Source organism: Megalops cyprinoides, chromosome 18 (genome assembly GCF_013368585.1).
Source record: "Megalops cyprinoides isolate fMegCyp1 chromosome 18, fMegCyp1.pri, whole genome shotgun sequence".
NCBI lineage: Eukaryota > Metazoa > Chordata > Actinopteri > Elopiformes > Megalopidae > Megalops > Megalops cyprinoides.
Window position 1 is genome coordinate 20,100,314 of NC_050600.1, and position 72,089 is coordinate 20,172,402.

General features: G+C 41.6%; 2 protein-coding genes across 2 annotated transcripts; both read right to left on the reverse strand.

Annotated features, from left to right (window-relative positions):
• Positions 1 to 25,853: 25,853 nt before the first annotated feature.
• On the reverse strand, positions 25,854 to 31,157 carry tdo2a (tryptophan 2,3-dioxygenase a). Its single transcript, XM_036550708.1, has 12 exons — positions 31,055 to 31,157; positions 30,632 to 30,734; positions 30,170 to 30,260; positions 29,848 to 29,918; positions 29,536 to 29,663; positions 29,198 to 29,384; positions 28,216 to 28,323; positions 28,003 to 28,114; positions 27,554 to 27,611; positions 27,383 to 27,462; positions 27,008 to 27,098; positions 25,854 to 26,540 (listed from the first exon to the last, which is right to left on the reverse strand). Exons 1-12 carry the CDS (start codon positions 31,087 to 31,089, stop codon positions 26,387 to 26,389), a joined length of 1,218 nt encoding a protein of 405 aa, XP_036406601.1. The 5' UTR covers positions 31,090 to 31,157; the 3' UTR covers positions 25,854 to 26,386.
• Positions 31,158 to 46,802: 15,645 nt separating this feature from the next.
• On the reverse strand, positions 46,803 to 52,381 carry LOC118793290 (guanylate cyclase soluble subunit alpha-1-like). Its single transcript, XM_036551402.1, has 6 exons — positions 52,312 to 52,381; positions 51,421 to 52,133; positions 50,265 to 50,750; positions 49,005 to 49,148; positions 47,439 to 47,593; positions 46,803 to 47,068 (listed from the first exon to the last, which is right to left on the reverse strand). Exons 1-6 carry the CDS (start codon positions 52,334 to 52,336, stop codon positions 46,909 to 46,911), a joined length of 1,683 nt encoding a protein of 560 aa, XP_036407295.1. The 5' UTR covers positions 52,337 to 52,381; the 3' UTR covers positions 46,803 to 46,908.
• Positions 52,382 to 72,089: the final 19,708 nt, after the last annotated feature.

A 72,089-nucleotide genomic window follows, 5' to 3' on the forward strand; every position in this document is an offset into this window, starting at 1 on the left:
TAATATATGAATCAATGACTGCATGTAGTGAAGTGATTTGCAATGGTCTAACAGGTATATCCAACATATGTGGCAAAAAAATGTTCTATTTGCTTATGTTGGCATGAGAATGTACCAGTTCCTGGAAATCTGTATTGTCTTTGCACCACAGTAGCGGGCGCAAGGTAATGAACTCCTATTCAGTGAATTTGTAACAGTACAGAATTGGGTTTGCCTCACAGAGAAGCTTAATTAGTTTTAAAGGTTGTTACCGTAGAAACAAGGTCAGTCTTGATAGCAGCCTTTCTGAAGACTTCCTGTGACTTTATTTTTATCAGGGAATGAGACTGGCAGTTTCACCACCAGAAATGAGTACCGAATAAGACTGAAATGTTTTTTCACTGTGAGGTTGTTTACACATTGCAAGTGATCATATTCATACAGTATACCATCTTCTCATCCATCTGCAGTACCTAAAGTGTCCTATAGAGGGCAGTGAGCTGAACCTCCCAGGCTCAGAACACCAGAAGGAATCTACACACTGGAAAGGAGCCAGGCCTCTACAGGGCACACACAGTCACACGTAGGTGATAATTTGGAGATGGCAATTAACCTAGGCAGCCTGTCTTTGGGCTGAGGGAGGAAACAGGAGCACCCAGAGGAAATGCGTACAGACAGGGGAAGAACACGCACAGATGGGTCATATTTCATCACATGCTTAATTTAAAGAGGCACGGCATAACGCTGCGGCAGCAATCTCATTTTGATCTGCAGCCCGAATTATTTATTTTCAAAGCTGACACAGTTGAGAGGGTAGTGACTGAGAGGACTCCCCGTTTGAATATTTGGATGTTTCTAGCGTCTCCCAGCCATGTGAGAAGTAGAAATGGCCATTTAAGGCATTACACTCAAAGGATCAAATTACCACGCTCACCATAATTAAAGGATTCTGACAGTGCTAATCTGTGTGAACCTGGTGAACTGAAGTTGCTCCTTAGTGAATGTCAGTCAAAGACAAGAAAAATGTAACACGGGTACAGTTTTAAAACATGCAGCTAGTTTCTGATTGCATGCCATTTAGGCTCTGAACCTGAATAAATACACTTTATTCTGCACTTACCATTGTCACAAAAATTAAAGAAACAAACTGACAATGTTATGCCATGTCTTGCACAGGATTCAGTATGAAAAACAGGATGTTATCTGAGCTCACTGTACTTGAAATTGCAGGCCTCTTCAGTTTGGATCACTTTAAAGCAATACTTCTGATTAGAAACCAAGTTTGAAAATAATGGAAATAACCAGGTCACCTCATTAAAAACTGGGGGTCAATTCACCAAAGTATGAAGAGGTTTTGCCTATACACCCAAAAACAAAAGTAATTAAAATAAATAAATGAAGAGAAAAACACTTAAGTACAGAAGTGGTTGATTCAATTGACTGCCAAAGTAGTTACTGCAGTATTTATTTGTTTCAGCTGATGCATTGTAAAGATAACAAAGTAGTCCCATATATTTAATGGTTTGGACAATCATTTCAGCACATCTTTGACAAGCACTGTGAGCAGTTCAACATGCCACAGTTCAGTTAATAGAGTCCACTGAAAGTTTATTTCAGTTTCCTTGCCAGGAGTATTCCTGACGTCCTGCCAGGCAAGGTAATTTTTTTTTACAGCCAGCAGCTATTTTAAGTCATAAACATACGAAACTGCTTTCAAGATTTGATATGATAAGCTGTATGAATATAGCACCGCTCATGAATAAGGAGTGTGTCAGAGCAGCGTCAATCACTCTCATGACCACGTCAGAGTTGTCACTAATGGTCGGATTACGATTTTATACCGTCCACAGCACTGGTTTACATTTTGTCCTAAGGAACAGAACAAATATATCTCAGTGCTTTCATAAATGTTCCTTTTTGTAATAACTGTCTGATGAAATACATCAATTTGGCCCTGAGTGGAGGAGATATTGCTTGTCGCCGAGCCCGTGTTCCAAGCGTTGCATTTCAATGTTTCAGATTTATGACTTCAGTGAACGCACCACTGAATTTGCACATGAACACAGTGTACCATGTGCAAAAACGTGACCTAACTGGGTATGAATGGCTGGAGTGTATATCATGTCTCCTCTTATTGAGGAGATTTGTGATTCACCTGCGATGTTCATATCATGCCTATTATCCGTGATGTGGCCTGTGCACTATATTTGCTGAAAAGTATGCTTCCTTTAGCTGCTTGACACCATCTGACAGATGGGAAAAATGACTTTCTTTTAAAAAAATTTGTTCAAAGCAAAAACTTTAAACTGGGATTTCAGATTGAGCATGGGCATTTGCTGTGGTGTCGTGATTCAATCGACAGACTCAGACTTCCTTGTACCAAAATCGCACTTCAGAATTTGAGATGGATATGAGGGGTCATATTCATATTGGCACAGCGCGGATGAAATCTGCCTCAAAGTGATAATTGCCTTGTGGCGAACTTAAAACTTTGCAGTTTGACCCTCGCTCACACAGAAAAATGTGCTAAATGTTCAGTGCACCAGAACCAGTATCTCAGGTTCTCTAATGAACTCACTGATATTTGGCTTTTGGTCTGCTTTCATGTATTGAATAAAGTGGATGAGTGCAGGAGAAACCACAATCCATTCATGTCAAAACGAGGGAAAAACAAATAAATAAATATGTATATACACTATATGGACAAAAGTATTCGGACGCCTGACCATTACATTGTAATGACATTGTATTCAAATACATATACTTTAATATGGAGTTGGTCCCCCTTTTGCAGCTATAACAGCTTCCACTCTTCTTGGAAGGATTTCCACAAGATTTTGGAGTGTTTCTCTGGGGATTTGTGCCCATTCATTCTGTAGAGCATTTATGAGGTCAGGCACTGATGTTGGACGAGAAGGCCTGGCTCACAATCTCCATTCCAGTTCATCCCAAAGGTGCTCGATGGGGTTGAGGTCAGGGCTCTGTGCGGGCCAGTCAAGTTCTTCCACACCGAACTCATCAAACCATGTCTTTATAGTACTTGTTAGTGGGAAGCATAGCATTGTCCAAAATGTCTTGGTATGCCGAAGCATTAAGATTGCCCTTGACTGGAGATAAGGGGCCTAGCCCAAACCCTGAAAAACAGGTGTGACCAAATACTTTTGTCCATATAGTGTATTTGTATAGGATCAAGTCATTATAAAATGTCGGCTGTGAGTCTGCATTCATTCCAGGTGCAGTTTACATTCAATATATATGTATATATCCATAGTAAACGCAAATTATTACTTGTACTATGGATATACATATATCCATAGTACAAAATCATTATTATTTGTAATAATTTGGAAGGAAGGAGGAAGAAGATACTTTTCAGAGATGAGGTTTTTCAATCTTTGCATTTGTAAAGCAAGCACTTCCTTTTTCTGTATATTTTTGAATATGATGGTTGAGAGAAACAAAGCAATCCAGCATTTTTTCAATGGATATCCTCATAATTATTACTTTTTTTTTAACTGTAATGTCAGTGTAAGAGCCATGGAAACTGCACTAACGTAGCCTCATTGCTTAGCAACAGCTTATCTCTTGAAGTCACCAATTCCAGCTGCAACGCTAGTTTTACCTGGCAACCTAATAGCATCCTATTGATTTGAAAAAAGGTCCTCATGAAATGCTCCCTAAATACAGAGTGCAGCATCTCAATCAGCGAAATGACTGTGCAGATTGGCTTTGATTGCGTTGCTGTGTTTTTGGGATTGAGTGTTTCATTTACCCCATGCATAATGAAGCTTCATAAAAACATGGTTATGGGTGAAGTTAAAAACAGTAATATTCAATGTAAACTGCACCTGGAATGAATGCAGACTCATAGGCGACATTTTGTAATGACTTGATCCTTTGATGCTTTATCACAGCATTATTCCAAATGTATTAATTAACCTTAATAAATCATTATTAATAGTTATAATAATAATTAGTAATAACCATGGACTGTAAGGGTAAGATGAAAAATATTTATACAGTATATTTGAAATGTTTGAATATGAGAAACAGGGGGGGAAAGGCCCCATACTAGCTTCTGCTTTGTTACTCAGAGTGCATTATGGGTGGATAAGAGGATTGAGTAAAGACTGCAGTCTTTCAAAATGTTTGTCCTTCATCTTTCTTTCAAAACAAATTATATAACTGGTTAACATGGCTGAGAAGATCCAGCTCTCTTTAACACTTTTCAGTCTCACCTTGAATGACTATCGCTTCTTCTGGGATTTCAACACCTCTCCTAATTCCTTTTTGCAAGAAGAGCTTCCATGAGCAACATTATTTTTATTGACAAGCACCAGGCGCATATAGGTTATGCAATGTTATTAATTCAGTGAGAATTAGTCATTGATTAATATTCTTGACATTTGAATCATGGTGGGCCGGCATTAATTCACTGGATGTTGTTGCTCACTCGAAAGGAAAAAAAAAAAAAAATGAAGTAATCGTTCATGTTTGTTTGGGTGTAAACTGAAGTCCGTGTCCAATGATGAAGAATACTTCTGTCTTCTGTGATGAAAGAAACACTCTATTCAAACATAGTACGACACTATTACCGTATGTCCTATTGCATTTATAATTCACCCGATCACCATCATCTTGATCAAGTTGTTTAGATCACAATAGAAAGCTGAGACATTTTGTATAGCAACATTCTATTCCAGATAGGTATGTATTAGCTGACATCCTTACTGCACACTGTTGTATGGTCCATTTTTTGACAAGTGTATAGCTTCAACTGTCCTCAGACAACCTATCTCTGAAGCAGCAATTGAAAAGAAGCTAAACAAGCCTTGAAATGAGTAACAAACCTGTACAGTGTAATAGGTTAACAGTTTGTATATTGATTTACCCTGATTCCTTCTTGCCTTTGCTCATATGGAGTTTAAGTGGTTTTTCAGTGTATTTTAAACCAGCATTTCCACATGGAAATTATCCATATGTGGTTATGGTAGGAACTTTTAAGTGTAGTTATTGAACAGGTGAATGACTACTAAATGACAGTTCAGAGTGAAGCACAGTTTATGGGTACTTGGGTCCCCTAGAATTTCAATGCTTTTAATGCTTTAAACTTGCATTACAATGGAGCACAAGAGCCACTTGAAAGGGGAAATATCCTATAACTGCTTGTCATCTATGTAACCTGTGACCCTCATTGAATGGCACGTGACATGCTCAAGTGTAAACTGAGAGCAATATAAAACTTTATACCTATTAAAATGTATTACATTTGAATATGATCAGAAATATCTGAAAACAAAATGTAGTTGTATTTTACATCAAGGGATACAGTTCTATCTTCATATAAGAGCAGAGATGATGACAACCTTCCTGAACCTAGTTACAATGGGAAAAGCTTTTAAATTTCCTGGCAACACTAAAGCTGTCTTTCCTTGCCTTGGGGACAGGGAGAGGGAACTCAGTGTTGGAGTGTTAAGATCAGACAGACTTCAAAGCTTCAGCATAATTTGAGAGTCCGGTGAAATACTAACTGTTGCCATTGCTATTTTTTTGAGTATTATACCATTGAGTGTGCAATGGCTCTTGCAGAAAAGTCCTTCTGTAAGTTCAGCGTTATCCCATATAAATTAAATGAAAGTGCTTTTTTTAGACTATCATATTAAAATATGATACTGCCTTTCAGATATGACTTTTTAATTTCCTGAATGAATCAAAATAACCTTGTCTGGTGATCTTTAACTTTATTTGATTTGACCTCCTACAGGTTCCTCAAACTTAGTTATTTTAGGAACCTGGTAAACTGGATAGATTTGGGATGAATTTGACTACTATTAATTTTGTCAACATTATAAAAGCAATTGGCAGACTCAAACCCCTGCGGAAGCTCAGTCTTTGCACATAACTTTTGGAATAGCTCAATACGTTTACTGTCATATTTGCAAAATCAGCTTAGAGGGCCATGAAGGATGGGATTTGAAGAAAGTGGTAATTCATTTTCTATAATCGGAAGATGTGACGATAAAATGATATGATCGTAGAAATTAGATCATTTCTTCTGTGACTTCTCTGAGTAAGCCATCACAGCAAATAAGGCGCCCGAAAATGATTTCCTCTTACGGGACGTGCCACAAAACCGAGAATACATCGCCTGCGAAAAACAAACGTATGTGAAGATCTTTCTTTTTTTTTTTCCTTCTGTGTCCATTTGTTTATGCTGGTTCAGCCATGGGAGAACACCTGCATGGTAGCCAGGGCAAAGGGATTTTCAGCTGAGTGGTTTCCATGGCAAGAAGCAGAAGGGGCCAATTATCTAATTATAGTGCCGGCTCTTCTTTCTGTCTCACAAAGGAGTGTCTGAGGGCACGTTCCGTAACGCTCCTCATTGTGGGAAACAAGGGATGTGCGGACGGGAAGTGTGCGCAAGGTCAACGGAATGCAAAGGAGATCCATACAATACAGGGGTTTTTGTGCATCAAGCCAATGCATTTCATCCTGAGGCGTATGATGCATTGTTACTGAAAAGTCAAAGAAAGACTGAGAAAAACGCAATTATGTGAGACGTCTGCATGCATGGTCCAAGTTTATTTGGGAGTCAGTCTGGTCCCTGACATGTTTTCCAGATCGAGTTGCGTTCTCAGAAACACTGGCTAGCAGATAGATTTATTAGCTTTTGAATTACGGTCCAGAATGCATGTAATTAAGATTGGAGTGCAGTATGTGATAAAACACTTATAAGGTGAGGTTGAAATCTCATCAATTAAATGGCTTCTGGCTGTTTGTTATTTCGTGTTTAGTTTTTAATTTAAAGGTTGCTTCTAGGTTCTGGCATTGACCAGCCAGTAAATTTGAAGTTGGTTGTAAAACCGTGTCTGGAAGTCAATATATTGGCTATATACATGTTTTAATCAGTCAAGAGGCTTAAGAAATTAACATAACAGTACAATCACATCCTTGTATCCTTGTATCAGATCTTATGTAAACACCATTTTTACATGAACAGAAATTTGTCTGCTGTACATATGTGTTCATTGCAGGCAGTATTCAGCTGATTACAGGCTGAGTCTACAGCCTTTTCAGTATTACCCATTTATTACACATTTTCTTTGGAAAGAAACATTGTGAACCAAAATTAATAAGAGCAGAAAGCTGAGTGATGATATAGCACTGAAGAAGAGGTCATTCAAAATTTTCTTTACAAATGAATTCTCATTATGCGCTTTAGAAATCTGTAATTTAATCCCATTTATATAAAATATAATATTCACATTTGGCTATCTTATTCCTCCAGAAAGGTCTGTTGACTTCTGTTGAACCCTCCAAAGTCCAGGAGTATTTCTATCTGTGTTCATAAAGATACAATGATCCACAGGTGTCCCTAGATAATTATGACCCCTGAAATAAACTGCCTAAACTTATAGTTCTAAAGCTGCCACAAATTAACAGAAGAATGACAATAGCAATAAAAAACACTGCAGTGCTGTACAACCATGATGCAGAAATAGAGGAGTAATGTATTAGTGTGTGAGTGCATTAATACACTATAGTGCATTAATGCATTAGTGGGAAACAGATACGGACTTGCATTACCATGCACATCTCCTGGCTTTCACTCTGTGGAGGTAGATTACAGCCCTCTTCCATAACCAACTGTGATGAAAACTTTTTCTTTTCTTTCTCTCTCTCTCTCTCTCTCTCACTCCCTCTCTTTCTCTATGGCTGAGCCTCGTGATACAGAGTGATAAATAATAGAGCTCTTATGTAGCTCCAGGCGTTTTCTGAGCACAGCATCGCTGAGAAATCAAGACTTTGAGATCAAAGGATTAAAATGTATAAATCTATTCCAGCCAGATTTGAAAACTAATGAGACAGAGTCTGGGTGCATGGATGCGCGTGCGTGCATGTATGCTTCCGTGTATGCGTGCTCACTGTGAAGTAACCGTGTTCTTATCATGAGCTGTGTCTTACCTGCTTTTTAACTGTCACAGGATTCAGACTCAAGTGCCATACAGAAGTCCTCCATATTATGTGTACATGATAATGTGTGTGCTCTGGATCCTTCGAATAAAAGCCTTTTTGACACTTAGTGTGACACCCCTCCCCCAGCCTGTGTCGCTGTCAAAGCTTTCACCGTCATTACAAAATGAGACTGGCTTTTAAGAATTCTGTTGCATAACTAATAAGTTATTGTGGATTCCATCACTGCTCCATAGCCCCACAGAATGGGACAAAAAACATTTGCTGACTGAAGAAAAAAATCTGTTCCTTATAGATTTGTCCTCAAGGCTTTGATTTTAGCTCGCTTATTCACAAGTCATATACAGCACTAAAGTTGTCCACAAGTTCAAGATGTTATAGCTCACTTTGAAATTCATAGTTCAATATGATGCTTGACTGTTCAGATTTTTGATGTCAAGCCCAAACCTGGGGTTCTGTCATGGAGGAGACTCAGAATTCCAGCTGTCTCCTTTGTTACAGGAGAGGGTCCGCCCTCCCCCTGCGGTCATTTGTGACAGGTTCGTCACAGTAATCTCCAGCCTTCTCTTACAGGTCAACACAGGGCATGTGGATTCACGCCTTGCTTGGAACACCCTCCGTGAGAGCAAAGGGGGGGCTGACTGACCTTGACCCAGAGACTCAGGCTGAAATCCTGTGTGGCATTGCTGCCGAAAACATCACCGCACCTTCCACAAAGAGCCAGCCTGCTTTTGCTCTGACTACATCCCCTCCACACAGAGACCTAAAAGCGCAGGCATAACCCACTGAGTGGAAAGGCATTCATGCACATTATCTTACATTGCTTAGCAGATGCTCTTATCCTGAATGACTTACATAGGTTACAGTTCTTTACAATGTTAACCATTTATACAGCTGGATAATTACAAGGCAATTGTGGGTTAAGTACCTTGCCCAAGGGTACAGCAGCAGTGCCCTAGTGGGGAATTGAACCGGCAACCTTTCGGTTACAAGTCCTGCTCCTTACCCACTATGCAACGCTACCTACTGTGGCTTTATCCTGCAAAGGGTTAATGTGTGGAGGGAATAAATTACACATGGCGTTGGGTTAGATCTACTGTAGCTGCTAATGATGTCAGGTGCTAATATAATCACCAGGGCCCAGGCTGTGTCCTGCTGGTTGTTAAAACATCAGCAGTTTGCCATGTGAGGATATCTGTTTTGCTCTCAGCACAGCCATCACTGCGTGTACTAATTTGCTTACTGAAAGAGTTCAAGTAGTTATTGCTTAACATGGCATATTGGACAGAATTAGGATTTACGGTACCATATTTTATTGTAAACCCCATAGTAGCAGTGTCCTGGAAGCGTTTTGTGGTGTGTCATAGTCTGTGGACATACTGTCTTCTCTCTCAAGAAATGTTGATGTGAAAATGTTCCTGGACCCATAATAAGTTCAGCTGGGCTCCACTTTGGCTTGACGTCTCTGAGTAACACTCTGGGTGTGAGTTCCATTCTTGGCTTTTCACACTGATATCAACACATGCAAATCTCAAACGTCAGAGCACTGGCTCTCCTCCCACCGTGGCTTTGGCGTCGACTCTAGGGTCCTGGAGAAGACAAAAAAGAGATGCAGTTATTTTGCCATTGACTCACAGAGACCTAGTGATGGTGGCAGTTCCAAAGAGATACACAGCAGCTTTATCGCAGTTTCTGTGTTAGCATGCCTGCAATATCTGTATGGAGTGCACTGCAGCTGGGAGAGGGCAAGAAGGTGGGGGGGTGGCTGTTAAATTTAAAGAATAAGCCCTGACTAAAGTCCGCCCAAAGCCATTATCGCTGCGTTGTAAGTGTCCGCGGCTCAGAGAGCATTGATCATTTGGCGCCCCTCCGCCCCCAGTAAGTGCAGAAGGCTAGCTTGCTTCCTCACACTAGCAACACCATCCATTCCGATGGCTAGGAGGTACGTTTTAAACAATGTTTTCCATTGACCCCAAGGGACGACAGGATCACCAGGAAGAGGCAGGAGCGGATCCGGAGGCGGCAGGGACAAGCTAGGTACAGAATCAGCCATCTTCATCGCCAATTGTTATATTTAAAGAACGAGGAAACCGATGTTAGGTTTAGGCGAGTGCTGCGTTTACTTTTCGTTTTTCATTCTCCTTCCTTCCGCCTCGGACACCCCTACGGTGGCCCTCTAGCTCAGAAAACGCAACATAAAAACAGTGGCATATAAGGCACAAACAACTGAGTACTGAATGATAATTAACTGAGAAGGGGTCTCAGTGAACACAACAGTGGCGTCTGTGAGGACTGGGGGTGGGGGTGGGGCAGTGACTCTTACAGTGCAGGAACATCTTGCTCCCATAGTATTCAGTCACTAAATCTGCATCAAGTTTACTGAACCTCTAGCGGTCTTCCCAAAAGGCCCAGCAGTTCAGGTGTCCCTTGCGGGTCCATCCTTCTGGATGGTATGCCTCTCCATCATCGTGTTTGCGGCCTGCGAACAGCCTGCCAGCAGCCGCACGGACCACCACTCCACCAAGGGCGAACAGCTCTTTGAAGGCCCCGCAAGTGTTCTGTAACGGATGGATTTTTCTCAGAAGTCCTGGTATTTCAAAGAACTTTAGAAAAAAAAAATCCCTTCCCAATATCAGCATCAAAACACCCTTACATAACTCTTAGCAGACAGTTCAATTTCAGTGAATAATGTGCAAAGGCATGGTGACGCTAAGCTAAGGAGAATATTCACACCTGATCTAAAGCCGCAAAATGTATCTGAATACAGGGGACCTCTCTCCTCTCATGAATTGATGAGTAAGTCAAGCGCAGGTTCGGCCCTATATGTCATTCCAGTGAGAGTGATCAGTGAATCATCAGTAAGGCTTTATGGCTGTAGTTTCTCTTCGGGACTCTGACGAATATATGGCTTCATTTCTCCCCTGTGTACCTGCAGCTCTGTTTTTTCACCTGTCACAGATGGAGAACTGTATTAATCCCACTCAATTTTCGAGAAAGCCTCCGAGTACAAAATGTACGCCAGTATCAAAGCGGGTGCAGGCGCGCACACACTCACACACACACACACACACACACACACCTCAGTAAGCGCAGCACCTTGACTGCATTCTTACACTGTCTAGACATGAACCTGGGGAGGTTTCACATACACTGTATACATGAGGAGTTCAGCCCTTCTGCTATCTCCCCAACTTCCTACTGCGGTTCATCAGTGTCAATCTCCCACTGGCTGCGGCTCTGGTGAGGTGCAGCTTTGATGTGCTCCAATGTTAAAGTGTCACGTCGTTGCAAACGCTTTGCGCCTTTTATAATCTTCCATTATCAAACGGCGGAGCAGGGGGAGACCAGATGTCGACAGCACGCGAGATCGATCCCTGAACCTGTCAAACCGAAGAGATTAGCCGTGTTCACACTGCGTCGCGCTTCCGCGGGTGAGGCGAACGCCGGGGGGGGAAGGGAGCAGACACCCTGAAGATCATCCCGTTCAAGCGAAAAGGCTGTCCGTGCAGTAGGCAATGCTGCCACCCAGAGGACGCAGGGAGGAACAGCCGCTTTTAGGTACTGATCTGCAGCCATTTTGTGCTGCTTGACCCGGCCTCTCAACACACTGAAATCATCTTTGCTTTCAGATGCAACAGGGGGACTAATTCCACATGGTAATCATTAACTGCTGAAATGAAAATAAGTGAGAATTGTGTTTGAAATGATACAAGGGAATTAAAGTTCATAACTGTTTTTACTGTTTTTATTTTTTCATTATTAAATAATTTTCAAAATCTTCTGCTAGCAAACCAATTTGCTGCTGTGGTCACTGTTCCATACAGGTCATTACAGTTATCAACACTGAATGACTTGACATGACCCCCCCCCAGCCCAACTCCCCTGTGAACACCGCCACTCCTCCCCAAATTGGCCCTTTCCATTCAAGTCCATTGCTGAATGGTGCAGTGTGCCGGGTGAAAGCCTTTTGATGTAATAAATTAGGCTGGGGGGGTAGTTGCGTGACCTCTGCTACTTTCACAGATGAAGCGCACCTCTCCAGGATGTCTCCAGCAGCGAGAGAACAAGCGAGACATTCTTACAGGAGCAGCGGGAAGCGAGTCGGGGGGGTTCCAGGGGGGGCTCCTGTTTCCCTTGGCCATATAAGCGCATATTCATCCTCGGCTGTGCTGAAATTTACCAAAGAACAATATTAGCACCTCTTCCCCCACTGCGCACCGAGTCAGAGGCTTTATGAGAGAACATAAAGTTAGCAGACAATATACTGCAGAAGAGACGGCTGACGCCCTGGGTGCTCTGCATGGATTATGAAGGGAGGGGAGACCTTGGCCTTCCACTCAAAAATCAATACATATCAATTTGTAAAAGGAAGTGTGTCTGCCCGCATTTCATGTAGTAAGGCTGCAGGAAATAATGAGGGATAAGGTCATTTTTGAGAACAGCCGGAATGGGCGTCACGGCAGTGGGGAGGTGGGGAGTCGGCACACTGAGTCATATGAGACAGGACCGAGACCCAAATGAGTTGGGTTTAAAAATGTAAAACACTCCTTTTTGACAAAGCGTTCTCCAATGATGCAAAGGTTGATGAAAGGTTGTTGAAAAAAAAAAGCCAGCCGCTTTGCAGCATCTCTGAGGGGAAGAATATGGGTTCTTGGAGAGAAAACACTCATTAAGAAATAAAGTATGAAGTAATATCTGTGGCTGTTGGTAATTGAGGTTCGGCTGCATATTCTAACGGTGGATATCTGAATGCCCCTCCCGGACCGTGGAGTGCTGATTCACAGAATCTCTCGGCTCAGAGTTGCATAGCAACCCATCTCTCTCAAATTCCAGCCCAACGCCATGACAACAGCAATCAGAATCTTATGTAAATGCGGGCAGTGCCTCCACCCTGCTGCGCCATTAATGGTACCTTCTTGAGTTTTGGTGAGTTGCAACTAATTAGAGATCAGATACTCAGGAGCCCTTGTGTAATATTGGATATTGTTTTGAGTGGGTAGGCAGAATGTGTTGTTGCTTCTTCCATATGTTCAGGCGTGGTGTTTCATCAGTCTATAGGGCCTACATCAGCGGTAATCCTCACATCAAATAAACCCGCCATCTTCGGGGGCTGTGTGTGGATTAATTCACCAAAATGGTATCCCTCCAAATACATAACCTTGCTGTCGTAACCACCTTTTATAAACTGTTTATTTCTTAGTGCAGATAGCAGAGTGTCATAAAAAAGTGGGTTTAACTCTACATGCAAGCAACGGCTGGGTGCGCGTTCTTTTAGGAGTTCCCTCACTGTAAGAAAGAACCTGGTTTTACAGTGAAGCTCATGAAGAATTAATGAAACTGTCCTCTACAGAGACACTCTCCAGCAGTTCTGTTGGTAGCTAAGCATGCTCATGCTGCAGCCTTCACTGTATGAAAAGCACAGAAACGTGCACATGCACACACTTGCACGTTTGTGTATGGGCACACACACACACACGCACACTCACAAATGCATGGACACGTATGCAAACATATGCACACGCTTATGGACCTAATTTCTCTCTCTCACGGACAGACAGACAGACACACACACACACATGCATGCAGAAAAACATATACACACATGCATCGAGTCTCCCATGCACATGTGCGCACACACATGTATACAGACATATGCATACACTCATGGACCTAATCTCTCTCTCACAGAAAGTGAACAGTTTGTCTGTGTGCTGGATTTCAGTCTATATTGCAGGTACATAGGGGAGAAATGTCTTAAGTACGCTGTGGTCTATGAGATAATCATAAATCAGCAATATGCCCATGTCTATTGCCATACTAACAATTAGAATCTCACTGGTCTGCCCTCCATTTTGTTGACTAGCGTAACATACTGTTATGTGTTGGGGAAGTGGGCGAAGCATAGACCAGCATGCTTTGCAAACTATTCATTTCACTTGTACAAAGCTACCCACCGTGACTGTGTTTACGTTCTCTTTTAGTTCGTCCCCTCCTTTTTTTTTTTTTTGCCCCCGTGGGTGGTGTTTTTTCTGTGTTGCTTAATAAATGGCTAGTTAGCTAAATTTTAGCGCTGCGCAGCGTCATTCTTCCTTAAGAACCCGGCTCATTACAATACTGATCGATTAAAGCTAAACTGTTGTTCCAAAGGGAACAGAATGAAGGGAGAGCAGGAAGCAGTTGGCAACACCCAAGATAAGAATTGGCCAAGTAGCCCAAAATTTCTGGCGAGGGATGTGCAAAATGAAAGGCCGCCTCACAGCAAACATGAAATGCATCACAGAAATGGAGTCCAGATGGTGTCAGATGTTCAGGATGCAGAAGCGATGTCTTGAAGGCCAGTTTGGGATAGCCAGGCGTCACAGACTCCCTGACACCTTGCAGCAGGGAATCATCAGGAGTAGCAATGATGCTGTGAATGCCAGAAAGAGTTGCGGGAATTGTGAAGATAACTCTTGCCAGGGAATCCTGCTGTGGGAACATCTGTAGTGTGAATGCTTGTACCAGTGAAATGAGAAGAACCATCAGGGGAGCTGGTTTTACCTATTTTTATTTGTCATTATTAAATTTGCTTGAAAAACTCAAATCAGTGTTCCGATTTCTTCTTATTCCATCCAAGTTTCTGTATGTAGCTCCTCTCACATGTTTTCAGCTCCCCTTATGAAGCTTTTCAATACTTTTAGCTAACATGGGATTGCATTGCTTGTGCCAATGGTGTGTGTCAATACCTAAAACCTTTGTTGTGATATATTCGATTTTACATCAAAATACAGTATTTCCTATTTACAAACATGGATAGAATGTTCATGTGCAGCTGACTTCACAAAGGGGCTGCTAAATTGTTCACAGATACAGACCATCTCTTGATCAAAGCTTGTAACAACTATCCACTACAACGCTAGGCTTTTTTAAGCAAATTCAAATTTTGTCCTCAAACTTCCATTTCTAGTTACTTATTTCATTATTCAGCAGGTGTTTTGTCCAATGCAGCTTAAAGGCTCAGGGCATTTAGCATCATGAAACACTATGGTCTGTGAATTATTAACTTAATAATGAATGAAGTTATATGACTATTATCAGTTATAATTTTCTGTAGCCACTTTAATTTTTTGTAGCCACTGGCTACATTAAACACCTGACCCATGGATAACTGACAGGGGGTGATGGAGAATGGTGGGACAAGGTGGCACCACAACAGACACAAGCTGTGTGTGACATCATGAGAGGGAGGACGCCAGTACGAGCAGGACCAACCGGTGAACTCACTGCTGATCTGCATTATGACTCTCAAGGGGATCCGAAAATGTGAGATGTAGTTCCAAGACCTGTTCTACCTCTTGTTCTCGCATTCAGACGAGCCTTTGGCAAATGCTTTTGCCAGGCCATAATTCTAGATAATTAGCAGAGCATTCATATGCTGCAATTAAATTGCTCAGGAGCTGAGTACAGAATAAAGGCGTCCTCAGGCTGCAATACCACATTTCATATTCCTGCACATGTAATAGAAGTGTGGCTCCCTCAAAATGATCCCTTGCAAAAGAGCACAAAGCATTAAAGCACACATCTTATTAGTGGGTTAAAACATACCCCGTGTTTCTTATGAAACCGTAATGAATTCTGCAATGCACTGCATCTGGTCTTTGTCTCAGACGTGAAGCCACTTTAAAGTTCTTAATGACTTTTCTGGTGTTGGGCTCATTGTGGATGAAACTCAAACTTACTCTAACACTGAGGAAGTGGAGTAAAGGGACAGCAAACACCTGCCGTCTGATGACCTGCTTTAAGGTTGTGGCCTGATTCACAGCGCAAGTCACAGTACAACAAGGGTAAAACAAAAACACAACACTCTCTATCAAGCTTAATATTTTTTAGATTGTACCATAACAGTAAATTACCGTCTTAAGAATACAAGTGGGTTTTAATTTAAATGCAATATAAATTTAGAAAATTACAATAGTTTATGCTGACATTTTGAAATTTATTACTTAATTTTTTTAAACATTTTGCCTAAGATCTAGGGTTTTTTTAATAATGCCAGAGTTACATTACATTGTTGCCATATAGCAGACACTCTCAACCAGAGCAACCTGCAGTTTTATCCATTTATACAGCTGGATATTGAGGCAACTGTGTGTTAATCTACCTTACCCAAGGGTACAACAGCAGTGCCCCTGCGGGGAATTGAACCAGCAGCCTTTCAGTTACGAGCCCTGCTCTTTGCCACCACACCACTCTGCCTCCCCACTGCTCAGATGGATTGATATAACAAATAATTTATTATTAAGCTCTTAACTTCCTCAAATGAGTGAATTGAATCCCATGTAAAAATGTATTGCTGTCAACCTGCACTTGGATGCTAATCATATATGTTGCATATGGCTAAATGGCTGAATCAATGAGGCTAAATTGGCCATGGGAGGTGTAAGAAAAATGATGTAGATGAACAGCGGCATTTAGCTGTCAGTGTTCACATTTCAGGAGCTTCTGCTCTAGCTTCTGACGTAAACACTGTGCATGCATATTGACATGATCGTCATTTTGTTCACATCAGACCTGTCGGGTCTGTGTGAGAGGCAGGGTGTTGTTTGGTACAGCCAGTTAAAAATTCAAAGCAAAAATGTAAATTGCCATCTTGAATGGCCCTGACACCTCATTGCGTCCAATGAGTGCTGGGCACAAGGCATTCCATTCACTTTATGTCTGCTTTATTTTTGTTTCCACAGCAGCGTCTTGGGCGCGGAGTCTCAGAGAGAGCGCTGGAAATGACGGCTCCCCCCCCATGCGGCGCCTGACATTTTCAGGCCCGGGTTTGAAAGGTCTGTGCCTTTCAGCCTCCGCCCCCGTATACCGACGCGCCTGTTCTCTCCCGGCGGGGGATCCGCGCGGGGTGCCGGCGGGGAGGACGTCCAAACCGCGGCCTGTCCGCGGGGCGGTCAGCGGGGAGCGCTCCTCTGCACGTGTGACCTGACAGCGAGTGGGTGGGCGAGGGGGGGGTGCGGGGGGTGTCTGTACGTATGGGGGGGGGCAGTGGTGTTCTCTCAGTCTGTCAGCCTCACAGCCTCCCCCTGCTTCATTCCCGCGGCAACGGGGCCGCTCTCTGGCAGCGCAACAGAAAAACGTCGCGCCGGTAAACAATGAGGCGTTAATGACTCCCGGGCCCGTCGCCGCAGGAGACGCTGCTCACCGCGAGATCACAGGCGTGCCGCAGAGTCCTCTGTTCTGCTGCTCAGAGCCTGATACGTCCTCCCTCTCTCCCCTCGTTTTTATCCTCCCATTTATTTGGGTCCATATTTTTATGATTGCGTGCCTGAAGTAGACAAAAGCTCAGGTTTGATCCCTGTTTCGCCGATGACTGGAGCAGCCTCTAGAGATTCAGCTAAGCCTTCTCTCTGTGTCTCTGCTCCCTGACATTCACCGATAGCACGTCCTCCATACGGACATTAATCTGTGACCGTGATACACAGCTAGTGCAGAAAGCATGTATGTAACCAGAATGAAAATATACATGCTCATAACCTTGCTGTTCAGTGAGCAATGAAAAAATGAATCCTCTGAGGATTCATTAAACGCACGCAGCTCTTCTCAACTAGGTCAAACCACACTTTTGTGCCTTCAGGCGCATTTAGACATGCACACAGCTCAGACCATGTAAACAAACAAGCTATTTTTTTAATTCGTTTTATTCTGCATTGTCCTATAACAACAATTTGTGATTAATTTTTTTGGGTGTTTGTTTTTGTCTTCTCTCAAGGGCTCCTCAGAGCTTCTGTTGTTCAGAATCTTTCTTCAAAGACGACGTACAGGCTTCACCTGAGTAAACTTTAAGCCCCAGCAGGATGGATCCTGCATAGGTGTGACGTCTGCTCCACACAGCCACGTAGACTGTATTCAAAAATGAGGTGGCCGTTGTTCTCTGGGACTCAGGGACTCAGTGTTGCCCTCTTATATATATATTTATATGTGTCCCTTATATACCTGTGGGCAGCTGACACACCAACAGCCAGATTTCCACAAAAACGTTTTTTTTTTTTTTTTGTAAATAGTCACATTTCCATTTCCACTGGCATCATCTAGCCCATCCCCGAAGTCACCTTGTGACGCTCCCATTTTCACATTCACATTTTTTTCACATTCTCACATTATCTTGGTGCGATTTCCAGCTTGGTGATTTCTGCGCCGCCATGGAATGCACTCAGTGGCTAACCCTTGGACCCACCTCAAATTCAGGTGTGCTTCTGGAACAGATTCACAATGTTGCAAGAAAGGCTATCATAAATGAATTTTTGCAGGCCACCACTGGGTTTGGAGGCATGTCAAGAGGCACATTTCAGCAAAGAGGCCTTTTAGGGCCTCTGGTAAATCTGCAAAAGTGCAGGTCTTAGGGCGAGGACTCAGCAGCTGATTACCCGTAAATATGGGGGAGGCACGCCAAGCAGAGACATGAAACAGGAATAATCGTGCAGAGGTTTTCCAGAACTTTCTTCTCGTGGTGCTAAAATATGTAGGTATTTTAGAAACTGCCATCTTGACGGCCACCCTTCTTGCTTTCCCACAAAGGAGTGCAACACTTCCATCACATAGCTGTCCCTTTACTGTGTTCTTGGTAGGTATTGTGAAACACAGAAAAAAATATTTGACGTAGTCACAGACTATGGCAAACTGTAAAATTGCTGTGTTGAAAAATTAAATTGTTGCTATAGCTTAATCAAAAATATGTATTTCAAAATGAATCCATGGTGAATTTAGATTACAGTTTTGAAGTTGGGTCACACTGAGAATGTGAACGTACGCACACAAATTTGAGAGCCGGAACAAATCTTGACAAATGCAATAAAAGAAAAACTTTCTCTTGCTGGCAAAGTTCAGTGAGGATGTTTCTTCTTCCTTTCTTCTGCTAGTGTGAGTTAAAGGGCCAATCAAAGCCTAAACTCTATATATGGTTATTGTCCAAGATGAAAGACCAGTCACAGACATGCAAATGAATTAACCTTATTACATGAAAATCATATTTATTGTACATGTAAAGGGAACCTGGTGCCACACTTCTTATCGACCAGTCTGTTTCTTTTTTTAATAACAAATAATTAATAAAAGAAGGTTGTGATTGGTCAATTCTTTTCACCAGCACATTATGAAACAGATAATATCAGACTGCCCCTGCATGATTTAAATGAATTGAATTAATGGAATGTCTTTCACCTAGGACGTTGCCTGGTAACGTGTCCAAGCCCATTTCAAATAAAAAAAAAAGTTATTGGATGATTCCCAAGTCATTTTACTGCCAGTGTTACAGTTGTAATTATTGCATAAGCCTTACAGCTGGCCTTGCCAATCTCATCCATTATATGCACTGTGCCCCAAGTCTTCCTGCAAATTCCACTAATGTGTTTCCCTATTTGAACAAAAGCTGTTTTAAAGTGAAAGAATGAAGAATAGGTGAGTCCTTTACATATGAGACTCAGATGGTGACAGTCAGGTACAGCCTTTTTCACTGTCCATCTGAGTCTCATATGCCATCTTGACAGCCACCACTCTTGGTGACAAAGACTGAACATGACTGTCACCATCTTCTGCCACAGTTTTCTCTGCTTTAATTCCACCTACTCATGCAGTAGAGCGGCTTATCCCCATTACGGTGATGTCATATGTACACCTTCATTTACAGGGAAAGGTCTGCTGTGCCCGAGGATCCAGTTTTCCACCTTGGGAAACTGTGCAAGTTCATACCATGTGACACCAGGGGGTGCAACAGAGGTATCACATGTATAGCCCTCTGTTTATTCCAGGATTCTAGAAAAGTAATTCTGGGCTTAAGAGCATGGTAAGAGTACAGACTGCTTCAGAGGTCTTTGCAACATAAGGCATTCCAGAGACAAAGAAACACTGGTAACCTCTTAACAACACCCTCTAACAGAGACCCATGCCTGAAGAAGAAAACAGTTATGTAATATATGCATTCACGCAAAATACGTATGCATGTACGATGACATTGCCATAAGTTCACTTGGTGTTGCTGCCTGTGTGCGTGCCTGTGTGTGCGCGCATTTGTGTGTGTGTTTGTGTATGTGTTCATTCTACCACAGCTCAGAGAAAATTATATTTCAGTCGCATGCAAGAGGCTAAGAGCACATGAAAAACCGCTCCGCTTCTTAGCAAACCTAACAGAAAACCCAGTCAGATTACTATGCATGTTACTGCTGAGTGCAGGATTTTGAGAAAAGACACAATTGTTGAGCGAGCTATAAGGAAAATATCTGGAGATACAGACTTGCAGAGCAAACAAATTGCGGCAATTATTCAAGCAAGCCATGCAGAAAATCTTTTGAAATTAATGTAATGCTTTGGAATATTCTATCCATTTCTAAATCGGCAAGCAGTCTGTAAATTCTCAGTGAGATGGCGGAGTATTTTGTGGAAAAATTTACTGCATTTACCGTGCAGAGCAATGCCTTGAAATGAAATTCAACTTTTTTAGAAAAGGGAAGCTTGTAAAAGTAAATATTTTAATCATAAGTTGCTTTTTGTAGGGTAAATAATAAAATGAAAAACGTGTTTGTACTTGCACTTGAACAGAATACACGATGCTTCTTATTAATGTAAAATAAATAATGTACATATATGTTATATGTCACATGACATATATATATATATATGTCATGTGACATATAACATATATATAATATAAAATGTCGAGTGACAGATACACTTGTTTTTTAAACAGAGGAGACCATAAACAGCATAGGATCAATTAATTGATGAAAATGTTAATGGTCTTTTATGTCAGTTCCATAAAAGAAAGCATAATCATTTTGTTTTTCTTCATATGTTTTGCAAACAAAATATACACCGCTTCGCTGTTCTGCTTTACTTAGATTACTTGAAAGAATATTCTGACAGTGTGGAGTTGTTTCAGTTTTGCTACTTGAAAGTGCAGTTGATCTCACTGTCATCATTTGCTTCATATCATCCGCACTTCTTCTGAAGAATATTGCTTTCATCAGTACATTTACATTTCCAGAGAAGCTTGTCCTTTTACCTGGCTGCTTATGCATGAAAAGGATATTTTATCTGTTTACAGCTTGTCCTCTTACATTTTCCACTCTAGGATGAGGCTGCAAACATGTTATAAGTAAATACACTGTATGTGTGTATACAATGTGAAACATACTAACATACACTCAGGCATATGAAGTGCGTGAATACTGCGCTGCAGGCAACAGAAGAACGAAATTTATTAGTTTATTAGTGGTGTTTTTGTGCCCTCTGGTGGATATGTTTAAAAAGGAGAAATTTTCAGGATGTTCTACACATGTTTTAACGGAACTATTCCAGATCAGAACAACAACAACTGACAGCATGGAGGTGAAGAAACCCTGCTGATAAACCCACCCAATTTGTTCGACCGTTGCAATGATATGCCTGTGCTCTAACCTCCGTCATAGAGCTCGGCCTGTGCTTTAATCAAGAATCTCAGTCAACCACTCGGGAGTCACATATCCTCTTTTTTAAAATTCATGACGATTTTCATTTTGCTGGTTTCTCTCTGTTGATCACGCTTTACACTCACTACAACAGGTTTACATTCCTTTCCTGATAACATATCAGATAGGTTGACTTCCTCTACAGAAACACACACAAGACAAAACAACCAGTATGGTAAATCTCTTGACAGTATTCCTGTGTCCATGAAAATAAACTTCAAACATTGTCTTTTTCAACAATCAGAATAAAGATTTATGCAGAATTATGTATGCACAGTGTGTTGTTTTACTGTTTGATATAAACTTGAAGGGACATTTGGAGCAATTTAAAACTGTTATGTTCACTACATAACAGTCAGTCAATGTGCTGCTGGTTATGTGTGATCACATGAATCGCTAGCTCTGTGGCAACGATGACTGCATTTTGAACCAAAATTCAGATCTTTTTTCTTTTTTATCAATTGCATGGTCAGCTACAACATAGGTGATCTTACAGATAATTAGATTCCTCATTCTGCTAGCTCAACATTTGGTTGCATGAAGCTTAGCTGTCCCTTACGTGAAGTTAGTGTTGAGGGATGCGGAGAATCCACACCAAAAACCTTAACTGTAATTGTTAGTTAAGCACTGCTGAGCTGTGTTTAATGGTGCAGGGCTGGCAGCCTGTCTAAAAGTCCTGAAAGATGGAAGTGAGCTGGATCCAGACTGACTGGGTGCAGAGCACACTCTCAGCCACTGTCATTAGCTTCTGCCTCAGGCCATCGTGGGCAAGGTGTCGGATTACTTGTCACTACTCGGTACAGTCAAATTAAGGAAGTCGGGTCAGGCTGAGACTAATGACTATTAGGTCTGCATTCCAAATGGCTGTTGAATGACTCAATCGATGGAGCTGGGCAGTAGTGCAGTGAAGTAGTGAGGGACTGGTCGTATCCGAAGGTTGCAATTTTGAATCCTGGGAAAGGCATTTTAATTATAACCTTGCACAGGGTAACTTCGCTTACTGTAGTCAATATGTGGTACAGTAGACATGCCCATGAAGTTCCACAGTACATACTGACTGAGTATTAAGCAACAACACTGACAAAGACCATGACCTCTATACAGCTCAGCTGCAATGCACGTTGTCCTTTAATTTCAGCCAATGTTTCACGTTGCGCTCTTGCTAGCATGATGACACTACTGCTCTACTGGCTGTGTAAGGTGCATTTCCATGGTCCTGGAGTCAGGTCTCAGGGCTTGATGTGGATAAACAGCATGACAAGTTAAACACTTTGTTTAGTGTAACAGTAACATTGTCAGACTTTTGATTATGTATTTAGTTATGTATATAGCATGGCCTCAGGTATGATGAAGAAACACCACTCTCAGATGATACTGTTTTGACAGCAGACCGGAGGAGTATTGATCAACTACAAGTGGTAACAGTGACTGATGATGGTGTTAATTTAATGCCGATGTACAGTGCAACACTGAATCTGACTCTGGCCCAGATAAAAAGCACAGACGGGCTACACCTGAAGCGAATTCCTCAGTCTCTAAGTCAACACTGAATCAGCACAATTCGTCAGCAACAAGTTCAACGACATATCCATTTTCAGCCAAAAGGATAATCATTAATTCACAGTGCATTCATGGTTTAGAACGTGCTTATTGGTATCTGTTATATTTATTTTAAATATTTTTATTAAAAATATTGTTCTGTTGAGCATACTGTAAACATACTTTCAGTTACTACCTAAATAATAGACAGGGGTATGTACAGTATCTGCAGACTCACATGTTCACTTAGCATGTGGTAAAATGATCAGAATTGGTACGTTTTGTTTCTTCCCTTGATCTATCATTTTTTTTAATCCAGATGTTATGTTTTTGTCATTCTCAGAATTTCCTGTCATTGCATTGGTGTTAATAGTTGATGGATTCATCCCTTAAGTGATGGTTGATGCATGATGGCTCCCTGTTCTCACTGAGTGGGAAAGAGGAGGTGATTCAGAGGCTGGTAGCGCAAGGGATCTCTGGTAGCGACAGCGGACGCCAGCAGCCGCCCACATTACCTGGGTGGCACCACATGCTACAGTGCTGCAGTCAGCAGGCCAGGCAGCCAGTGCTCCTCACTGGATATGACACCACAGGGACCATAACAAAGCCAAGCACTGGCAATTTAACAAACATGCTGGGCACTCTGTTATTACCCAGATTCAGCTGAATTAGATGAAAAAACCTAACTCTGCACACAAGAGAACAGTGCATACACAAATGCATAACGCATGCACAAATGTAGAGAAAAGAGAATTCAGCATAATCGCTATGGTTTAAGATGTCGCGATTTTCTCTGGAACTGGTGCACAAAGAGTCATTTAACTAGAGTAAAAGCAAATGAAGTAAATTCACATGCATATATGTGTTTTAGTGTTTTCATACCATATGTGCTGTGGCAGACTGTCAAACTCAAAGTATTACTGAAGGCTCTGAGTAGGGTGTTTTCAAGGGACATCTGTGGTAGAGAGTACAATAAACATGCAACCAATACGCAGCATTGACACCTCATCCCATAAAAACTCAGATCCATAGCATAACTGTCTCTCATATGTAGAGAGACATAGATTGTTTTAATGTTTGGCTTTCTCTTATAGTGTTGTCACAAGGTAGTGGGGCACACAAGGCCAAAGGAGGTGATAGGGAACCACAGGAGTTCCAAATGCAGTGCAAGGCTGGGTCATCATTACAGCAAGATGGAGATGCAGAGGTGAAACATGTATACAGGGGAGGGAAAAACGTACAAAAAAGTAAATATATACAACCTGATACGCACCGTCAGGAGGGGGTGGATCCAATACTCATGACTCACATTGAAAAGGCAGATTGGAGGTTCGGCAGGACATATTTGTGAACTTGGCAAGCAAGATTGAGCACAAAACCAGTTGTTTGTAAAAACAGCTGTCTCCACTGTAACTCTGCTGGTACCACATGGCTGCCCAGAGAAGCAAGATATTTACTTTGTGGCTATAGGTTTAATGGGACTGTAGGTCTCCACCTGAAACAAGGGACTTGTACAACTATAACAAGTTCCACTTGGGCCCAAGAGTCTTAGATGTATTTGTGCACTCATGCAGAGTATTTAGGGTAGCTGTGATATTTAAATGAAGGAAGTCAGGGGCAGTGATAGCAAAAGGTAGAGAAGCACAAACTACCCAGACAGCAGGTATGAAATATTATCATAAGGAAATGTAATTTGTAGAATGTAACCCGCTAAATCCTGGAGAAGGATATCTGGATTGAATTCCTGGGGGGGAAAGAGGGATCCTAATGTTTGAATATGTTGCCACTGAGATCACATGGTAACCTTCACAATGCTTTATGACAACATCAAAGAAGTGTCACGAAGGAGAGAAATGAACTACCCCACCCCTCTGTTCCCTGGGAAGATGTGTTAGGACATGAAACAATTAACAGGGGGTCATGGATGTTAATTTTTTTTTTACCTCACCTATTAGAGACAATTCATTTGTGAGTAAATTGTGAATCCTTTTACATTTTTTTTCATTAATAGAGACTGGCAGCAAAAGTAGAGACACTTGGACCAGGCTTGACACTGTGCTAAGTGAAAAGGTGCATTATGCTTACAGTGCAATGAGCCTACATGGGCTGAATGCTCTGCACCTGTCATGGAATAATCTCATAACCTTACATTGTTATGATTAAAAGGTTGCTTGCCATTATTAATAAGCACAGAGTTAGGACCATTCACGCTCAGCAAATTAAGTTCTGACTCCAAGTGCAATTTGAGTATTTTGTGAAATTTTGTGATATCTTACACCTCACTGTTTGTCCTATTTTCAATAACTCACACAACAGAGGGGATGATGATAATTATAGAGGCTGCAGGGTTGCATCAGACTGTGTCAAGAGATGTTTTTTATTTTCTCAGCAGGTGGAACTTGCAGTATGTGACTTAGATATTACCCATTAGTATCGCTGGATATTTACTGAAACCCTCTAGGCTGAGGGTGCAGCAACAGTATCCCAGTAATAATTCTGAACTTGAATCAATAATATGACACAGGAGCACCTGCAAATCTCCAACCAGCATTTTGCACTGCATTGTTACACTTGTCTCTCTTTGCCCATGGGTTTATCTTTTTTTGAGACATGCATATCTTACCATTTTCACATATTAATTATAATACAGCTGAATATTACTGAGGCAATATTTGGTTAAAGACCCTGTCCCAAGGGTAGAACAGCAGTGCTCCACCACGGAATTGAAATGGTAAACTTGGGGTTATAAATCCTGTTGCTTTACACTATTGTGACACTACTACCTGCGGAATCAGAGCCAGACACATGGGGCAACAATCCACTTGTTGTGGTTCATATGGTTTTCCAGGGCAAGCTGAAACGTGTGGGTGTTATGATACAAGATGGTGGGCATGACGTCTTTATTTTCATTGTCTTGTATGTGTGAGATGGAAAGACTATGGACATCTTTCAAAGCACCCGAGGTACACAGTGGGTTCCATTTCACTAAGTCCCTAGATCCATCACAGTGAAGCAAGATTTCAAGATTTTACACACGGTGAACAAGATTTTACACATGGTAACTCCACCTCTGCTAAAAAAATTTCAAAATATTGAATATCTGAAATGAACGTCACTGTACATAATATATTGCAAATAAACAACAAACAAGCCAAGAATATTTCAAACTAAAAAAAACTATACATTATGTATATGAGGGCGGTTATTTCAAATGATGGTTTTATAAATCAGAATATGTACATAAATCACGTGGTAACATCCCAAATCATCTGAGAGCTGCTTGTATAAATTATATAAATACAAAATATATACATGTGTTTGTGATGCATCTGTGTAATTAGTCCTGTTTGGAGAGGAGGAGATTGATCGCAGGAGGTGAGAGAGAGAGAGAGGCCAGTGTCCCAGGGAGCGGTGCCCTAATCGGAGTCATCACTGCTGCAGTAGGAACTGTCGCAGCACTCGGCTGTGTACAGGAACGTGTGGACACTGGGGTTCAGCTTGGGCACCCAGTCACGTGGCACCAGGAAGGTCGCCAGGTTAAAGAGATCCACAAAGACTTTGTAACGATCACTGCAAACAAAAAAAAAAGTCTTATGAATACAGCACCAATTTTAAATCATCCATCTTGCTGCCATCAATACAGTTTTTCTTTCCCTGACATACTTTTGCAAGTTCGAAGATTTTTTTTTCGTGTTGTTTTGTATTTTTTATCTATAAAGTTTGAAAATAAACACTTGATAGACTAGAACAAGCTACTGTGCTGCTCATTTATCAGATATGAAATTGATTTTACATTCAGGTTTACCGTGCAACAAGCTTCATTTGAACAATTTATTCCACCAGTTTTTTTCTTCACCATACTTTTTGTTAGCTTTTTGGTTTTTTCTTTCCAAACAACATGTTACCTTGAGTTCCCTTGACATGTTGGCAAGTTATCAGGTCCACATTTTCAGCTGTTCACTAGCTGTAAGCACTTACTACAATGCAGAGTAAATGAAATCTGGAGTTGAGAATGGATCAAGGACATTTTGAGGCACCTGACAGTGGAGCGGAGGTAGTGGTACCCAGACGATCCCCCAGTTCCAGCCTTGCTGCCAATCATTCTGTGCACCATGCAGACATGGTTGTCTGGGAGACAGGGTGAAAGGTCAGTGGGAGTTTACCCAGGTTACTGCAAATCTCTGCCTTTCGCTTGCATTAACAAAAGGTCACGAAGGTGAAAAGTGTGGATCAAATCTCATTAAAACAGCGGTTTCCCAACAACCAGGCTCTGTTTTTGACATTCAGAATCAAAATGCATACAGAGGACAGGCAACAGAAATATCTTTTTGAAAAGGAATCTGAGGTAAGGCTGGGACTAAAAATGGCAATAAGGCACAGCCCGAGTCTGTGTGGCGTCAGTGGCAACCTACATCTCCACTTTGTCATGAGGGTGTCGATGTCCATCAGGGAGGTCAGGAGCTGGAACGGGACCTGGAAACGGGGCTCCTCTCTGAAGGGGGGGGGGGGGGGGAGACGGGTGTGAAATTGAGCCTCTGAAAGTGCCAGAATGACAGATGGGGAGCAAAGAGGAAAAGACCTACCTGTAAAAGTAGATCATGAGGGCTCCCTGGAGGGCTTTGTAGGAGAGGCGTCTCTCCCCTGTGGGAAGGCAGAGCCATGCAATCACTGTGTTGACTAAAAAAAAGACTCAGCGTGGCTCAGTGTGAGAATAAAACCCAGGGAAAGTGATTAGCATTTATGGATCCAAAGGGCCATTGACTTGGTGTGGGGTTGGTATGTCCAACTACGCACTTTCCCTGGGGTTCACCTTTAAATGCCTCTTGACTTGGTCCATAAAATTCAAAATAGGAGTACACTTACATTGTAAACAATCATTTTTGTAAAATGCTTTGTTTGAAATATATAGCATGTATTACAATTTCTATTGATTACTGATAATGTCGCCCTATTTTGGGAATTTAAGATGTGAAATATTATATATAAACATAAATGTTTTTTCTATAAAAAGGCCCGTAGAGCTCATGCTCACCTTTGCTCAGTAGGTGGTCATGACGCTTTTCATCAAACAAAGCAGTGAAAACCTCTCTGTGCTTGGCCAGGTCAGCCAGCATTTCCTCCTTTGTCTCTGACTCTGGGAGTTTCTGTTAACAGAAAAAAAGCACATGGCATAAGTGAAAAACAGGTTAGAAGGAATACACATACATATCTGTTTAAATAATTTTTAAAAACAAGGCGTGGCTACCTCAATCTTCTCTTTTTCCAGCCTTAGCCATTCGTAAATGTTTGTTTGCAGCTTCCCCCAGAAGTTGAATCCTTCTTCCTCAAGTCCAGGAGTTCTCTCCAGCCATTGCTGAAAGTGGAAAATTACTGTGAACAATTGCACAAGAGAACAATTCCTATTGATTTTAACTCAATAGATAAGTTAAGTGATGCACTGAACACATTCCAATATTGTCCACATAACTTGTTCCTTCTCTGTTTCCCATAGCAATATCTATACCTCAGCCACTCTTCAGGTGGAATTCTGATCACTGATCTCAGATCAGCATTGCAGAGGGGAGCAGAGAGAGCGGGAGGGGTCTTTGGTAGTAATCACAGACTGACACTCCTAAATAAAATTGTGTTTGATATACTGGCAGCAGAATTCTTGTTTTCCACAGGTCAGGGCAGAATCTAAATGCTGCATCTAACTCCCTGGCCAGTCTGACATAAGGTTATGAGTGGGTGCTAAGGTCAAGGGGGTAAGAAAAGGGTGAGAATGTTTTATCTGGATGTACTACCATCAGACTGAATGTGACAGAGAGCTGAAATTCCCTGTCAAGAGGAGTTTGCTTTTAATTAGTCCAAAAGGGTGTCCGTTTAGTCTGCCACAAAATTACCCAGGAACTCCTGACCTCTTGCGCTGGGGCTCATTGTGAGCAATTGTTTTAAATATGATTCATTGTCATCATTGCCAGCCGCGACACGAGCGCGCGACCCTTTGCGATTCCTACGGGAGCCGCGTCTGGGCGATCTCATTAGCGCTAACACCAATGTTTCAGCCGTAATTGAGTGCTTAAATCATTACAACGAAAGTGACTCATTTTCTCAATTACAAGGCGGTCGGACACGGTCTGTTTCAGGGTCAGCGACTGAGGGAGAGCATTTATCTTGTTAAAAGTCCATCGCCTGCCCGTTTGAACAGCTGATGCCACATTAAGGCAGCCCGTTTTCTCACACGTTACCTCCACCAGGATAAGAAGCGTAGGCTCTTGCTCAGACTTTAGCAGGATCTCGCTCTCCTGGCCGCGGAAGTTGTCCCTGTAGTGGCGCCGGTTGTAAGGAACCCTCTGATTATCCGCAACGCCGATTTTGTTCTCCAGCAGGCGGAACTGAAGGCTCTGGAACCCGGAGGCAGGGGAAAGGTAATCCCTGCACAAAAGAAGCATCAGTGGGGCCATCAGAGCAAAAGCATACCCACTCTTTAAAATAACACATTGAATAAATGCTGCATGTGCTGTTGCACTTTATGATATGGTTTAATTAATATCTTCTACATTTAGGAAATTCCATGTTAACTTACCTAAAATCAAAAAAGTCCAGGGCCGTCATTGTCTCCAGAATAGCGAACTGATCGACCAGCAGTCTGAAAATCATGGCGATTCTGTGCATTCGGGTCACAACCTTGAGCATGTTCCTTTCATCGCGAACCTGGCGAGCCAAAGTTATTTAGGCCCAGTCTAATAAATCAATAAACCAATAACCTACTTTTCCTCTTTCAAGAGAGGAAAGAATATTTGACATTTTGTAAGAATGGCTAGTCATTACAACAACAATTTCAGTGTATTTGCTGTTTACGTGCAGTATAAATTTCCTGAAGAGGAAGAGCACTCACATGTCCACTTATGAAAATTTCCCGCACTGAATCCAATTCCCACAGTATCTGTTTGAACCAGAGTTCATAAGCTGAAATAAAATTTAAAAATGCAGTGTGTTTGAAAATACCTCACAGTATTATACGACATAATTTGCTTCCATTTCATATATATATATCAATGTACACATTGTGGTGTGCACTGGCCTAAATTTGCTCTCATACCTGCACTCTATGTAAAGTAAGCACACTGCAGTCTATTTACAGTTTACCCCCACCATTTTGAAATGCATCACTTATTTACAGTTTAACCACACCATTTTGAAATGCATCACTGTTTTACCTTGGTGGGTGACAATGAAAAGGTGCTCATCGTGGATCTTGTTTCCCTTCAGTTCACTCTGAAGTACCTGAGCTGTCACCACCTTGTCCAGCTGCAAAGCAAAAGGCCAGTAATGAGCACCATGGTCTTTATCCAAACTAACCTATCCTATACTAACCTGGGTGTGATCTGTAGCCACCAGTGTTTGAAACTACTGAGTATGAAACTAAAAAAAAAACTAGTTAATCTACAATTGTTTAAATTGTTCAAGAAATGGAAAAAATACATTACATTTTGTCACGCAAAGTTAAGATCCCTATATGCATCATTTTGCGCCATTCTCAATATATTCCAATATGTTCTCAATATGTTATCTATTTACTGTGTAACCTTTACTGTATGTACATTATTTTAATCATGTCACAGTGGTTTGTGCTGTGACTATTTCTGTTGTCACTTCTTTCTGAATGATGAGGGGTTTACCTGCAGGTAGTCCCCATAGATGATGCCTCCTTTGCTGGCCTTATTGACTCCCTCCTGAGAGTCATCTTCCTCTTCCTTCACCTGAAACTTGTTCTGAAATAACCTGTGAACACAGCAGTAATAACAAGAGTCAAACTGTAAGAATATGAAATCAGCCAGAAACTGGAAAGCTGAACAAGCTTTCAAAGACACGTCTTTGAAAGAGGTGCCATGTTGAGTTAGTCAAAAGAAATGTAAATTATACATTTTGTAGCAGGGAGAAAATTCTGGAAAAGTGTTTGGTTAGATGTACAAAGAATTTACAAAGAGGATTTTAACAGACAACTATTTGTTTATGATGATTATTTTTATTTGTTTGTTTCTGGACAATGCCATACATGTGCAGATTTTCACACAAAAAAAGCTGGTGTGAGAAATACATACAGCTGTTTCTTTCCAAAATAAGGACATCCACTCATGGTTAGTCAGTCTCTCCCTGAGTTACTTTTACCCTCTTCTGTGCAATGGGTTCTGATTCCGAGTGCAGAATTCCCTACAAATGCATTATTTAAGGCTTCTCTGCGTCCAATCAATGATGCATTTCAAAATCCTCCCACCCCTGTGAGCGCTGTCCAAATATACTTTGTGTACCCTATTCTGCATACAGGATGTACTTTGTTCTCATCAGAGGGAACGCACACAGTCGACTAATGCCTGCCAAAAGAATAGAAGTGTGGAGGGACCAATCAGACAAAGTGTGCGTCTAACACTGCACATGAAAGTACATCAGTGTCAGATCACTTTTCCCTCAGTGGACCTGACTTAGTATTTCCCACCTATATGAATCACAGAATGTCGCTCAATTCTTTAAAGAGCTATTTGAAATTCTTTTACATGAAAACTTATTTTTAAATTATTTTTCTGCTTTAACATGTTTTTTGGCTTGCAACTGTTTTGTTCACCAGCTCAGGTATTCCATTCTAACAAAGCAAAAGGCTCAAATGTTATGTTTGTAGACCAGACATTACCAGTTATCTGTTTGGTCTGTTGCAATTTTTTTTTGCAGACAAATGAAAATGATAACATAAACAGGCTGATCGCTAATCATAATAAAATCAACAGGCAGTAGTGGTCATGGATGAATGATTATTACTTGAGGTGTTTCTAGAGTGTACGGATCTGTAAATCTATGATTCCAGAGCATGTTACTGAGGTCTACTGTGTTTTTTCTTGGCATCTGAAATATAATGTTCCCATGATTTTATTGCTTTGTTTCTATCCCACTCTCTAATTAAGCCCACTGAGGGCTCAGTTGTTCACATGTCATTGTTATAGGTTGCTTCTGAATAAGTGCTTCTGTATGGGTGCTTTGAGTTACCCATTGCTATTAGATTTCCATATCAAAACTCTTACACTGTCTGAAACTGAAGAGTAGATTAGACAAAGGGGATTGTTCTAACTCTCTCACAGTATCTTCATAATTATAACACTTCACATATTTCTCCCACTCTGCCTGCTTCACAGGCAATTAGAAGAATTTCTGTTGTATGCCTTTAGACACGTTTGATGCTCCCTGTCCCAAAATTCAATGCTTTTTTCAAAACACACGAGACATCAAATAAATCATAAAGAAGCACAATCAAAAAAAATGAATGAATAAATAATTGAATTAACAAAGCTTGCACAAAGAATCTTACAAAATAACTTGCACCTGGTACCTCAGCAGACGTTTAAGCACAAACTTAAGTGAAACACTGTCCTCCTCAGCACCTGGTTATATAATGTAAAATTTGGCTTCACATCTCAGTATCACTGCCAAAGCAGTCGAGAGAGTGCATTGATCCCAAATCGCCCGCTTGATTGGGAAAAAACAGGGGGCCCGAAAACAAAATTGCTAAATTGTTTGTTTTATATAAATCTCAATTTTGCAAGGTTGGGCACACTTTTAATCCTGCATTAGCTCACTAAATCAGCAGATAAAAGTTGGGATAGTCTGTCAAGTGTAATCTTCCTTTTATTTTTATCACTCTGCACTACTTACAGTCAGCTTGTATGTATTTAAGATGATGTGTCTATGAAGGTGCATTTCTCTATAGTATGTTATAACAATAAAAATTGTTCACAAAAAAGTGCAATCTTCTTAGCAAACAGTGTAATGACACTAAAGCAATAGAAAGCATCCAGGAAGCATACACAGCCAATCAAATGTAATAAAGATTACAGATCAGAGCGATAAAATTCATTTTGTCAAATTTTTAGTGACATAATAGATTGACCTACCATTGTCAACAAAATGACATATGTCTAACATTAACATTAATTTACATTTTCAATAAAACATTGGACCACAATATAGGACTTTAATGGAATCAACTTTTTCAGGCTCGTTGGATTTCCTTGCTGGGGACTTTGGCCTCTTGGCACTGTAAACTTAATGTCACCAGTGTGCTGTTTGCAAAGGTTGTTGATTACGACCCGCAATGCAAGGGAGTGTCATACAATATATAAACACCCTTTTCCTAAAGCTATGTCTGAGTCCAGCTTCTCAGTCCTGGAAAGGTGCTGTCTGGCTATCCAGTGTATGACCCATCTGTAAATCATAGGCCCCATAGCTCTAAAGCTCTTGGGAGCAGGGGAAGTAATGTTACAGAAGGCTTTGGTCAATATGAAGCATGACGTGAAGCATTGCTACATGTTCAGCTATTAAGCGATCACATATTGAAAGAGCTCCATACAATTGTTTTGTTCCGATTGAGCATTAATTTTTACAGATACAGCAACAGGTACACAGTCCAGCTGTTTACATTTGAACAACATAACTCTGATACACATTACCACAAGATAAAACATAGCTACTTTTTTCTTTTTTTTCCTGCTTAGGTGACGCTAGTCTGCTCATCTAATTAGATCAGTGTGTTACAGTGTTATATTACAGCCTCGTTACTGAAATAGAAAATGAAGATGGTCTCAACAGCCAGACCCCACTGCATGTGTGTGTCTCTCTGTTTTGCATGGTGCTGTCAGTAGAAAAGAGCGAAACGGGGGCTATCGTAGATAATTCCAGCATGTCGCTACCTGGATGAAACAACCAGCTGGCACAAAAAACTTTGCTTACACTTGTTGTTGACGTTTGACTGTTTCTCCCATCACTGTCTGCACCCCGCACATTTGGCCTGTCTGCGCTGCCTGTGTGTCTATTTGTATTTGCCTTCGGTAATTATCATGCCCCCACTACAGCGGTGACATTGACTATGTGAGATCCAAGAGTGGCGTAAGAAATTATTTCATTTTGTTATATAATGGTTTGGAAATAGGCCAAACTGAAGCTGAACATGGTGAGCTTCTCGAAAGAGCAGTGGTGGTCAACTCTGTTGAACAGTGCTCTTCATCTCTTTTGATTGACCTGATAAAAAATTCTCAGCCGTTTATTGGGCCATTGTGAGACTTGTTGGCCGCAGGTGGTGAACTTTCAAATATTTGGAGTCTGGCTAATATGTAACCTTTTATTTAGAGAAAAAAAATTGGTCATAGGTACACAAACGGCCTGCGCTGAAGTAAATGGAAATGCACAGATTTTGTTCTCTCCCTAACACTTTAACCCAGAAAGACAGCCTTGACATTGCCCACATCACCGTCTCTGTGTTTGTGCAAGGAATGTCACTGAGGACATCAATGCGCTGTTTAAGCAAGGCCATTCAGCTAGTTCGATTAAGCTGCCCAGAGAAGGAGCAAATGTTTATTATTATTATTATTATTATTATTGCTGTTGTTGTTTAATATTTTGTCGGGGGTAAGTTGTGCGACAGATGAAAGGATCAGAATGAGAAGCCTGAGGAAATAGAACACCTGAAGTTTACAGGTCACCCTCTTGTACACCTACACACATTCTGATAGAACCTCCTAGCTGTATTATGCACTTGCACTTCCTCCACCTTTACTCAGTTGTGGGAGTGGCATGGCAAACAGAGAAGTGATTTAACAGCGGGAGAAAAGTCATCTTTCTTTAGTGCTCAGCTATATGCCATTTATCTCTGGTATGTATCGGGTCAAAATGAGAAACCAGTGAGAGGCAAAACATAATATGCCATCATAGGGAGGTTTTCAAAATACAAGAAAACAATCGCAGGGAGAGGCAAGGTCCACGTGTAGCATTGTAACTTTTTATTTGTGATGGTTTTGGCAGAGCAGCCATTAGAGGGAGCTAGAGTATTAAGCTTTCCTGAAGTCTATGTAGTGAGGCACTCTCTCTGAAGGCCTGCAAAGGAGTCCGTCTTCAGCTAATATGCGTACCATGTTCACTATGATTCTGTTATAATGCAGACGATAATAGAGCCTATACAAACAGCTCAGTCAGCCCTACAACAGGTTATATTCAATCCACGCGTGTACCTCTATCAGGCCTTTATCGCTGTTCTTTTTTTCCTGCAATCACACTGTAGTTACAGTGTAACTACAGTGTGAGAGACAGGGGCGGGGTGTGCGAATGTGAGGACAAACCTTTCTGTGAACAAACCTTTCTGGGAACGTCAGAAAATCAACAGCATGGGCAAAATCAACAGCTGTTAATAACAAACTCTTGGTTATCTAATAAAAAAATGGCAAAACACACAGTTTGAATAGAAATAAAAAATATGGTAACTGGTGTTTAGCAAGATAGTCAGAATTTAACATCACAAATGTCTAACACAGTGGACTGGAACAGTGATTTTACTCCTATAATTGTGCATATACAGACAAACCAGTGCATTTCTGAGATTCATCTGCTACTCAGTGTGAATAATATTCTTGAAAAACATTCTGATCTTACAGTTTAAGAAATAAATGGTTCCTTCATCAGTGTTCCTTCCTTGTGCCATCTGAAGATGTGGGCTTGTAATAATCACATGCAAAAATATCATAAGCATTGCAGTACTATTTTATAAAGCATTCATAAATAACTGCACTTCTTTATGATGGCATCAGTCACTTGATATAGGAAAGTAAAAACTGTAACCATGCATGTGACAAAATACTGTACATTGTTGTAAGTCAGTCATCACAGAAAGTCAGCAGTCATGCACAGCATTTCTCTATAACTGCTCTATATGGTAACAACATACTCATGATGTGTTATAAATGCCTTATGAACATACACTTTATACTGGGACCAGACTTATTCTTGGAAATCCTTTGAATATGCCATGGTTGAGTGTGACAGTGTGCAGGAAAATGGCTGAAGGCACAGCCATGATTCAGAAGCTGCAGAGTCAGCAGATTGCCACCATGACTGGCTTCAACTTCTTCACCATACATTTGCTTTCATCAGTGGTGCTACTGGCTATTTGCATAAAGCTATGCTTCCGCCAGTTAGGCTATGCTATGCTTAAGCATGAGTCCAAGAAGTCTATGTGTGGAGTATTGCTGTAGGGAACTGTAAGTGGAGGTTTCAGTTTCAAATCCCAGGTGACAGACTGCTGTCCTACCCTTTAGCAAGGTGCTTAACCTGAATTGCTTCAATAAATATGTAGCTATAAATGGATAACATGTAGGTCAATGGAACATGTCTCAAAATGCACACAGCATGACCGGAATTAATACATTACCATAAGATAACCTCAACCTCACTAAATATTAGATGGATCTTTTTTTCTCTCACATTTATGCATACTCTAGAACTGGACATCCCTTCCAGCCTGTGGTCTTGTTTTAATTTCTGAGGCTGACCTGTATTTCTGAACAGGCAGTTCATCCCATGACCTTTGACCTTCATCAAGACCCATCCAGTGTGGATTACATTGAAATGCATACTTCAATGGCGTATTGCAAGTGTCCATATGGAAATAAGTATCATAACCAGCATGGCACTCCAGGAATGATTTCATCAAAAAAGAGTTTGGAATAAAATTTTAACGAGACTGAAGGTGTAACTTTTCCATTATTCATACATTTCTCAGACTAGTACTCCTGTCTGAAAAAAAAAAAAACATTGCTTAGGTATGGAGAAAAAGTCAGACTGCCCTAAACATGTTGTGGTCCTTTTGTGCATAAAGGTCATCAGTGCCTTGAATCCTGTAGTGTACCCCCCCCCCCCCCCCCCCCCCAATGTGGGGACAGGTATTTTTAACAATGCCCCGACCTTGCAAGCAACCCAGGTCAGGGTGGTGTGACTGGCGTTTTTAGTTATATGTCACTTCAAACTGGATGGAAATGAGGACGAATAATGAGCCGCTTCTAATTTAAAAAGTGCCCCGGCAGTTTAAAGGGAGCACGAACAACGGCTTCCACATGAGTCTAATTAAACAGTTTTAAAGCACCGGTGCAGAAAAAAGCCAACTAAGGTTTTATAATGCGTCACAGAAACAGGAGAGTAAACGCTGACGGGAATTTTATACTGCTGGACAGTTATTGCCAAGCATCGAATCCTACTGTATGTCAACACCGACCCTGAGAGGTCGATGTGTTGATCCACACTGCAGGCGTCTGAAATTCGATCTGAATTTGCCGGATTAAACGGAGCGGAGCGTGAACACGGCAGAGAGAGCCGAGAAAGGGCCGGTGCGCGACACACAAACCGAAAACGGCGATCAGACCGCAAACACGGCGGAGCTCGGCTTCTGTGTCCGCGGTTACCGGCGGTCTCCTCCCGAGCGGTCCACGCAGCCGAGCTCGTTCCGTGCCGTGCTGGAGAGCGTCACTCCCCCCAGAGCGTTTGCAGACGCGCCGCACACACTGTCCTGCGCTGGCTGCGTTTACAAGGATCCATCTGATTCACTCTGATAGAACTGGGTTACTCTCACGCGTCGCCCGCGATGCCTGGTGCCGGGAGGAGTTCATAGTGCAAATTATTAAGCTGGTGTTTTTGCAGGTCAGGAACGTAATGACAAAAGCTGAGCAGTGGAAAACAGATATGTTTTTTTTTTTTTTTTTTTTTTTGCTTTATTCCTTTTTAATAATGTCATTGTCCGGCTATCTGCTCTTGTTGTTTTGCTTTGCAATGTCCTTAATGTCAATGAATTCCATCTTATTAAAGTGACTGCACCCTTCTTTTATCTCTAATAGCCTTTTTTGTCTGTGTTTTACAGAGGTGCTATGTTAAGGCTCCCCATAGAGGACAAAGGCAGTCATTAAACACTGCAAACCTTTGATTATATTTTCAGGAACATAATTAATAAATTATGCAAGGCATTTCAAATGTAAACAGGAAGAGTCCGTGGGAGGTGACTCCAACTTCCTGTCTGTTCTGGTAATGCTCCCCCCCCCTCCCATCTGAGATCTGATGGACTGAGGCAACAACTCAAATTTTAATGGGGTGTCAGTTTCAAACATAGCAGCCCGGCTTGTAAATTCAGTTTTACACTTTAGGTCACCTTTCTGAATCAGAGCTAAACCAACAGGAGCAGACAAGAACCTGGTGCCAGAGGCTGGTAGCTGTCGTCCTCTGCCACTGTGCCATTTACCATTTAAGGTGTAACACAACAAATGTGCATGTAGCCCGACATGCACAATCTTACTGTTCATCCTTTTCCTCAATTCATTAGGAAATACATTAATAATAATGTAGGAAAAACATAATAATACGATGAAAATAAATGTTGAGTGTTTACCGTTCGTGTTTACCAAAGAGGACGTGCATTTCCCAGTGAAAGTCTGAGTATATGAGAGGAAAGATGCTCTGAGCATCCAAGTCTGTTCAAATGCTGGCCTCAAAAGTAGAAGGGAGTGTTGCCATGGTAACTGGCCGAGTATTGTTCTGTGTCCAAATTCAAGTTGTTTAAAATATTTAAAAATGCATCAGGACTATAAGGCACATAGCTTGTTAAAAAAATAAAATAAAGTAAAATAAAAGTCATATAGTGTATTAACCATATTATACATATTTATGTGTGTATAAATATATGTAAAAAAATATAGGCATAAAAAGTAATTCAAGGCATTGTTCTGTTTTTAGAATAGTGGAAAAAATATAGAGTGAATGATTTCTTGGGCAGGCAAAGTGTACTGCATAGCGCAGAGGCACCTCTGGACGTATGAATGTGCACAGGAGACATTAAAGTAAAAGTTCGGCATTTTGTGAGCGTCTACTTTCCCTCTGGCAAAGTGGCATGGACGTTAGGGGAGCGTTAATCTCCTTCTGGAACACTGGACTGTGCTCAGACCTGCACACGGCTCAGCAAGCGTACCTGGTCATAAACCCAGATGATGCACGACGCCCCAGAGCTCCACTGAGTTCATGCTGGGTGAATGCTCTGACCGGTACGTGAGCACAGTAAGAATTGTTCTGTGCTGTGAAAGTCAAATGAGTGCAATGTGTGGCTGTGCATTGCCTCGCACAAACTTAAGGGATTTGTTTTCACTCGAAATCATTCAGAAAAATTCACCTAGATCGATTATTCATAGCTGATTAATCTAATTTGCTTTAGATTGTCATTTTTCTGTGTACATCTGTAATAGATAGTTCATTAGCAATCGACATCCCTGAATTTAATTGAATGCTCTGGAATGCTTTATTTGCATTCAGACATGATTATTTATAGATGCGGTACACTGCACAAGTTCATCCTCTAGGGGGAACTACCAATGATATATGAAAACCATGCTAGCAAGCTTTAAGTGAGGTCTTCATACAAGACTAACATTGTGAAAAGCACCCATTGTGACTTCGGCTTCCGCCAGGATTTCTCCATTCTGTGAATCAGGGGTGTGTGTGTGCCAGCACGCTAACGCTAATCCCTCTGAAATAAAGGGCATTACGTTTTCATAAAGTGTTTTGATCCAATGGAATCTCTGAGGGGCGAGCGTCGGCGCAGGAAGACCTCCGCATACTAATGGGGCGAAGGGCTGAAATGAAAAGGATTTCACATAATGGGTTCCACTTTGATGGTTTCACAATGCTGGGCCAATTAAGGCTGACGGGCCCTTGCAGCGGCGCTCCAGCAGGCCTTCCTCATCTGCAGCTGCGAACTCATTAAACTGAAGGGTGGCACCACAATTACCCAGCATGCCAAGCGTCGCAGCAGTCACAGAGTCCCCGAAGCGTGACCCAGCCCTCTTTTTTCAACAGCCTACCAGTGCTGCCGGGGGTCCCCTGAGGTGGGTGCAAGATGGTCACGTGGCCCTTCTCTTGTGCCAGAGTAGAAACGGCTCTGGCGGTGATTCCTCCTGCCGGTGTGATCGGTGGAGTGACACCACAAGCAAGATGCTTTTCCTCTGGTTTGGGCATGTGGTGAATTTGCAGATTATGATGTTGGTAAGCTGCGGTGGAAACAAGAATTCCAGAGTGTGAGCAGGAATATGGCGGCCATTAAGGAGAAGAACCAATGTAATACCAGGGTAATATTGATCACACAGAGGCTGAACCCCAGTCCTGAGGCCGTGCTCTGTTTAGTGAGCGGCACTCCCTAGCTATCCCCACCCGCTGAGCTCAGCGCCAGCAAGAAGGCTGCTGTGTAACAAGGGCATTGATGAAGAGGTTCCCAGTGGAGGTGGCTACTGTGCAGCTCAGAGAGGGCGTCGATGATGCAATGGAAACTGAGCCCGATTTGTGGAAGTACCACAGAGAGCAGCGGCAGCAGGTAGCAGGGCCAAATAAAGACTATGGTTCCCAAAATGTCAGAGTGCAGTTAATATGAATGGTGGAAAACAGCAGTACAACGGAATGCTTTCATTTAGAGTTACAGTAACGGAGGTCAATTTAACATCTTGTGTTTTGTGTGTTTCTTTAGATTTTCTTTGCATTAAATGAACAGTAACTCATCCAAAATGAGTGAAAGATGAAGGATTGTAGGGTTATATCAATTCAAGCTAAAACATTTGTTTGTGTGTAATCTTTATTGTAACAGTAAGGATAATTCTATTTGACTCATAAATATTGTCATCTCTTTTCCTCTGCAATTAAAAAATAAAAAAGGATAACTTTCAATACTGTTCGACTCTGTGTTAGTAGCTCTCATGTCTGACTGCAGCTGCTCCAGAATAACAGGTATTCTAATGATGAGCTCTGTGGAGCTTCTGGAATGTTAATGATGCACTAATATTGTCAAACAGCATCTGCAACCCTCTGGTATCTCCTGTGCAGTTCATGAGTGATGACATTAGCTGTAGGTGCACACACGTTAAACGTGTAGTATTACGACGTGTTTTGGATTCTGTGATCTAGTGACTGATATATGGTAGTATACTTCCCTTGTCTAGTCAAGTTGCACAAGTTAACTTGTGGTAGGGCTGGAATGGTGCTATGCTCACACTCACTGGTCTGGGAGTGTTGTTAGCCTAGTCTGGCGCTGTTGCTCATTTAACTTGAATGGATACACTTATGTTCTATTATGCTGAAAGTTGCTCTGGATGAGAGTGTCTGCTAAATGAATGTAATGTAATATAACATGCATGTAGTGGGTAACCCTTACCTGAGGCAGGTAATGGAACATGGCATTCCAGCATTAGGTGGACACCAGACATGTGGCAAAGAGTCTGTATGGACTTGAGGTAACAGGGTAACATTTAAATTGAATTTTTATTTGACTGTCTTATACCTGCTCTGAGAAAATCGGTACAGCTCAGTGATAAGATGAAGTAAAGTCTACTCAAAGCACATGCTGATACAGGTAGCACATGCTCACTAGCCAGTTTTGTTCTCTTTTCAGATTTGGCTTTGTTGTTTCAGACAGCTTCAGAAACCTCATTTTTGGAGGTGGCTGTTTGGATTTAGTGTTTTAATTTGCTTTGCAAAAAAGAATCCAGACACGCACACACAAATAGACACTTAATCAGAGAAGAAAATAAGGAAAACCTTCAACCCACTCCTCAATGTGTTGGATGATTAACAGATACTGTGTAATGTCCTATTTTCAGAATATTGGCAATAATAACACTGACATTTTATATTGTTATTATTATGATTATTGTAATACCATTTGATGCTGAGCTTATGAAGAGATTTCTTAAACACCAGCATTGGTCTTTTGTATGTCACGGTGTAACAGTCTGTTCCTTCACGATCAGGTGTACCACACAATAATCCATGCTGACTCATCACGAGATCAAAATATTATCCACTGAGAGAATCATATCCCCAGCCTCAAGCCTGTGTTTCCAGTCCTCGACAGAGGAGCCATTTCACATGTGTCTGAAGCTGCCGGAGAGATGGACAATTCAGTGAAAAGAAGTGGAGTGTGGTGCTACAAGCAAAAAAAAAAAAATTCTGTTCCTGTTCCAGGGCCATGACATCATTGTCCTCCTCAGCATCCATTCATTTGTAGGGCATTACTGTCATATCAGTGCACTCTCAGTGAGTCACAGGTGGTCAAGGATGGTGCCAAGCTTTTTAAAAAAAATATGGAGAAAAAAGCTGCCCCCTGAAAAAAGTCTGCCAAAGGTGGACCTCTCAACAGGTCACGCTGCTGAACGCAATCTTTTTCCATGCATCTCGATCATCTTAGTAAACACAAGTATCTTGTAGAAACCCAATTTCCCTGATTAGCTCCAGCTAACTGAAGTTGTGATGTGGAGTTAACAAGATTTTTAAGAAAAAAACAATATTAGTCAGACACACATGAAAGTGTTCATTAGCTGATTCCTGATAAATCTTGCCATCACACTTAGTTTGGGAATTAATGATAAGTCCCTTCAAAGCATATCTCTTCAGTGATTTTACAAAAAATAAAATGATGGCACAGAACAAAAAATACTTCCATAGATAAAGTTTGAAGATTTTTTTTAAGTAACCTATGAGCACTTGCATATAATGCATTATGAGTGCTCTAATTACACATTTTGCAACTCTGTTCCTAATGCTCTATAGCATATTCATAACCAATCTGAACTCTTCTGCTTACAACCACCTAAAGAACATTTTACTCTATCTGCCTGTTTTTTACCTGTTCCTGTTCTTGTAATCCCTGTGACATGCATTTACTTAGATAGATGCGAGCTGGTGCAAGTGGATCATTTAATGATCTAGATAGATGTCAGGATTGTGTATTTAATCATACTGCCCATGAAACCAACACAAGAAAATTATCCCTTCTACGCCCATCCTCCTCAGTGACTGGCTATGTGTCCATCTGCCCCTCCTCTCTGAGGTTCAACTAATGGTCCTCTCTGTTGTTGATGGAATGAGTTACCCATCACTGTCAGAACCATTGAATTCCTCCTCACCTCTTGTTGCCCTCTGAAGAATCAGTTCTGTAGACTGAATCTGAATTGCCTGAAGTCTAATCTACCCTGAAACCTAAGTCTGAGTCTACATTAAGCTACATTCAGATTGCAGGCTTAATTCTGATTTGTTGCTCAGAAACTTCCATTTTTTTCCCTGACTGTTCATATTCATACTTTAGCCCATGTCCAATATCTGTATGAACCAGCCTCCATTCTGAAAAGTCTCACATGCGTATATAAACAACAACATAAGACATCACGTCTGTCTAGTCACAGCCTCTTGTATCCATGGAAGCTCTGGTTCTAGCCATTATATTCAAGGTAAGTCGTCAGGTGGTGACGAGGAAGGCGAACAACAGAATGATTGCGATATAAGCCCTCAAGCTTCGTTTGTGTGGATGTATCCCCCCGAATGCTTGTTAAATTGGTTTCTGTCTGTCCTCCACGTTTGCAAAAGTAACGACAAGCCAACGCAGAATTATAACATGAAGGATACCCTAACATATACAGTGTTTTTTTTTTTTTTTTTGCAGTTCACGCTGTCCTAAAAACATTCCAATTGGGTCACATAAAAGGGGAAAAAATTGGAATTGGGCCACTTCTAGCTGCAGTGTGAACGTAGACTTAGACTACTTAATTAAAACTTTTATTCACTGAAATGTATTATTAGTAATGTGTTACCAGTGGTTGAATTGTGTGAGCAGTTATGGAATATGTATGTATTGTAGAATATATTAATTTGTATTCTCCACTTTGCACTCTACTTTTCACTTGTGCTTTTTTATATTGATGTCTTCTAATCTGCCCTAGATAAAGGGTTTGCCAAATACAGATCAGTGCTGCGCAGTTTGGCAGCAAGATCATTGATTTGTTCTTGTTATCCAGTTAAAACACAATTAAAATCAGCACTTAGGGAAATATAATCAGAGTTTCGACAAGGTCACACATTTTGGTGCCATCAGGAATGATTCTGACCAGGAACTGGCCCCCCCAGAGAAGAACTTTCCCCCAGAGAACACGAGCATGTGAGTGTGCCACAGACTGAACGGGAAAAAAACAAGTGTCACATCTGTCTACCTAATGAACAGCAGTATAGCACTGCAGACAAATGATGTATTTGACTTGATCCGTGGCAGATAGCGGGGAAACCAGCACATCACATGATTTATTTGCTCTGCAGATACACAGTATTGATTCGCTGGCATCGGCTAGCAGCAGCATCCCTGCCATCTGGAACAACCTGAATAGATACATGTGTCAAGGCTCACATGCAGGATCTCTCTGGAAATAGCACCCATCCCTTTCAACACTCAGAATCCTGAAACTTGGGAGGTGGGGGATGTGGGGGAGGGGTGTTCAATCAAAGCCCAAAGATCAAATGGTCATGCTGTGCTCCACATTTTTTTTCCCACGTAAGAAATGTAAATGGTGATGGAAGGTACCGGTAAAAACCGCAGCACTGCGGTTATTGATGGATGGATTCGCTCCGTTAATAGTGTCTGTCACATCAAGCCAAGATAAGATCCAAGCGCTCTCTCTCTTTCATGGCATCAAAGTAAAAGGCTGAGCTACACAGACTATTCATAGTATGTTTAGACTAGGCAGCCGTGGTAGGGGTCTTAAAAGTGCAAGGAAGTCTGCAGAAAGCAGAAGTAAAATTACCCTAGCTCTTATTAGAGTAAATGTTTTCTGCACGTGTTTATACAGTCCTGAGACCTAATGGCCCTCTATTGTGGCTGACACTATGCTTTGTCTCTCTACAGTATCTCCAGACATCATCTTTATCAGATACGGCATGCACGTCTAACTAGATGTACAGTTGGGGATAGAATTAAAAGCTGCAACTGGAGATTATTTACACTTAAACTGTGTAAAGTAATTAACTGGAAGCAGCTGGCTCTTATGAACTCGTTCTGGCTTTAAGAACGTCATTGTGAAGTAAGAGTCACACATACAATAGGGCTGTGTCTCAGTAAAGATGAACATGTGCAAACTTTCAAACAACATTCCAATAGCCTGTTGCTACATTACACTCATGCAGTGTATTTCAAACATATTGTTCCTGGCTTTCTATGCAGAAACGCCTGTGTCACAATCTGTTATGTTTGCAGGCAAAACATTTGGTACAGGGCTTGTGCTGGCACATTGCTAAGTTATGATAAACTGTAATCTCTGATAAATATTTAACACAGAAGGGGTTTTGTAAGTGGTACTGGATATAAAATTTAGGCTTACTTAATTTTGATAGAAGACACCTGGACATTTTGATTAATGTTGAAGATTTATCAAACCATGGATTTAAGTTATTAACATGAATGTTGAGCAATCATAAAGACACCCGACCTAGTCTACCTTTAATTAATTTCCTTAATGGTATTTTCAATGTGCAGGCAGTTCATTTTTATGGCAGAAATCCTTATTCAAAAGATTGGGTCATAACCTATTGATTATATGGTTTTTTATGTGTCTCAGGTTCAGCTCCATTCATTTTCTTTGGTGGAATGCTTATTCCATCTTAATTTCAGTCATCAGTGTTTTTTCACACTAGGTATAATGTAGTATCAAGACCCAAATGCATTCAGTCATATCATCATTATTATGTGACTGAGCAAGATCAAGTGGTCATAAAAAGTCATCACCAGGAATAAAATTGTATCAAAAAAAACATGCTAGCATATGATTGTTTTATTGGAGATGTCTTTTGCATTAACTTCTTGTTGAGCAGTCTTTAGTTGGCCGACTCCCATAAACAGCCCTAAATATTTTAATCCCCTCACATGACCTCCTTCATGACTCACTTGGATCGCCCACCGGAGAATTGCTCTTCAGACTGAGCTTGGAAAGGTCTGAGGCCTCGCGAACATAACATCTCAACAGAACAACCCTGTAATTTGTCAGGGCCCAACACTGATTAAAATGACCTCATTTAAATAATGCTGTATTCTTCACATTCTGCACTGGTGGCAGACACAGCGTGGACATGAACTCCTTAATTAAATGTTGAAGGCTGCAATTTATTCTAGTGCAATTACATAACTTGAGTTTATATATGAAAGGAATTTTCTCTTCTCCAAGCTCAGATAAAATAATACATAAACAAGATTAAAGAATGCTCAATATGTTATTTTCCATCAAAGATGTATTAGTTTGAATGTTTCATTTACATATTTTCCTTTTCCTTACTTTTTTGTTTTACATATTTCATAACATCATTCATATTTCAGTTCTGTAAGAGCAAATATGTTTCAGCTGAAATATGAAAAAGGGAAGAGCCTTAATTCTGGACTGTGCCCCAGGAGTAAAAAGCTTCACTCATGGTGCTCTTACGGTAAGATTAAAATCCTTCTGTCTTGGTGCGCACTTCACTCACATCTAGTGTACCATTCACACTGCCATTGTTCTGTCTGTGTACTTGAGGCAAACTTTGCTTATTGTGCAGGGCCTCTGACCTTTGACCTCAGGCAATTCTGACATAAATTCTGACCTTTCCATTCTTTCACTGCTTGTCTAGGATACCCTCACCTACAGCCTTGGACAACTTCTTTTTGCCATTCCATGTTAGACAGAGCAATGGAGGTCTCTCTGTCCAAGCACTGTTGGGCTGGGATTGCTGAAGGACCTCTGTCTTCCAGTACACTAAGTCTGAGGTACAATTAAGTTTGCTTGCAGGAATGTTCTTGTTTTAAAATGAACTCTTGATAGTATTATCTTAGGTACAGGGAAGATGTATCTGGGTTCTCTTTGCCAATGTCTGTACTTTACATGTCATCATTCCCACATTGAGGAGCTCTCATTTCAGTGACGTAAAGTAAAAACACAGAAGCAGAACTCCTTTCCTTTTGGTTTATTGTAGTCTCTTGTCGTTCTCTCATAATGCAAAAATAATGACTTTAATAAAAACGTTAACTGGAATGATTACTCGCTGTAGTCTAGCAAAAGCATGATATCCCATTCACAGATCAGATTTCATCTAAACTCATTGTGCAATATCAAAACTATATGACATCATCGAGTGAATTCAGCAATGTACAATGGAAACATAAAAATAGGTTGTGCCACCTTTACGTATGTTACAGTAGTTCTTAAATGTGTAGGCATGTGGATTATTGTTTCAGTATGCCCCTAACTTTGTGCACAGTCTGTTCAATTCTGTTTGTATTACTGAATCATAATCCTTCCATTTCAGTTTTAAAAGAAGAGGTGCTGTTTGACTGATCCAACGCTTCTAAGAAGTAGCAGATGCCTGGAACGTCACATGGGAAGTTTGGTGGAAGATCCTGCCTGGTCCTGGGTATGAAGATGAAATTGGTGCAGTCTTTTAAAAGCCTGAAACAAAAAATAAAAATAGTTGCATGCGGCTGTTCAATATTGTACCATGGGTTCGCCCCCGTGAATGGATTCACTGCAAGTGATTCACTGCTTACTCATTTCAGAAACCACTGGACTCCAAATGTGGAATTGGAAACAACAGAAAAATAACACCTGCTTAAATTCACCAGTCAGACTTAAGGACAACTTGCATTGTGGTTGGACTGAACGGAACACCAACAGCTGCTCTTACAACTTCTAAAAAGTGGAGGTCGAATGCCTGACTGATTAAAATCATTTAGATGCCGCAAGAGAGATGCAGAATTAGAGTCTGATTTCTGTGTAGACTTCCTTTGGACTCCATGCTTTCACTCTGGTACAAATTTACCTGTGTGTTGTTGGGCTGACGTTGATTCTTCCAGGGAGGCTGCAGGATTCAAACTTATTTGCCAGCGTGACATTGTTACCAAAAAGACAGTAACGAGGCATTTTTACACCAACGACGCCAGCCAGAACAGAGCCGGAATGGAGTCCAATTCGCATCTGAAAATAAAATATATTCATTTTATATATTCAGTGCTATGCAATCAAAACAGTTAAATATTATATTGGTTACAGTTGAAACTGACCAATAAGGATAAAAATACAAAAAGCATATCTTCTTCACTGATCTGTTAATTAGGTAGGCATAGGTGATGCAATAGAAAGGAGATACAGACATCTAAATAAACTTTAATGAAGAAAACAATCTTTTCAAAAACAGTGACTGACTGATGGAATGCTATACATACTTTTTTCCAGCAGTTTTGAAAGATTGCCATTGTGTTTTGACCACCCAGCTACCATTAAAACCCATTATCACACTGAAACAGTCATTGAGATGAGAGGAATACATTAAATCATGTAGGCTAAAGGATAACCGAACAAAAGTAATTCAAGTAATATGTGTTCACTCATTCTTTGTTGGACAATTTAAACCATTGTTACCCATTCATAAAAGCACTTCCAAATACATTACTGTTACAAGGTTAACTAGCACAGTGTGCTATTTCTATTGATAATCATTTGCTATACAGTATCTAATCTCATGGGATTTCAGTTGTTATCAGTTTTTCACTCTCATCATAGTTCCCACATCTTACATGAGAGCATGGTTAAGCAGTACTTTGTAAAACATTTGCAAAAACAGGCATTAACAATGTTGCTTCTCTGGATTAAATTTACAAAAGTTAATAAACTTGGAATGTTTGGCCGAAATGAAAAGGAGAATGCTACAGAAGCCAGCGGTTGCTGTTGCACTTCCAAATTAATCAACACAAAAATACAACATTGAAGAAAATGCAATATACAGATCATGCGTCACCTTGAACCAGGCAGGCAAAAGTCGGGGACTATGCTGTTACAAAAGGAGGATCTGTTTATTATTATAAAAATTTTTTAAAAATGCACTATGAATCTTACAAACAAATTTTTTGTTGCCATAAAAATGTGTCCATAGTCTTGTATCTTGTATTTTATGCTAAAAGAACTAAAAAAAATTGGAGCTATCAAAAGCCCCTCTGCTAAGACTCTACTATCATAAGAAAAATATTTCGAATACTGCAAGGATTCAGGGCTTTGTGAGTTGAAAAAAAAAAACCCTACAGCAGTTTCTTTCTACACCATGCACTTGCAGCATCCAGGCTGCCACTAAGATGCAGGTGACTAAAGACTTGCTGCCTGGAGCGCACATTAATCAGATCAAGTGTGTAATCATAGTTAGTAATGAAGTGAGCAATCAAATAAAAAAAAAAAAAACTACTAAGCAAAACAACATTAACATACAACAGCAGAGATGTTCTTATTATAAAAAAAAAAGAAACGCGAAGTAAACCACACACAACTTCTCTGGCAGAAATAGCGCCTATCGATCGGTCCGAGCGGCGGCACGAATTGAACAGCCCGAGGCACTGACCTTAATGAGCTCCCCCGCCGGGGTCATGACCTCGTTTGACAGTTCCATCATCCTCAGGGCCATGAGCGCTATCTGAACCGCGTGCGTTTGGCTCTCTTTGTGCAGGCCTCCGGCCACACAGTACGCGTCTCCGATAGTCTCCACCTGAAATCCAACAGGGAGGTGTGCGTCTGTGGCGTGACACATTTCACCGGCACATCTCCAATCGACAAAGTTTTGGAGAACGCAGCTAAATTCTTTCAAAAATCGTTAAATAATATGTAGCAGAAGCTGTAAATAGGGTAAAAGTCAAAGAACCGTTGACAGGCTAAGATGATAAATGTCCCAAGCAATATAAGCACAGCAGAATCCTAAAGTAAAGTCTGGCTTGTCTCACCCTGCAGTTCTGTGTGAGTAATGCTTGTATACTGTGAGCGGATCTGTGTTACTCTGTGCTAATGATGGATTGTTCCCTACTGATCATCGTTTGGATTACTCTACTGAAAGCTAGCTAAGGCAGTACAATGAAACCCCGAAAACACTGTGAAAGTGTTTGTTTTGGCCTATCGCACTTTTATTAATCGTCCCAGGAACTTGACTTGGTGTGTTCTTGGTATGCCCAGCTAAAGGCTTTCCCTGGGGTTTGGCTTTAAATCAGTTTCACTCTTTTAAATAGTACAGTAATGGATGCCTTTTAAAACATTTTAGTGCACAAAACTGAAAAGCTAAACTGCACTTTTCTCAGTACTGAGCCTGGGTCACTCAAACAGCCAACCTCTTCATTTAATGCCTGACTCTATAATTATTGGAAATTGGCCCAGAAAGGCAAATATCCCTCTAATTTAAACTGAAAGCCAGAAATAGCTAAAGCTATGCCTGTAAAGTCAGATCATTCGTTTTGGCTCCCTGATGAACCTGAACATGTACACTTAGTAATTACACTTATATAGCTTTGGATTGAGTCTACATATTCTGAATGTGATTTCTCTCATGATTATCTGTACCTTCATGATGTGTATTACGGGATTAATTCAGCCTTCTCAGTCATGGGCCACATTTATACTTAATGTTATATAAGTTATTGTCACAAAGTCAGCTCACTGAGGTTACAGACAGTAAATTGGTCATTAACTTCAAGCACAAACAACCCAGTTCTCACAAGCGGTTTGTAAATTTTGTGCACACTTGCAGGCCTTTGTAGTTTGCAATACATGCACACTCCCTTTGTAAATCTGGTCCTACAAATTAAACCCAGAACAGAAACAGTCCTGCTCACTGCACCTTGTAGACGTCCAGCTCCCCACACTGATGGTCAAACCGGGTGTAGAGCTCATTCAGCATGGTCACCACCTGCATGGGGGTGCAGCGGGAGCAGACGGCCGTGAAGCCCACGATGTCGGAGAACAGCATGGTCACGTTGTCGAACTTCTTGGCCCGGACGTGCTGGCCTTGCCACAGCTGACGGGCCACCTCGCCGGGGAATATGGTGAAGAGCAGGTCCACGGTCTTCTTCTTCTCCTCCTCCAGGGCCCGGTGGGCCTGCTCCAGGGCGGCCTTGGCCTTGCCCAGTCTCTTCTTCAGCCCGTCCTGGGCCTTGGCCTGCTCGCCTACCAGGACCACGTCGCGCAGGGCGTTGTGGATGGGGATATCGGAGAGGTACAGGCCCCGCCCCGTCAGCTCGTCCAGCTTGTCGACACACGGGGAGCCCAGGAACAGGATGTGGTTCGACTCAGAAATGAAGATCATCTGGCCCTTGAGCTCCATGAGCTTGGAGATAACATGTTGACAAAAGGTTAATCTCATGTACTTGCTATAATTTGCAACCTGATGTCTTAAGCATGAAATAAATGTAACACTAGTTCTAGGTGATCATAAGCACGCCCTGTTGAAGACTACGGTTTGACATAACTGTCACTTTGGAATCAATACTGCCCTTGCTCATCTGTGCTGTGGATGTCAGTTACTGAAACACATGTAAACAGAAATGTGTAAGCTAACCAGATAATGCATTTGTAAAGCCAACTATGTGTTTCTATATGTAATACACTGAAATTCTTGCCTCATATTATAAATACTATGACTTCTGCACTATTATGAACACTTTAAAGAAAACCTTTCAGCCCTGGAGTGTGTGAGGAATAAGCACGAAAAGCCATATTTTCATTACATGAATTTTTAAATGTAAGAGTGCAACTGGGTGTTTTTTTAATGTTATCCATTTATACCACAGTGCATTTATTGAGGCAATTTGGGTTAAGTGCCTGCCCCAAGGGTACAACAGAAGTGGCCCACCAGGAAATCAGACCAGCAACTTTTGGGTTACAAGCCTTTTTCCTTCCCCGTCCACCAGACTGCTGTCCTCCTACCTGCAGACAAAATAAATCCTCTGCCTTCTGTTTAAATGGCAAAATAAATGAGAAGCATAAACAGGCTTAACCTTTGATGAGCAGTCTGTGGGGGAGGCTCCATCCTTTATTCTCAGAATAAACTGTGTGTTGAGCATGGTCAGGATGCCCTGGAACGTGCAGCTGACCAGAGGGGCCACGATCTCGAAGTGCTCCCCGAAAGCGGGCCTCCGCTGCTGGGCGTCCTTGCGGTTCAGCCTCCTCCTCAAGCCGTCCCCGATCTGCAGCAGGCCCATGTCCTGGTCCAGCAGGATGTGGAAGGGGAAGGTCTGGCAGAAGAGCGCCTTGGGCATGTCCACCGAGGAGCGCGTCTTCAGGGGGCTGGGGGTCAGACGCCCGGCGGTCTTCACCGCCACGGAATAGAGGAGGTGCGGCCGGCCCTGGTCCTCCAGGAAGCTCTCCCCGGAGGCGGGCTGGCCCGCCAGCACCTCCACCTCCGTCTGGTACAGCACGCTGGCGGCCGCTTTGATGATGCCTGGGAAGAAAAGCTCGGTTGTCTGGTGAGGATTGAAGTAGTAGACGGTCAGGAGGCCCGGGTCTTTATCCAGACACAGCACGGAAGCCTCCTTCACCCAGCTGGCGGTGCCAGGGCTCGGCTGGGCGCTCTGTTTCAAAAGGACGTTGAAGCTGTTCAGGAAGTCATGAAGTGCACCCCCAACTACTCCCAAAATATGTCCGTCCTCCTCATAACACGTCCTGAATACTTCTACGCCAAGGCAGACTCTCAAGGTGTCCATCTGTATACCTAAAAAGCATGACCAGAGAATATTTAATTTTTTTGAATGCAGATAGCATTAGCTTGCAGTTTTCAACTGTGCACATGCTTCACTTGATTATTTGCACCTTCATTCTTGAAGTTGTTCTTGCAAAAATGTTCAAGGTGACAGCTTTTGTTTTCAAACCATGAACGTACTGCACTTCACCTGATCTCACAGAGTAGTTCTTCATGTTCTCAGCGAAGACCTCAGCATCTCCAAAGCTCCTAAAGACATCCTGGCAAACATCTGCATAGAGTGCAGCAGGGCTGAAAATGCACATAGCAGCCATGAAGCACTGTGTCCCAGTGCACTGAGATACAAACAGGGAGACAGACTGCTGTTTATCAAATTACGCTGTGTGTGTGTGTGTGTGTGTGTGTGTGTGTACAGTGTCTATACATGGAATAGCATTTACGTTACCATGTCTAAATGGATTTCTAACGATAACCCTGATGCATTTTTGTGTATATGGGTTGGCATGTATAATAGATGGAGTTTACATAAGACCAGCCATTCAGATGTGCAAGAGGGTGTAAAATGCATGGCAGGTGTACGTGGGAATAGCAACAGGAAAACAATAGCCACTCCCTTTCTGTACACCTATCATTTTCTTCTCCACTAATTGCTGGTGTTTCCGGTGATGATGACAGAAATATGCATTTATCCAGACATGTCTGCAATCCAGACAGACGGCAGAGCATCTACCTTGTCTCAGTTACTGGGGCACGATTCTCTAGTTTGTATGTTCTGTTTGGGTCGTGACTAAAAGATGTTAACGGCAGCATTGTGCAATGCAAAGTCACGCAAAAGCTTATATAAACATGCTGATGTTTAAGCGGTTTCGTTACGGCAATACCACATTTGCGCAGTTCTCAAGAATTTACCAAACATATAACACTGAACAAACAATAAGCAATTTTGATCTTACCATATCATGTCTAACTTGTGCTGTTTCGCCATTCTCAGGAATGCACTATGCAGCCTCTGAAACTGTAAAATTGTAAAAGAACTTAAACATTTGTAGACTGGCCAGCTGTAAATATACTAAAAACCCAAATGCGCAGTCAGCTTTGATGTGTCAGCTAATTTGATTTACAGACAAAGCATGAGTTACACATAAACAAAGCCATTTCTACACAGGACCAGGTAGTCAGATTATTGTGACAGACGCTGATACAGTGAACTATTGGTACAGATTATTTCGTCTCTATGTGGCAATGAATACAGACCCGTTGTTTAATTCTGTATTTCCAAATGACTTTTTATGGCATTAAAAGCATTTACCTCTGGGCAGACTAATTTGCGGATGCTTTCTCCTAAGGTGTGGAGATTTACTTTGCTCCTGTTCGTCTTTCGTTGAGGTAGGATCCCAGACACAGTCCCACACACCTCTTTCGAAATTGGCAGTGAGTCATCCGAACCCTTAATTGCGCATTCCTCGGAATCACCAGGTCCGGTGTTTTGCTGCACCATAGAGAAAGGACATTCTCCGGTGATTTTTAGTTCTTTTAATTTTGCACAAAACATCCTGGGTGCACCATGTGTTCTTGAGGTTAACCTTTCTGAAACACAAACGTCTACATTTTCCGCCAGAAACTCTCCTCGCGTGCGTGACACGCTGCATTCCCACGTTCAGACATTCCGGGCAAAGTAGGAAAAATTGCGAATAACTGCATCGCGCAGAACACCTGCACAGCCTCCCTCTTTTAAAAAGGGGGAAACATCTCGGACTGCCCGCATCCAAATCAAATATTCATAGTAAGTTAGCAGACAAGCGATGGGTAGACGGCTGTGCACATGAGCCAATCACAGCCGACACGAGACTCTCGACCTGGCCAATAAATGAACGAGTAGGCTGGGTTTTAAAAAATGAATAAAGGTGTCGGAGAGCGCGTTGATCCGAAGTGAGTGGAATCTAATGAACGTGGAGCGCTATCAAGCGCGGAGAGACCTCGCAGTACAGTTGCAGTTGGCAGTGATCCATTTCAATGACTCCCTTAAGGTATATTTTCCGCTGGGCGATTGTCGGTAAAGATGAGGTAGTTGATATTCTAAATCCATATTGATTACAAAATAAACGATATTTGCGAGTTTAAAAATGACTACATATTCAGAATAGAAATGCGATTTAATAGCAAAGTATTTTTACTGATGTACAATGAGGTAGTGTATAATGACCCATAACTAATACTGTTCAAAATAATATACAGCTAAAATATATTCCCTATCAACCCTTTAAATTTCTCTTATAAATGCGGTACCCATAACATTATTCCAACCACGATAGTTTTAATCAAATTTGTAATGATTTTAAGTATGTTTATAAAATATGTGACAATTGAGTAACCTATGTGACAACGGCAATGTAAACAGCTACTGTATGTGTATCCACAACCATTGAGGGTTATACCACGGATGTTCTATGATGACCAGATATTGAGGGTTTGTGTTCCCTTGCCTCTTGTCTGTATGAGATTTTGGCTGATAATATAAGGCTCTGGTGCCGTCTGTCTTACTATGGTAAGTGTGAATGTTTTGTTTTAGACCATGCCCCTTCAAGGATGTGTCATAAAAAGCCTGAATTTAAATTCAACAACAGAGACAGAATTTTCAACACCAAGCACACAGAGCATCTGGTCACTATGGAATATCTATGGTAATACTAAGCTTCTGAAAAGACTTGTCATTTCCCCATTGGTGTAGCAGGTGTCCCTCCCCTGGTGATTTAATGCAGGTGTTTCAGATACGTTCCATCCTAGGCAATTGCTGTAATTTTCTGTCTGGTTGGATACACAAAGATCCTATGCTACATATATGCTGTATATAGTGTTGAAAGGATAGTTAGGATCCAGATATATTCAGTTTCTTATGACAGAAAATAATCTGATTAAAATAAGAATCACATCACTCCCGGTGATGTACCTGTTCTTGTAGTGGTTACAAGTGATGTGGTTGGTGCACCTTTCACTGAATTTGTACAAATAATGCACACACTTTGAGAGTTATTAAAGCCATTTGTAAAACTAGTGAGGACCTGGTTAAATGCAGTTTTCAATATAACTTGAAAACTAATTTCAACATTAACTATTTCAGTATTAGTTCAGAATCAGTTGGCAAACTTTGCTCCTGTACGTACGTCTATCTTGATAATGGTTTCGCTGAAGAAGCCGTGAAACTAACTTATTCTGCTTTCCTAACCTCAATGGGGAGTTCTTTCCACTACTGAATGATCAGTACAGACAGAGATTGTGTCTGAGAGGAGAAACCCCGGTGGGACAAGACAGTCAGTTGCCCCGTAGATGTAGAGAGCAGTGATCTTGACGGAACATACGGTTTGAAGACCGATTGTAGACATGAGGGGGCTGTCCCATTCACTGTCCTGTATGCCAGCACCAAGGTTTTGAACTTGATGCAACCAATAACAGGAAGCCAATGAAGTGAGGTGAGGCGGGGAGTAACTTGACTACCTACATTTAGGGAGATTGTAGACAAGTCGTACAGCTGCATTCTGGATTAGTTGTAGAGGTTACAGGATAACACAGGCAGGAAGGAAAGCAAAGAGTGAGTTACAGTACTCCAGGCATGAGAGGACCAGGGCCTGAACTAGGAGCTGTGTTGAATACGTAGTGAAGTAGGGCTGGATCCTTCAGATGTACAAGAAGAATCTGCACACCCAACTCACCACTTCAGCCTGAGAGGAAAAGGACAGCTGGCTGTCAAGCATTACCCCAAGGCTATTGGTGGTAAGGCTTGTAGAGTCTATGCTGAATCTTTTATATCGTATTAGTTTCTTGTCGCTGAAGTGATCAGTTCTCTACAACAGCAATGCCGTGAGGATTGTCACTCTTTTAATAGAATGTCAATGGCCCAGATTCAGTGGAAGAACAGCAGGCCTTGTCCTTCATTTTGAATAAAGAATTCAAACTAGCATCTGGTTCAAACAAAGCATAATGCTGTGCACGGGAAAACACTGTCTTAAATCTGTTGATCAAAGACATGGGCAAAGTAAGATGCTGTAGACTGAATCTGGGCCAGTGATGCATGTCAAGTTTCAAGGGAAACTGGAGGAACTACATCAATGAGGGGAGAGGGGGTGGATCAGAACTCAATCAAAACAGACGGGGTTCCTCTGTTACATGTAGTTGCTAGTCTGCAGGCAGGTGACACAGATTGCAGAGCGAAAGCACATCAATAGAGAATCAAGGCAGTGGAAAACATGTTGGATTACATGCCTGTTAATGGTGTTACAGTAATAAAGGGTGCCCTTCAATCTCTGTGAAAGAGAATGATAAAATGCATGGTTTATTGTATAAGCCATTTAAATGTTCTGCTTTCAAAACATTAAGTTACCACTTCAGAGGTTAATGAGGACAAATCATTTGGACCTGGATCCCACAGAAAACTGATTATTATGACTGGGATATTGGGGACCACGTTGCTGTGGCAACCACACAGAAAATCCTGGACTTGGTCAGGAATAAAAGTGAATGAGAAATGAGCTGCAGGAAGTCATGTTTGACACATTGGGCCGTGGCGCTGTTGTTTGTTTCTGTACGCTGTCCTCAGAATATGGAAAATAATTGGATCTATCCTGGCCCCTGGGCCCACACACTTTGAACCGTACGGAGGTGATTCAGTCCACCACAATGTTTTTTTTTTTAGCCATACCGATACCTTATAATAAATCAGCGACTAATTAAAGAAAGTGTTCCTTTTTTGTCAGTGTCATAACCTTTTGCATGTTTTCATTGTTACATACTTTTATTGCTAACTTTGTTTGTTTTTCCTTTTTTTGTTGTTATTCGTTTCAGAATCTGTCCTACTCAGTCTCATGGGAGAAATAGATGCAGTTTGTTTGGACTGAATTCCAGCTCCATCCTTACAATGGATATATTGCTAATGTCTTCAGTATCTCCACCTGGAACATTCTGTTACACATCTGCCATTAATTCTTCTTCAGTTTTGTGCCACTATATGGCAGCCATTAATTGATGGTGTATTTAAAAGCTTGTGTTTTGTGCTCAGTTTTTCCTCTTTTAGAAAATCAGGGAGATGGTGTTCTGTTTCTCGTCATTGACTTCAAAGTTATAGTCACTCAATTTTTCTTTGGTTGTGGTCTGTTGATTCCAAATGAGCCCCAAATATGGTCCATGAAGCACTGGGAGTTCATGGAGCTATGTTTATCAGATTTAGGGAATAATGCTCCACTTTTCTTTCAGTTTCACAGAACCCATGCTCTCTGTCACAAAACACTGTAGGATTCTGCTCGGGCATACCAATGGTGGAAGTGCCTAAAATGTGAAGGATGGTGTGCAGTCTTACCTTTCCTTTGGTGAATCAGGAACAGGACAAATCAAGTATTATTCAACCGTGAATCCGTTTATCTGGCTCCGATTAACACTATTTGTTTTACATTTACATTTATTCATTTAGCAGACGCTTTTATCCAAAGCGACTTACATAGGTTACAATTCTTTACAATGTTATCCATTTATACAGTTGGATATTTACTGAGGCAATTGTGAGTTAAGTACCTTGCCCAAGGGTACAGCAGCAGTGTCCCCAGCGGGGATCGAACCGGCAACCTTTCGGTTATGAGTCCTGCTCCTTAACCACTATGCTACACTGCCGCCCATCTCTGACATCTCTTTGTAAACAGTTTTTTAGGTAATATTTTAGTATGCAGGACTATAGCCTCTAAGCTAGCTTAGTATGGCTCTATCCATATTGCTGTCTTTCAGGGAGATGCCAAGAAGCTTTTGGCCTGTGCTTAGCCTACAAAAAAATGCAATTATGTATTTTTTGATGGCAATAGGGTATAGGCAAGTGACTACAGAGTGTACCTATGAGAAATTCTATGTGCATGCATTGTTTTCAGGGCCTGTTAACATATTGTTCATAAATAAACCTAATTTAAACTAAAATTGAAATATGACTTCATGGACTTAAACGGAAGCGTAAACAAAAAGGTATTATTCTTAAACTGATGGCCTGATGTAACCCAAAATTCGCTTGGAGGAAGGCTAAAATTTCTAGGCCATGATCGGTCTATTTTATTCAGTCAGAAAAGGTCACACTAAGTCCTGGACTACTCCACTGGTTAGAAATGCAAAACATCCGTGTGAGTAATGATGTGGCAAAACGCATTTGCAAGTGTGCGATGAAGTGCAGATTATTGTGACACAAACAAGAATTGCACATGCAAAGATGTACTAATCACATCTATACCCCAATGTGCTACGTGTCTAACCTCTATGCGGCCACACATCTGAGGGAGGGACACTGACCAGTATTACCATACTAGTTTGCCCCTGGATCAAGTCAGGAGTCAAGGTAAGATAAAGTAAACATTCTCTCTGCTGTACGAAAAATTAGTTTCTTTATTGCCTAACACTTGATGCTGGATGACATCGACAACTGTTTGATATCAAAATTTCAACATGATGAGAGTGTTTACGCTTAGTTCCACATGCATACAGAGCATGAAGCCAGCATAAAACAAACACAAACTGAAATAACACTGGGTTCTTTTATTGCTATGGAATGCTCTGCAATTTTCTGTTACATAACTGCTCACAAACAGCTGTTTTTCTAGATATCACCCCCCCCCGCCCCCCTTCATGTTTTCTATGTTAAAACTTAAAATGTTAAAAGGTTAAAACTTTATACTTACTATGCCCTTTTATTACTGTAAACTTGATTGTCATAAATGCCACTGCAAGGTAGGAAAAGCTAATGTGAATCTCAGCTTTCCAAATCTGCATGAGAATGTTGGCTTTGTAGGTGCAGATAGCTGGGAATAACTCTGCCTGCCGGCTTAGTTGCTCTGTTTCTCTGTGTAAGTTTATACAAGAGCTGAGGGCACAGAGGACAACAGGACATTAACAGGGGCTCTCCCCATCCCTCCTAATCTCCGTGTTTATGTGACTCCTCTGTGAAGCTTGACAGAAGCCATCAAAATGCACTTTGGTGCCACAGACTATTTACCTTAGCCTTCCATCTGCAAGATGTGCCATGCAAATTTTTTCCAGTCATCTGGAAATAGGGTATCTACAGAACTCATGATACATACATCAAAGAAGCATTTATTTTGTCAACACTGGTTGTAAAGCATTATCTCCAAAAGAGACGAGACACCTTGTATATGTTAGTTAAAATGTACTTTGAGTCACTGTCTTGAGTCGCTGAGAGGACGGCTGCTGCTCTGGCATCATCACATGCCTGTTTCTAGTTCTGCACAGGGCATGACCGCACCTCAACAATGTTCCCATTGACATGCTGACAGACATTTTACGCAAACTGTTTTAGCATTCATATTCCACCTGCCATTCCCCATATAAATGCAGTTAATTGTTCTTTTTAGCATTGTCACAGCAGCACATGAAGACAGTTAGATCATTTTTGTTGCAACTCTTTATTTTCTTGTTTCTATTTTTTGCTCTTGGTCGCGTGCAAAATGCCACAGCGCTAACCATTATTTCCGTTAACGTATGTTTAACCAGCATGTTCAACCCAGCAGGCAACTCCATATAGTAACAATTGGTTATGCACCTTTTTGCCTGGTCTTGTGGAAAGTGCATTGTCTGCTAAGAGTGCACTCAGACAGATGCACAGCTGTATAGCCAGCAGCATGCTTCATTATGCCTGAATGGGGTATTCCAGATCTGTGATACTTGTTCATTGTGGTAGCAGTCCTTTGTTGGCAATGAGAGACATTGACATAATTGAACACTGCATAAGTATATGATGTGATAAATGTATGTGACATATTTCCTTCCTTTTTGAACATGCCTGGCATATTGTGTGGGGGAAACCTCCCCTTTTCTTTTTCTGTACCCACTTAAGACTATTTAAATCCATGTGTCAGGGGAGTTCTGAGAGAGAGAGAAAGCTGTGAGGTGTGCTTTGAAGTGCTGTATGGGATAATTATTGGTTTCGTCAATTTTTATATTCAGCAAGTTTTGTTTTGTGTTTATAAGATCCTAGCCTCTGTCTAGGAGTTGTCTTATTTACTATTTTTTTGTAAATATTATTTAGGTTTTCCTCACTGGAAATACCGTTCCTCACTCACTTATTTCCTTGCATATGTAAAAAGTCCACGTTTACTGGTAAAAGCATCACTGCCTCTGGTGACTTTCTGTGACCTCCTTTAGCCATGAGTCATGGTACCCTACAACAGTCACGTTTAAGGCTTTTGATGAACTACCAACTTCATGATAAAAAATGACTATTCAGCTTATGAAGCATTCTGGGAAAATATTATATCCTCTAAATGCCTCAGACTCTGTACTGGGGAGTCCCAAAATCACACAAAGAAAACAGAATACAAGGACCAAATGCACCAGTTTTGTGCATCTCACAACTGAAAACTGAATATTTTCCTTTGCATTCCCTTACATACAGAAAATATGGATAAGAGATGGCCAGCCTGCTCACAACAAACACTTTTGGAAAACAATCTTGCTCATTTTTGGAAAACGAATACAAAAACAAAACTCATATGCAGCAAAACAAACGCACAGAGCACCTTGGTCAAGTTGTTTAGAAAGGGCAGGTCTGAATCAGACCAATGAAGAGCCCACTGACTCCTCTATAGTCTCAAAGTGCTTCGTGCTGTATGAGAGCGTTCTTTTCCCTTTTTTAGAGGTCACAAGACAATTGCTGTCACCACAGTCCAGACAGTATCACCGTGAAAGCTTCTCTCCACCCTGTTTCCGTCTCTGCAAAATCTGTCACCACCCCCACCAGCGCTAACGATAGCTGAGAATGAATGGCCCTGTAATGGATCTGCCACTCCTGTTCCATTGCAGTTTCTTCCTTATCGCTTTATCCTACTTTTTTGTACTGTTACATTTGTCACTTGTAACTGTTTTTCCATTTCATGTGATTTTATGTATAATGTTGTCTTAAAAGATACATAGAATGCTACTAGATATAAGCAAGACATATGAAATGTTGAAATAAATATTGGAAAGCAAAATGAGTGAATATGTACATAAATAAATCATGAAATAGTTAAATATATAAATAAACGTGAAATAGCTTGATTAATAACGTAAACATATATCAGTGTTGTAGTTAATATGATTAATTGTGAAATTATTTCGTTATTTAGTTCATAACATTGATTATGTCTTCCATGGTATGACTGTGTCTGCTGACACATAATGTTGTGCAATTGCATATGCTTGGTTAGGCTTCAGCTTGTCCAGTTTCTGTCCTTTTACTGTACAAACACAGAGATTTCTGTAAAAAGAGAATTAAAAAATGCAGAAAACTCTTGTGCTTTCATTGAGCTTTGATCTTTGTAGCAAATCCTCGGTGTTGACATATCTGAGGCACGTTTGTGCCGTGTTGCCAAAAGTAAGCCTTTGAGAGCCTTTGATTTGAGTTATGATCTCTCCCTCATTCATCTAACATTCAGTTCACGTTCATCTGAAAAGGGGAAGTATCACAACGAGCTGGGATTTCTCTCCAGATTCCTTATTTGGGCTGTTTCTATCTATATCTACTCAACAGCTGAATTAATGAACATAATCAATGAAGCTTTTAGTGTTTTGTTTGTTGTTTTACTGGTCAGGTTTTCCAGAGGGTTCTCTCTGTTTAAGGTATGCACTGCTGTTAAAATATTACGCCCATTTGCGGTGAAAAGTAGCACAGCTACCCGTAGTCAGAGGGTTATGGGTTCAGATCTAGAGTGAGGGTCTTAACCTTTACTGCCTCAGTAAATGGGTGCATGGATGTGTATATTCTTTCCCATTATTTCCTCCACTTTTACCTACACTCTCTTGAATCCCGCATATTCTTCTTGTTGTATTGAGATCTTTGTGTACAACATATTTCCATTTCAGCTTTTTTATTTTGCATCTTTGCTTTTTAAATAAAGTATTATATGCCTAGTGTGGTCATCTGTCGGGTAAATTAGTTGGAGAAATACACAGATTTTAGCTGAGGAATAACTGTAAATGCTCAACTTCTAAACTACTTTTAATTGAAAAAAGCATCATGGGACTCAGTGACCTGTTTGATTTTAAATTGAGGACAAATATGGATCTAAAGAACTCAGGAGATCTGTATGATGATTCAATAAAAATCCACATGGAAGAGGATGAGTCATGCACAAACATATCAGGAAAACCTATGACCTTGAACTTTGACATGCTGTCCTGTAAATTGAGCTTTTATTACATTCTTAGGTAGCATAGAGTTATTCTTAGATTTTATTATATCGGGAGCCTCTGTGACCTTTAACCTTATAATCTGATAATGGAAAATGTTGTGGGGAATGGTGTGGACACCATTTGCGTGACAGGTCGTCAAATGTCAGGCATAACAGGCCAAGTTAGAGAACAAATACCACTTGTTGTGACAGACGGACAGCAGGACAATGTAAAAACAAAATGCAGCTCTCAATGGCTATCGGTGGGACATTAAAAAAAATCAGTAAATTAACACCACCTGCAGCAAGTACAGATTCTGCTTACCAGACAGGCCACTGAGCCTGGTGTCATAGCAACAAGAGTCTCGCATGTACACTGTTTATGTACAGAGTCCATTTCATTTGGGGCTCTTCAGGGTTATCTTAAGTGCCAACCTGTCACTGTCACCAAATCCTTCAACAGAGATCAATTTGATTCGGTGTGGTAATCTTTAACCAGGCATTGAAGAAGGAATATATATAAAGGTCACATGAAGAAATAACCGTTTCAAACATTTCTAAGATTGGGTCAAATATTTGGAAGATGAATTGGCTTACTGATAAAATCAAGGACAAATGTTGAGAAATGTAATGAAATGTATTGAAATCAGTGATTCTCTTATATTGTTCCAAGTATGCTTAAAAAATATTTGGCTGATAATTGATTGCATTTAGTTTTGCTTTTTAAACTCTACTAATAGAGTCATCAGAATAATTAACATCATTCTTAACAATGTGACATTTTAAGATTTGTTTTTCTTAATTAACGTCGTTAATAACAATGTGCAATGGTAACATTTGTGTTCATGATTGACATTGTTAATAGCAATGTAACATTGTAAGGATGATGATGATGATGTAATGTTTGTGTTCATCAGCAGATGCCATCTCCACTACTCCCATAGTATGCCATTATTTTCAATCAAACTTATGTCATATTGTAAGTTTACATGCAAACACAGAAAAATGCACACAAGGCACAGACAAATGCCACTTTGCACTGGATTTTCACAGTCACTTACAATGTATTGACAACCACTGATCATCCTCCTACAACGGCTGAAACCAGGTTGCAAATGTTACAATGACTGTGAGGTTGGCACTGCGGGCATTTTCGACAACTGCGCTGACCATCAGACTGCCAAACATGACTGCCCTGCTGCGGATTTGAGAGAGGTGGCCAGCTGAACGAGGAACCGCTTAATTAAATCATGCCGTTGAGTCACAAACCTGAGCAGGCGGAGACTGTTTGCTGCCTGTGATTTTTTTTTTGCGGTAAATAACAGAAAATCAAATTGATTGCTCACAGGGGCCCTAACCAATTTTGCCATCCTGTGAAAATGGCTTCCACCACGCGGTCAGAGATTCTGTGATTACGGGAGAGTGTGTCAGCCATTCCTGCTAAGATTTCCACCCAGACTTCATTACAATTCGCAGCCATTTTCTCCCATTTCAAATTGCTGCCGGCGGCCGCAGGCTTCGTAACTTCCGCCTTCCCAGTGGTCTAGACTGCTTTTTTTCCAGGATGGGTGACATTTTCGATTGAGACCAGCGAGAATGTTTTTTGTACGGTGCTGAGAGCGCTCTCTGACCTTTACGTCTTATTAGGCAACAGCCTGTGGGCTAAAATAACAGTTCTGACATTCAGCCAACCAATATTTGGTCCATGCACAGGAAGCGTGGCTAATAGGGTTGTAAGCTGACAATAGCCTTAACCTTCTCTTTCCCAAGCCAAACGCCTGGATTTGGTTCGCTCCCTTCATGGTCCATTTCCTCATTCTAAGCGGGGATGAATGATTTTCTGGAAAGAGGATGTACATATGCCTTACTGCAGCATGTGTTTTTTTAAGTGTGATGTAGAGATTGGAGATATATGGTCGCCCCCATGGGGGGGATCCTTCATGTGTAATTGGTGACAGAGCTCTCATTCACACTCTTCGGGGGAGGGCTTGAGAGAAGACAGTGGCAATCCACGTGTGGAAAATGTCACCGTGTCACAACCCAAAAGTGCTGTCCTCCAGTAGCCATTAGGAAGTGGGAGGTTTCATGTTGGCTCCCCATTTTATTCTGATTAAAATTGGCTCTACCCCCCCCCCCCCCCGCCCCAGCTGGAAAACTGCACCCCCATGAGAACTTCAGGTCTGATGAGGTGGCGGGGGGTAAAAATGACCGTCCCCGTGACATCACGGCATAATGAAGGTAAAACAGGTAGACAGGTAGACCTGTGGGCAGCAGTGTAGCATAGTGGTTAAGGAGCAGGATTCTTAACCGAAAGTTTGCCGGTTCGATCCCCGCTAGGACACTGCTGCTGTACCCTTGGGCAAGGTACTTAACCCATAATTGCCTCAGTAAATCCAGCTGTATAAATGGATACCATTGTGAAGAACTGTAACCTATGTAAATCACTTTGGATAAAAGCATCTGCCAAATGAATAAATGTAAATGTAGACCCACGTGAGAGGTAACAAGTTCAAATGTGGTAAAATCCTGGAAAGCAGGACCATTTGGGCTTCAGCATCCTGCTTTATGTTACACCGAGTGGTTATACAAAAGCAACTCTCTCAACATGCTCTAAGGCAGACCATTTTCGAGGGAGAGTGTTTTCCTTGTCTGCTCTCCTGCAGTTTAGCACTGCAGTAACAATACAGTGTAGTAAACAGTAATGAATCTCGCTTTTAGCTGGGGATTTTGTCTTGTGATAACCTCCATTCATCACTCTGCTCAGCTAGTAAAATTGAACAGTTCTCATAGTTTGTATTGGGGTCCCAGAGCTTTGAGTAGTTCAGTAAAACATTTAAAATGTTTGGAACACTGAGGACATAGAAATTGCATCAGAAATGATACACTACCAAGACTGTCATGGAGAATTCTGCTATGGCTTGTGTTTGTAAATGGGAGGACAGATGGTATTAGACTGTAGGTTATTGGGGAAGTAGCTTATGTTGTCTGCATGGCATAAGTGAATCATTTTATATTGAACTGAGCTTAGTTTTTTGTTTCCTTTTTGCATATCCAGCACCTAATTCTACCTAATACTACAGATTATACTAACCACATGTTGATTAAGGGCAGTACACTAGACTTTTTCAGTAGACACGCTTATCATAATACAGCAGAAATCCTCTAAAACATGGTTACCATATTATGGTCCACCAGGGATGAAAAACCTCCCTGCTCCACATATGCAGTAGGCGCATTAAGCACTTAAACGGGAAGCTGCTTATGTGTTGCTTACGGTCAGCAATCATTTCCTAACGAGTCCCCCACATAAGATGTAAGCGTGCGCTCCATGAATATTTGAGGGGGCGCTCTGCGAGGTGACACAACAAACACACCCCCGAGAGCTTAAATAATACAGGGACAGTGAGAGAGCCACACGCGAGTGCTGCCCCCCCCCCCCCCCCCCCCCCCCCCACCCCGAGGGGGAGAGCTCACAGGCTAAATCCTGTTCCGTTCAGGTGCCATATGTTAACACAGTCCAAGAATAAACTGCATCTTTTAGCAAGTCAAGATCTGGATTTTAATTAAAATGCCGTCTGCTTGGTGGAAAGTTGTGTTCAGCTGCTGTTGGTATAGTGTAATGGTGTGTATGGTAATAGTATTGTGGGGCCTGAAATTGGCTGGGCTGAAATGAAATTATAATTGTAGTCAATGGCTTGTTCCACATAGCCACACTGTCAGTATTATGGCACAAATCATCCGCTGTTATGGGATCCTTCAGCTTTTGACTTTTTACATGGTGCACAGCAGCATTGGTCACAGGCCTGCACTGACCATGCCTGACCCAGTTGGTTGCACATCTTCCTTCCAGATCCAAGAGGCTGAAAACCATAATGGTTACCGTCATGCAATGGCCTCTCATCCTAACTAAATGTTCTTTTCCAAACGTGCTGTGCAGGGGCCAACCAGTGGGCCAACCAGTTGCAGAGAAACCTTGATCTGAGAAACAATTAAGATTCACTGCACTCTTGTGTGATGTATTGATGGCAACCTTAGATAAAGCCACAACTTGTTTTAGCATAAGATCACTTTTATGCATGGAAGGTGTGGTGACTTTTTTCCCGGTGGATTTGTTCCTTCTGCTTGTCAGACACACATGAACAGGGGGTGGTCCTGGTGTGGTGGAGGATTTCAGCAAACACGTGTAATGAGTGAGCCCTCACGCTGCAGAACAGGGCTAAAGGAATGGGACAGAAGTACAGAAGGCTTCTCTCTCAGCCAGAGAGTGCCAATTACGGCTCATTGTCCTTCACCGTTCTAAGTCTCGCCGAAGAAGCACAATTGAAGTGACAGTAATTGCTCCATACATTGCCCCTGCGAAACTAGGGCCAACTATATCCCGCCGCTTCGGGAGCCGTCTGCAAATGCAGTGTGATCTAATGGTAATTGAAATTAATCTGGCCATTTAGCGGGGAGCGCGAAGGGTGGAGTGGCTGGAAGGAAGGGCTCTGTGGATAATGACTCACCGTTCTTTGAACATGAGCGGTAAGTAGTCATCACGCCAATCTCCGCTGCCCACACGGGAGCAGACAGCTTCTCCAAAGCTGTGCTCCCATACCGTCAGTCAGCCAACTGTGTGCGGTGAGAGCCAAGACAGTATATTTGTTTTATTTCCCCATGGAAGGTGCTCGCAATTATCACGCATCCCCATACATTCTCTCAAGCGATTGTATTTTTCATTTGGCAATCCCCGCAGCTGTGCTTAAAGACATTATTGTCCATGCATCACGAGCAGCTGCTGCTGCAATATTTACGAGTGAGAGCCTGTGCTGTGATCTTTGATTTGATTTTGATCACTAGGGGCATGCAATGGAGCTCAGAGGTAAAAAGTAATGGGAGTATTTCTTTTCCATTGATTAGCAACCAGTGGAGGACGTTACATTGATCATCGCATTTAGTGTCTCCACATAAATTACACATATTGGAGGGTAACACTACAAAGGTACAATGTTCTTTGCCTATCTTCCTCTCCCACTTTCTCTCTCTCTCTCTCTCATGCACACACACACACACACACACTCATCCACACATGAACACACACACACACATACAAATAGGCACACACACACACACACGCACACACACACACGCGCACACTCACACACACACACATACACCCACTGGCGCACACATTCTCCCCTTCTGAGCATTTGCGCATACCATGTGGAGAGAGTACAACAGTTATAATAGCATGGCTGCCAAACAAATGTCTGGTTATGAACAGCTGATTTAGAACAAACTGCGTGAGATCCGAAATGAGCAACATCCTCCACAGAGACGGTGATGTATTCCTGGTTTTCCCGAGAGGCGCTCTCCTCTCTGGCACAGATCTGCAATGCAAATGTGCTGAAACGCCTCCTTTGACACTTGCGGATTGTTCCGTTGCTTTCTGGCGGCTGCGAGAGCTTTTTGACTCTGACTACCCGTATCGCACGTAGGAGGGAGACACAAGCAAATTGCACTGCTTCCAAAAGGATAAATAATGTTGCTAATTCAGTCCCCCAAAGTCAAAGCATTTTCAGATATGTAACATTACAATTATCTTCTGCGCTGCTGAAGTCTGTCTATTCCCTGTTGTCAGTTTGTACTGTAAAGGGATCCACATCAAAATGTATTAAACACAGAAATATGTCACTTTACACATCCAAATCATATATTCTCCATATGTCAGATCATATGCATTTGCAAAATTGCTGGATATGTGTATGTAAGTGAGTTTGTACTGACATATGGGGGGTAATACATTATTCGCATACCTGAGAGGCTCAGTGCATGTGTTTGCTGAACTACTGTGAGCAATTGACCTATTTTTTCCAAATGTGTATGTATTCACTTGTGATTTGAGTAATGTGTGAGTGAAAAGGCCTTTCAGTTTGCTGACAAAATTTCAGCTATAGATGTCAAGTTCACTGCAATTGTACACCAGGAGAGATCGTCTTCAATTTTCACAGTGACAGAAAATGGTACTTATACTACAATATTAAACTAGTACTAAGTGAATGAACTGCATCTATCCATGATTTTACAAAGGTAGAGCACATTTCATGTATGAGGAACCATTTATTTACTATTATTACACTGTATCTAAAGCACTTATGTGCAGGTACTGTATCTCACCTTGAAACCTATAAGAGCACTTTCCACCTGAGCAATAAAATCTGAGTAAAGCCCACAGAATTATTGAATTATTGTTGCAATAAAAAAGGTTTAACTAATACTCAGTTCAATAAATGTCTACTTATAACAAGTCATTAAATAGCCCTGTGTCCTCAGATAACAGTGCTGGAAATTATAACAGGTGTTAATAAGTATATTTAGAATAACTTACCATATTATAATAAGGTTTGAAATAAATTAATTGAAGTAATTAAAGAAAATGAATGAATTCAGACAACTTCCATTATCTCCTGGTTAGTTAGTTGGCTAGCAGAGAAGGACAATGTGCGTGCATAAGTCTCTGTGTGTGTGTGTGTGTGTGTGTGTGTGTGTGTGTGTGTGTGTGTGTGTGTGTGTGTGTGTGTGTGTGTGCATGCGCGTGTGTTCAAGGAAGGAAGAGTTCTATGCTGAAGGAAGCTAAAGCTGAAAAAAGTTCTAGGCATCTAGGAAGAAAGTAAAAGAAAGGAAGAGATCAGTAACCTACAGGAGGAGGTTGTCCTAAAATATGAGGTTGTTACCAAATGCCAGTTCTCAGGTTTTTCACATTAGCCAGCAACAACATGAGAAAACCAAACACCACTCAGATATCAGTTCGGTTTGAAGATGGAGGCAATGTTTTGATTGCTGTCAGACTCAGGGGAGCGAACTCTGGGATGGGGAAGAATACCTGAAGGCAGGAGAGAATGGACTGACTGTGACAGACGAATTCTGGAATGAGGATGAATCCGCAGCACCCAGCTGGAGGCCAAAATGCAGGCACACAACCCAGATGTGGATCCAAGCCCACACTGCCCAGGATGGCAGAATAATGCTCTGGTATGGAGCGGAGGGCCCATGGTGGTAAACAACTTACCAGCAGCCTGCGTTTCGTGCACATTGGCTCCTCCTCCTCCCCCATGTCACAACTCCTGCTCATCAGACACATCCATCTCGCCTGTATCTGCAATCAGCAGAGAAGCCCGCACCTCCTCAGCCGCACTGTGAATAACCGCCATCCCCGTCTGCATCTCTCAGACCGTGTAATCAGACGGCACCTCTCACAGGTAACCAGCACCACCTGCTCTCAGCCGCGGAAGGCCTTTTTTTCCCCCCAGAATCCTTTGCAGCGTAGTGCTGAGGCGAAGGACGGACCTCACAGATTAAAGCTTTCATCCCTCTAACAGACCACCGGGCTTTGATCTGGACAGACTTACCTGGGTTACCAGGGGTCGGGCTGAAGGGGCCTTCTGCCATGGCAGATGCCAAACAAGCCCTGCGGCAAACACCACCACTGAACATGCCCTACCTTCATCTTCCTTGCCCAGCTCGGCTCTGCCCACAGTAAATCATAATTCTGGCATGCCATTTTTTGTTGAATGTGAAATTGGCGAGAGAGTTCCAGCACTTCTCAATCCCTCCACTGAAACTGCAGGATTGTATACACTGATCCTGCACCCTGTATCTGCGTCCTATTCCCTCCAGTTGAGAAAAAGTATTAATAGGCTGGAGCAAAACAGATGGAAATTGATTGCAATAAATGGGCTGCAATCTCCTGGATATATATTGCAAGCAACAACCTCACATGAAGGTTTGCTCGGAAACTGCAGTAATCTATTACTTCTGACCGCAAAGAAAATAACTCCTGCAATATGGAGTGACACAGGGGTTCATGCTAAGAATTTAACCTAAACATTAAATAAATTTGAGAGTGTTTTTACTTAATGTACTTGCCAGCTATCTTACAGATATCTGACTTACCTTTGTATTAATTTACCCTTTTATGTGGTATGTGCCAAAAAATATCTAAAACTTATTTTGTTGACACTTGATCAGATGTAGGCTATTATATGCCAGACCTATCAAGTCTGCAAGACTGGTAACAAAACAAATACCATACAAGCTGAAATTTATGAGTGAAATACCAACGTGCATTTCTATACCTTCTGTTGCTGTTTAAGAACTTCACATAAATTGTAATACAAAACAGTGGGAAATTGCCTCAAACTTCAGTCAAGCAGAACAAAAAGAAAAAAATGACTATTCTTCTGTGCTTCACGGTATGCACAGAGAAAGCTGGGAGTGTACTGTACCACGTAAACATCTGAATCATTTCAGGCATTTATTATAGCAGAACTGCATCAGAAGCACAGCCAGTTTGGAGATGCCAGGTGCGCTGGGCTGCCGGTTTGCGAAATGCTTGACTTGATCCGCTTAATTAGCTTCATTAACTGTACACTCGCGTCACCATGGGTGAGTTTGCGGCCACTGAACCGCGGGAAATCCTGCGAGCGGTTCCATCTTCCTCGCTGCCTTAAAAGCTAGAAAGAATAAACCATTTTAAAAGCTTGAAGGGAAAGTGAGTGTTCGGGGAGAGCGGAGAGGCAGCAGAAGCCCTGTTACAGATGTTGCGTAACCCGGACCGATCTGCGCGGTGCGGGACGGGCGCTGATGCTGGAATAATCATTCAGATAAGCGCGTCTCGGCGCATCAGCGTCATTCTCAGTGCCCCTCGGCCCGGCACCCCGCCCCTGGTGAGGAAGCCTCATTCCTGGGAACTGGCAGTCTCTTACTGCGTAACTGACCCTGACGTGCTTTACCTAGCTGTTCCCTCTCTCGCTTCTAACATGGCAGACCTTCATTGTAAAACATGCACCGAGCTTGATAGAAAAAAGAACACGTCTTCCTTCTTGACAGTAACAAGCTAATTGCAGTGGTCCAGTAACCGTGTAACCTTTTCCTTAAAGAAGGAGAACACACAGAAACGTATACTTAGTCAGAAGGATATCAGAAGGTAATGGACTGGCAAGGCTTCCTTATTTGGGAAAAATATACACATATTCATTGCATTATTTTCATTTAGCAGGAGCTCTTAACCAGAGCAACTTACATACTGTATGTTACAAATTTTACATGCTGTATGTATACAGCTGGATATTTACTGAGGTAATTGTGGGTTAAGTATGTTGCCCAAGGGAACAAACAGCTGTGCCCCAGCAGGGATTCAAATCAGCAACCTTTTGGTTACAAGCCCTGCTTCTTACCACTATGCTATACTCCCACCTATATTCAGAAAGGATGCGAGCTAAAGTGGATGGTCTCAGTCAGTGTAATGGTTATGATGAAGATGTGAAGCCATAGAGAGCAGTTCCTCCGTGCACAGCAGGGCGTCCGGCCTGGGAACCAGCGGGAGGGCAGAGGCCGGTGAGGGGGTCAGCGCCCGACCGAGCGAGTCCGTCCCCTCGCATCGCTCAAAACGAGGTCACGCACTGTCCAGGGAGACTCTGACCCCAGAGGAACTCGGAGGGAATCCCTCTTGTCCCTGACACCAGAGAGAGAGAGCGAGGAGGAGAGCAAGGGGGAATTCAGCCCTTCCAACAGCACCCAGGGAGCTGTGCGACATCCTGCCAAAGCCTGTCTTTCTGCTCTGAGGCTGGTAGCCACACTGTACTAGGTGGTTTCTCATTTCTACACTTTTGTCATGTATTTCAAAGCATTTTGGAAGAGCTTTTTTCTGATATTTATTGTTTTTCAGGATTGGCAAACATCCCTGTAAATAACAAAATCGACCTATGGATGAATAACCGTTGCATTTTTGAGGTGGAGAACACTG

What these genes read in the sequence shown, in the direction of transcription:
- LOC118793290 (XM_036551402.1), bottom strand. Translation starts at nt 52,336, where the DNA reads ATGAAGAACTACTCTGTGAGATCAG. An exon ending in CCACAGACTGCTCATCAAAG is followed by an intron (nt 50,751 to 51,420) that starts GTTAAGCCTGTT and finishes GTTATCTCCAAG; the next exon opens with CTCATGGAGCTCAAGGGCCA. An exon ending in GTCAGCCCAACAACACACAG is followed by an intron (nt 47,069 to 47,438) that starts GTAAATTTGTAC and finishes TTTTTGTTTCAG; the next exon opens with GCTTTTAAAAGACTGCACCA.
- tdo2a (XM_036550708.1), bottom strand. Translation starts at nt 31,089, where the DNA reads ATGAGTGGATGTCCTTATTTTGGAAAGAAACAGCT. An exon ending in TATTTTGGAAAGAAACAGCT is followed by an intron (nt 30,735 to 31,054) that starts GTATGTATTTCT and finishes CTGTGTTCACAG; the next exon opens with GTTATTTCAGAACAAGTTTC. An exon ending in CTGGACTTTTTTGATTTTAG is followed by an intron (nt 29,385 to 29,535) that starts GTAAGTTAACAT and finishes TCTTTTGTGCAG; the next exon opens with GGATTACCTTTCCCCTGCCT.